The sequence below is a fragment of the Ambystoma mexicanum genome, chromosome 3p, assembly GCF_040938575.1.
Source record: "Ambystoma mexicanum isolate Mex_15411 chromosome 3p, UKY_AmexF1_1, whole genome shotgun sequence".
NCBI classification, from domain to species: Eukaryota; Metazoa; Chordata; class Amphibia; order Caudata; family Ambystomatidae; genus Ambystoma; species Ambystoma mexicanum.
In genome coordinates, this window is record NC_090925.1 from 896,299,158 (window position 1) to 896,371,246 (window position 72,089).

At 43.2% G+C, this 72,089-nt stretch overlaps 1 protein-coding gene across 1 annotated transcript; it reads left to right on the forward strand.

Annotated features, from left to right (window-relative positions):
• The first annotated feature begins 5,523 nt into the window (after positions 1-5,523).
• LOC138579642 (uncharacterized) lies at positions 5,524-36,839 on the forward strand. The gene is made up of 2 exons (XM_069649894.1): positions 5,524-5,671; positions 35,482-36,839. The coding sequence occupies exons 1-2, from the start codon at positions 5,633-5,635 to the stop codon at positions 36,544-36,546; spliced, it is 1,104 nt and encodes a 367-aa protein (XP_069505995.1). The 5' UTR covers positions 5,524-5,632; the 3' UTR covers positions 36,547-36,839.
• Positions 36,840-72,089: the final 35,250 nt, after the last annotated feature.

A 72,089-nucleotide genomic window follows, 5' to 3' on the forward strand; every position in this document is an offset into this window, starting at 1 on the left:
TGAGTGCCCTCTAGCCTGAGGGCATTTGCATGTTTTTTAAAATGCAAATAGCTTTTCTCCTGCGATTCTGCTTCCCATATCCTCGGCTATAGCCGAGGATATCTCTCGCATCGTGAGAAAAGCAAGATGGCAGTCGTGTAATTTCTAAAAAAACCTCAGTTTTAGGTAAATCCCTGAGATATCTCTGTCTATTTTTGGGAAGAGGGCACCCCCTTCTCCATCAAATATTTAAAAAACTACTGCATGGAAAAAACCCAAACCACGCTGGATCACAAGTCAATGCTTCGTGCCGAAGTTTTTTTGGACCTGATCCAAATCCGTCCAGCAGTTTGGGCTGTGCGCGTTGGAAAACATTGACATTGTTTGTCTATGGGAAAATAAAGGGAAATTGGGCCGCATTGTAGGAAAAAAATCATTTTTTTAAGTGTAATAACTTTTTTCTTTTTTAACAAATCTTTACAAAACTTTGCAGTCTGGGGGGCCCGCAGGTTTTTATTCACTTTCAAAAATTAAGCCAGAGCCATTACTCGATTGAAAAGTTATTAACAATAGAATTGTGAGGGGTTCCTATGGGGGTTCGACTCACCTTAACTATAGGGCGGCTAATGCCACCCTATAATATATATATAAATGTTATTCCAAACAAGTTGTGTGAAGGTGCCATCATCTCACTGCCAGTGATTTTATAACCCCCTCATTCAGCTTCAGACATGCCAGCATAAAATAAGATTCACACACAGGTCAAGAAAGCATTGAAACACTTGGATATTGCATTTATTTATTTTTTATTTATTTAAATGTTTCTAATGCGCCACATACCCAAAGGTCTCAGGGTGCACATAAAAGGAACAAGACTAGCAACAAAAAGGAAGAACCAGTGGAAGAGTAACATAGTGGATAGTTATTAGGCAAGATTAAAGAGGTAGGTCTTGATCATCTTTTTGAAATCAGTAGAGAGTGTTTATCTTCCTCATCTCAGGAGGTAGAGCATTCCAGGCTAGGGGAGCTTGGACATTGAACACAATACCTCTGAACCCCTCAAGTCTGAATTTGGGTTGGTAGGGTCTCACCTAGCCAGAAGACCTAAGGCGGCGAGTGTGTTGGTGGACCCTAGTGCGATCTGAGAGGTATGATGAGGGAGTCTCATGATTCAGGCACTTGTGACTCAGTGTTAGAATTTTATGAGTGACGCAATGTTTCACCGGGAGCCAATGAAGCTCCCTTCGAGCATCAGAGACATGACTACGTCTCCTAAAACCACAAGTAGCACAAACTGTACCATTTTGGATTACCTGCAACGCTCTGAGATTAGCCTGGGAGGTACCAAGAAACAGACTGTTGCAATAGTCCAGACGCGAGTTGACAAGTGCCGGGGCAAGAAGAGAGATGTTCTTAGGTGTGACAAAAGGCCGAATATGGGCGAATAATTTTTTAATATAGCCACAGGAGGCCCGAAGATATGCAACATGGGGCTTCATGGTAAGTTGAGCGTCAAACATGACCGAAAGAGTCTTAAAACTCTTGGCCACTGGGCTGGTGGTCTCAGCAATGGTGAAGCTTTGGTAGTCTGCAGGTAGTTTTTGTTACCCTGGGCCCAGAGGCGACAATCAGAAGTTCAGTTTTGTCTGTATTTAGGGCAAGGGCGTTGGCAACCATCCAAGCCTGAATGGAACCATAGATCTTATCAAGTGACGCCTCATCCTGTGCATAGATGCCAGAAAGCTCCAAGACCACCTGGGTGTCATCCGCATAGTTAGTATACTGGACACCCAGGCTGTCCAAGAGCATCGGAAAAGGTCAAATGTAAATGTTAAAGAGGGTTGGGGAAATGCAGGAAACCCACAAGAGATGGCAGCAAGGGGCGGATTCTGCATCCTCCACGGCAACCCTTGCATTACGAGGCCCCAAGAATGAAGCGACCCACTGAGTGGCAACACCCGAGAAACCCACCAGATCCCGCAGCCTAGAGACCAAAAGAGAGTGATCCACAAGGTCAAAGGCTGCCGAGAGATCTAGCAGCATCAGGAGAGCGGGGTGACCTTTATCCACGATTTTGGAGAGATAACATTTTTAATCCAGCAAGGTGGGTTCAGTGCCATGTTTGGCTCTAAAACCCGACTGTCGTGGGCCAAGAATGCCATTGCTCTCAAGAAAGTACTGTAGCTAAAGGTACGCAACCTGATCCAAGATTTTAAGCAGAAAGTTTATTATTTTTCAAGAGTGGAGAGATCCAGGCTTCTTTGAAAAATAGGGGTACGTGACCTTCAGCAAAGGAGAGATTAACCAACTTCGTGACCCAATGCACTAAGATATCCAAGCAGTTTATAAAGATGTCAGAGGGGTAGATGTCACCACGACAAACAGTAGGCTTCATAGCACCTACGATTCGAGCTATTTCTGCCACAGTACAGGGGGTAAAGAAGACCGTAATCCTTGTAGTAGGAGGAAGGGGATTGGTATTGTCCCATGCAGAGGGAGAAATGGCTGAGGTGGAAGGAATAGCCCTCAATTGCTCACAGATGGAATCCTGATGTTTTGATATTTTGAGCTTGAATTCGTCATGAATTCCTTGACACCAGACGGAGCCTTGTTGGGTACTGGGCCTATGACTGACTTGCCTTCAAACTCTCTTTGGATCATCAAGAGTTCTTTAGAATTGGATTTGGCCTGTGAGATCCTTTTGTTGAAGGCGCTAATCTTAGTTCCGATAATGGCTGATTTTAGATTCTGCGTTGCTTGCTCATAGTGGGAGAGGGCTGTTGGGGATAATCTCTTTCGGCTGCCCGTTTGATATGTCTTAAATCAAGGACATGCTCATTAAACCAGCTATTCTTATTAGACTGCGGCTTAACCGATCCGGTCTGAAGAGGGGCGAGAAAATCAAGAGCTTCATTCACTGTATTGGTAAGAAAAAAGGCCAAATCTGTCACATTACCAAACTTTTCAAGACCAATCAATTTAGGTTTAAGAATGGAAGATAATTTCTCCCGGGTGATCCTTTTCAGATTTCTAGATTCTCTGATAAGTCTTGGGGTAGCATTGACTTTATGGGGGGAGGCCAGAGGGTGAACCAGGGAGGAAAGAAGGTGGAGATCAGACCATGGACATGCAGAGACTGAGACATCGGGTAGGGATAGACGGTGTGACAGAATCCAGTCAATAGTGCGACCACCAGTATGGGCAGGACCAGACACCCATTGTACATACCCCAAGGTGTCAAGGGCAGTCAGTAGGGAGTTTGCTGGCTTGTCAGAGTGTCATAAGCACAAAGGTTAAAATCACCAAGCACGATAACAGGTGTATTGGCCTTGATAAGCTTATTAAGAGAGACTTTATGATTGATGTTAAGTTTCACCACAAGGTGTTCACATTCATCAGGAGACTCACTGGGAGTTGGATGAACTTGTAGGCGTTTGTCACAAAGTATGGCAACCCCCCACCGTTTTTAGCCTGACGATCGCTCCGCAACATGTGGTAATTAGCTAAGTGGAATAGAGTCGTTCAGCCAAGACTCTGGGATTTTTATACTGGTGTGAGGTTGAATAAGAGTCAGAGAAGTTACACTTCAAGCGATACCAATTTAGGACTATGACAATAGTCTGAGCCTATACTTAGATTGATTGGTGCTAACAGTTAGGCATTAATAATAATCCATTCTTTCTATAGCACTTTCTCCAGCACACTTATATAAAATTGTTATTTCTGGCAACCGAAATGAATACTCATATGTCAATCTCAGAAGGATAAAAGATTAAATAGACCTTACTAGGATTCAAACCAGTGACTTGCAGTTAGCACTTAACCGGCTGAGCTGTCTTCCCTGTTATTTCTCATTCAATTTGCAAACCACAGCCTTTGGTAATGAATTGTAGCTGGGAGTTACATTTCTTATTAATTTAATGTTATTATTATAGTGCTTAGAAGAAGCATGTGGAATATGTCATGACCCACTAGTATGCGTGAACATATTATTTATATAATTCTGTAAAGATGTCTGTGCACTGGGGAATAGGCATGAACTTGCACAAATCTCAGTAGTTCCCAAAGCCAGCAAGGTCCTTTTCACATAGACATGGAAACCTTTTCTCTGGATAGCAATGAGTGACAGATGTCCATGCTGAGGATTCTAGAATTAATATATATGGTTCATGGTTACTGAGGGTTGATTGTTGCAAAAAATAAAAGGCGAGAGTGCATTACTTACTTAGTGATTCAAGTATATGATCATTTCATGATAGACATATTTGTCAAATATAAAGATCTGTTGTCATTATTATGTTCCCAAAACACTATGGTTTTATGGACAGCAGCCAGGATCCCTCATTGGTGCTATTTGTCCCCTTTCCTACCAGCCTACATCTTACAAATCTAAACATTTAGAAATCTAAACATTTAATCAGAAGGGAAGTACCCTTACCATTGTTCATGAATTATGATATGATTGTTTCCACTGTGCAATGATACCAACACCGTGCATCAAAGGTGGTATGTAGGAAAATGTTACATGCACAATGTCACAACACTATTCATGGAACGTGAGGGGAGCTAGCCCTTTAGGGTGTTCCAGAGAGAGTGGAGATGGAAGTGGCTGGTATGTGCACCTCAGACCGCACTAGCATGAGGGGGCTTGCCTTCCCTCTCCTTGCAACCCGCTGCTCCCAAACTCTATATGCTCATCACCTCACTTAGAGTGACATATGCCATACTAACCTCCATGATATCAATGCATCCTCATACTCCACTTGTGCCTAACTCTGAACACCACCTGAGTTGGGGCCTGAAGCACGTGTGATGCCTTTAATAAAGTTCTAGTGGCTTATCAACCAATTCAAGACTTCTCTCCACAGGCCATGACTCTTTGGCATTTTTGCTACGTGGTGACAAGCAGTGGTATGAATTACAACAGGGGAGCTGGGCTGACAAACTTTAAGAGCATACAATAAGAGTGAACCAGAATGTCCATCTTGGAATGATAACATAACAGAAAATAATGTATGTAGTTATGCTACGATTCTAGGATTTGATAATGTAAGACAGATGTAACAATCTTAGTATGACTACAATATTTACCGGAAATGAGTAGAAATAATCATTGTACAATGGTAAATAGGGCCAAGTCACAATGTTAGTACAATTTAAAAAATGTCCCATTTTAAATTGCTCCTTTTGCCAAGAATGCACACCACATGGTCTCTCAAAATGCCCTTCCTTCTTGAAAAGAGTCACCCTTAGATTAACAGCAATGATCTGTTTCTTTAATTACCAAAACGTAGAAAATAACAAACATGGGATGACAACTACTATCCACAAATACCAGGCCAGGGACCCCTTCCGGGGTTGCCTTGCTCTCTGCTGCTCTCGTTCTACATTTAACCATAAAAAACAGCATCCCTGCGCTCCTTCCAATATCTATATTGTTTTCCCTCCAGTCGTGCTGTCAGCCACGGCGTGGGCAGCTCAGACAAACGCCACTCTGACAACAGGAGGCGCATGCGCACTCACAAGGAGCGAGGAAGAGGCCGAGACTGGATAGAGTGACAGGGCGTGTGAATAGAGCGAGCTACCCCGATGCTGGTGAACCCGGAACCATTTCCTGCTCTGGCTCCATACAGCTTTTCGTGCCTTGTTGGTCATGTATGGAGTAAACCTGAGCTGCTTAATCCACTCTTGGGTAAGTGGCACACCTATACAGCACCACCTATCCTCATGTTCTAGCAGGGTTCCCACGCTGCCTAATCTATCTCTTTTAGTTGGCACCGGGATGCCAGCCAGTGCTGGTATTTGATTTGGGATACCCAAATTCGTTTGTGTTTCCCTTTTCTATTATCTCTGGTCCTCATTCATAAACACCTTTTTCAAGGGGGGGGGGGTCCCATTGAAAACGCGTTTATAAATAAGGAAATAAGGCCATCTGTGTCATATATGGCGGCTTCTCTTTTGAAGAGACCAAAACGCACAAAACCAGCTGTGCTGACTCCGGTCTGAGCAGCAAGGAAATGAAATCACTTTAAAAATAACTGAAGTTTAAAATAAGCATTCGAGCCTTGCATCTGGTAATAAATTGTAGAGATAAAATGGGCAGTTTGTCCAAATCAGACCCATCGTGTATGTTTACACTTCTGGCACCAGGTGGAGGCCAGCGCTGTGACTGGTTAACAGAGAGAAAGTGCATTCCTACAGTGAAGCTCAGATATAGCCGAGCAATGAAAATGTCATTTTGCAACCCCTAGGCTCTACCCATACACTATTTTATTTGGGTATTTGAACTATTTGATTATGCATTGTTGACTTACACCACATTGAGACTGCTACAGAGGTTATTACCAGACTATGGGAATAATACATTGCTAATACATTTTCCATCTCATGAGTCTGTGCAGTAGAGTTTCTTTTGACTAAAAGAACAAAGGAGCAGTGCATTTGATTATTATTACTATTAGAGTATTTATTGATCACGGACCTAGATTTGGGAAGCAAGGGGGTGGTGGGGTCCAATCATAGGGGGGAGAGCACAGTGAGGGGAGGAGAGAAAGAAGGGAACTAGGAGCTAACAAACGGGCAGGGCAGTAGATTTGCCAGCAAGGGATCTTCACGCATGCAAATAAAATCAGAGCAATGCATATTGGATTAAAAGGCCTGCAGGATTTACAGTAGACACGATGCTGTTGTTCGAATTGTTCCATGCCTAACCCATGCTTGTTCAAGAATTCCCGTAAACATCAGGGTTGTTGTAATGGGACCCTGTTTTTTCGTTTGATATCTTTGAACGCACAGAGAGGGAATTCTGACCCCCCTGTGCACTGCATGGAAAGGGTGGAGATCAGGTGGTCATTAGAGATACCCACTTTGCACTCACTGTGATTGTCCCCATAAGACCTTGTCTTGCTTCATTGAAGGGAAGCGCTCGTGTTTAACTTCAATAGAAGATAAAATATGTTGAACCTCATCAGGGTCGTTTTTAAAACTTTTTGTATGCTTTTTGGCTGGAGGTAAAAATTGCAGTAAAAAATTAGATTTGTGACTTCATTAGACAGCAGTAATCCGTAATTCCCAGGGAATACCGGATGCCACCAGGTCCATCTTCTGTGGTGAGGTGAGCAGAGGCTAGCACAAGGGCAATGGGCTGGTCTTGGAAGCAAGACCGCGCAGAGCAACAGAGGTTCGAATGAATCCTGGATCCGGGCTTAGAAACGGAACCCAAGTATGGTATTAGGTGTGTTAGAAAAAACAATTCAATACATTAATTAAATAAATAAAAAGGATGTTATTTCCAAATACTGCCTGTTTTTTCCATTACCGCCACTCTCGTGAAGGGGGCCGTCAAGTACACAATGAGGGCTTAGAGACATAGGATGTGCAGTCTTTTTTTATTTGCTTTTCTGATGGTATTTTGAAAACTGTTGTATTTGAGGGTCGTAGACGACAATATTGCAGAACATGACTCCAAGTGAATGGATAATAGAAACACCTGCTGTTTGCTGCCTTACAATACTACAGCCTTTTGCAGATGGCGCTAAATAAAAGGAATTAATTAGTAGTAGGCTTTGCAGTTTATAACTAACAGCTTAATGAGGGATTGGGAGGCAATGTGCCACAATGTGAAGAAATACCAGCAAAAAAGAGGCCATGTGAAGTACACTCGTAAGATTTCGCCTCTGTACGTTTTCCAGTATAACTTAAGTTCCCTTGTTCCTACTTTGATGACATATCATCATTGTAAGTTGTATCTTGCCTGGGCTAATATAAGTGGGTGTCAAAAAGAAGCTCATTTTCTCTCTAGATACCAAACTTTAAAATAATTAGCGGCTGCTGGTGGAAAATGCGAAAGTGGGACTATTCCTATGGCTCGAGGCAAGATGACTACATACAGTGACAAATCAGGATGACCTTGTGGCAGTAAGGAGGCACTTTAAGGAAGTGTGACATTTGAATGCAAACATGTCACTTACCTTTTCCAATCCCACCCTTGGTGATCAAAGAGGAACATGCTCTGCATTTCTAGTTCTTATATAGATAGAAGACATTCCCCTTGCCACCCATTTATAAGCTTGAATGTTGTTAGTGTCCTGTGCTAGCTGTGCTTACTGATTACACACCTGGGATCACTCTATGGATTCAACCACAGCATACAGAGTGCAAACCAAAGGTCTTAATGAGATACATGGAAGTTGTGAAAAACCTCATTACTTTTCTGGAGTATTATAATCTTTGTTGCAACACAAAATTGTATGGGATTGACTTCATTCTTCAGTAATTTTGTGATGTAAAACAAATGTGACTCATTTGAAGTATGTGACACATACTGCTAAACAATGGTCAAGCAACGGTTGGACAAGGAACTCTGTCAACAAATACTATTTCAAAATCATATCCTCCTATATAGAATTTGGGATTCAATTGTGGTGATCTGCATGAAGTAAGATCCAGAGCTATGTCTGCAGGTGGTAGGAAGGGGGTCCTCACAGGGAGAGACTCCCCTCCTCAGGATGGAGACTCCCCTTCCATGAAGGAACTCCCTAACCCCTTTTTTCCCTTGGGTCCAAGTCCCTGTCAGAAATCCCTGATATTACTACTGTCTGTTATGGCAATGTCTCTTCTATCTTTGATTCACAAATTAGTACAACCTAGACAAAGAAACCTGAAAAATAATAACAGCTTGCCTGGCCAAAGTACTTAGAAGAGTCGTCCCGAAGGAGGCATCAAGATTCACTCAACAACAGTAAACACAGACTTTGATCCGGCTACAGGAAATAAGGAGTGATAAAGGACTGCAAAGCAGAGAGGGCTGCCGGTGTGAAGCCAGCTTAGCCCGGGAAGGTCAATCCTGGGAACACTAAGCTGCAAGAACACTGATCCCCAGTTACAGGGATAACCAGCAACGGTCGGCAGAGCAATGCATTTGAAGCCAAGCTCCTGACCAGTGGAAGAATGGAAGAGAAGCCAGTGGTGGCATGAACTCAGGGAGGTGGACCGTGTGGTCCTGCAACTACGCCAGAGCTGTGTCGCCCAAAGCTCTGCAGAGCCACAAGGACAAAGTGGGTTAGCGTAGTGAAGAAAGCAGGAAGTGTTGAAGCAGCGTGAGTCAGTCCATCACCCCATGTAGAACCACTGATGCAGTCCCGACATGCAGCAGGCAACAGGAGTAGTGGGAGATCCACTAGGGGTTTGGGGCAACTCCCGAGTCAAGAAAGCCTCTGGAGTTATCTCCCTTGTCACATTAGTAACAGTGACGTTACCATTGCTGTAGGTGAATTTCAATTAGTTCCCACTGGCCTAATTCTATCTTCCCAAAAGGCACCTATATCAAATTAACTTCTAAATCTGGATTGGCTTGGAAGTATGGCCTGGATGTCATGCCCATTGTGATAGATCCTGACTACCGAGGTGAGATTAAAGTGCTAATCCACAATAATGCAAAACAGTCCTATGATGTAAAAATTGACGAGAAAATCGTGCAAGGAATCTTGGAAAATGCAGGATTTCGCATACCCATTGATGTCCAGGAGAAATATCTTACTGAGAGAGGTACAGATAGGGGTTTTGGGGAAGCTGACATGGAGCCACGTGAAACATTAAGACTCTTAGTTGAGAGGCAGAAGTTATTCCTGATTTAGACTTTGCCCAACACAATGATCCGATTTTAGCAGAAGCCTTTTCCAAGGTCATTGCAGAGACTGAGGGTAGGTCACGGGGGGGACCTTTCTTTTCATTAAGCATGGGCTTTTGTATCGAGGAGATATGATACATGAGGGTATATCTAGAACACAGCTCGCAGTACCTCACAGACATGTGCAGGTTGTCTTAGAAATGGCTCAATCACATTTCACATCTGGGAATTACATAAACCCAAGGACAGGTCATTCTCCAATTTCATTGGTAAGAAGTCCATGCGGACATGAAGAACTTTGTCACTACCCGTGGCTTATGTCAAAAGACAGCTGCACAAACAGTGCCACCAGCTCCCCTGCAACGTCTCTCTCTCTCTTTTACTGAGGTACCTTTCGCTAGGATAAGAATGGACATAGTAGGATGTTTAAAACCTTCACAATTGGGTTATAAATACATCTTAGTAATATTAGACTATGCTACTCGTTACCCGGAAGCTTTTCCCCTTAAAAAGAACACCTCTCAACGGATTCTAATGCATCTGATACCCTTCCTGTCCACTGTGGGTTTCCCTCACAAGATTCCAACAGACCAGGGCAGCACTTTCATGTAAAATTGATTGCCAAAGTTAAGGAAAAACTCCAGATAAAAACTTTGCGTACCTCTGTTAATCATCCAGAAATGGATGGATTAGTGGAGTGCTTTAACCAGACTTTGAAAAACATTCTTAAGATGCTGGTTGAAGCTCACAGGCACAACCGGAATACGATGAACCCCTGCACACTTTTTGCTATACGGAAGTCTCTGCTGGCTCCCTTGGTTTTCTCTCCTTTTAAACTTCTCTATGGGCGTGATCCATGGAAAGTATTAGATATGCTCTGGAAAACCTGGGATGTGAGAGAGGAGGCAGCCCTTCCTATTTCCCAAACTGTCCAGCATTTGAAAGAACATATGATTACCGTAAGGGAGATAGTCAATAAACATCTAGCAAAAGCCCAAGAAAAATGATGCTCAATATGATCAAAAGGCTGTCCACTTCCCTTTTTCGAGAGGACAAAAGGTACTTTCTATTTTGCCCACTTGAGACCAAAAACTGCTTTCAAATTGGCATGGGCCTTATGAGATTTTGGAGAAAAAAGAGCTGTATAACTATCCTGTAATCCAATCTGATTGAAGAACCAAGGTTTACCATATCAGTCTCCTGAAAGAATGGAAAGTGGATCTTATGGAGACCAGCTCGACGACCATGGCTACCCTTCTAACTGAGGGAGTATCAGAAAACAATATAGCTTCCCCTGACTTAACATCTCAGCAACAAGGATACATCCAAGACCTGTTATCATAGTTCCCTGATGTCTTTAATAGTGAATCACAAGGGGTCAAATCTTTAATGCACCACACTCAGACCCGCTCAGGAAAGGTTGTAAACCTGAAGCCCTATCGTATTCCAGAAGTCAGTAAGGAAGTGATCATTCAGGAAGTGGAGAAAATGTTGGAGGCAGACATTATAGGACCGTCTGAAAGTCATTGGTCCTCGCCAATATTCCCAGCCGCAAAACGAGATCAGTCGTGGAGATTCTGTATCGTTTTCAGAAAGCTTAATTCCATCTCCCAGTTTGGCAATTCTCTTGCTTAGGATTGATGATTGAATTGGCAAGCTGGGACCAGCGGCTTATATCTCCACAATTGAAATGACAAAGGGTTATTGGCAGGTACCATTAATTCCCTCTGTCACGGAAAATATGTCTTTCTCCACTCCCTGGGGTTGTTTCAGTTCAAGGGTCTCCCTTTTGGACTACATGGGGCCCCAGCAACATTTCAAAGGTTGATGGATAAGGTTGTGTGACCCTTTTCCCATTTTAGCGACGCATACCTAGATAACATCTTAATCCACAGCCAAACTTGGAAAGAACACCTTTCCATGCATATGAAGTTTTGAGGGCCCTAAGAAAGGCATGGTTGACAGCCAATCCCAAGAAATGCTATCTGGCTCAGTCAGTCGTGAAATATCTTGGTTGTTTGTTGGAAATGGGTTTGTGTAGCCACAGATAGAAAAGGGAAGAGCTGTTCAAAACACCCTTCCCCCTAAGACAAAGAAAGTGCTTAGCGCATCCCTGGGTCTCACAGGGTGTTATTGTAGTTTTATCCTTCGATATTCCATGATAACATCATGTCTAAAGGATACATTAAAGAATGCAGAAATGCAAGATCAGACAGACTAGTTTTGACAAACTCAAGAAGATACTCTGAAATGAGCCAGTATTAAAGGTTCCTAATTTCAACAAGGAAATCATACTACAGACCGATGAGTCTAAGGTGGGTCTTGGAGCTGTATTTTCCCAAGAATATGATGGGATGGAACATCCTGTATTATATGTTAGCAGAAAGCTCTTTTCTCGCAAGAAAAAGTATGCCACTATTGAGTAAGAGGCCCTTGCCATCAAGTCGCTATAGTATATTTAAGATACTATTTAACTGGTTGTAAGTTTAGACTAGTTACTGACGATTCTTCTTGAATTTGGCTAAGTTGACATCTTTCCAATGTTAGCACTCAAGGAAAAGGTACTGGTAAAATGTGATCGATACAAACACGCCACAAATGCAGAAGCCATTTTCTTAATTGATTTCAAAGTTGCAAACTCTGATTCCCAAATCAAATGGGTTTTATTGACTAATTCTGACATATTTGATCAGTCTCTAAAACTTATTTGTCACACAATGGTGTTAATTTTTCAAATCTCACTAAGGCGCATAGACTTGGTGGCCTGACAACCTTAACTGTATAAACACAAGCAAAATCCTTGAGTGGAATCCAGTAGAATATTTCACATGTACCAAATTACCAGATCTAACTTGGCAAGACTCTGTCCAACAATACTCTGCTCATGAAAATGTAACTGGAAAAATAGGTGTGCTAATTTCTGATCAATATGTAATTGAACTTTCAAATTGTTTTAAAATATTTTCACTTATATTTGTTGAAGAGTAAGTGCTTGTAATGATACTGCCGGCCTTGACCAGTTGTTCATATTATTTAATTTAGAGGTTTTTACTTCTATAACCTCTTCACAGAACACTGTACCAGCTAGTTTATATAATTGGGCGCTATACATTTATAAAGCCTTCTCCTGTACGTTTGGAGACTTAACATTGCCAGATGACCCCAACCCTCTATGTAATATATTGCCAAACACATTTTTATTATTAGTTTATCCCAACTATTTGCCTGAAAGACACAATTTTTCCATTTGATTAAATTATGATATTGTCGTCTGAACATTTACATTTTCAGCATATTGTGATGTGGGTTCTCTCTAACAGTGAATTCAATAAAAAATAAATCAATTCTTTTCTATACACCTTCACCTCATAATCATACCGTCCATCATTATTTTACCTTTACCTAAAAGAAACCATCATTTCTTTTGACAGAACCTTCTAACATGCCATGTAATATAATTTTCAGTAAAGTCACAAGCAATTAAATCACTTAGTTATCTTTAAGTATCCGCTATCACATCCATGGACCATCATTTCACCAAATAAAACATATTCTTTTAAAAAAAATCTCAAGTTTTTGCAAACCAGATTTTTCTGCCCTCATTATTAGTAGTTAGGAGATCACCATGCGATGAGGTCACCTTATATCTTGCTTGCCATTTGCTTTGGCACACCAAAAGACAAAGGTCAGTTTCAAAATTTGAAATTACCTTAAAAAAATCAACTCTATGAAAATATTCAATAGAGATTATAATATCATCCAGAATTGGTTTACTGATATCTCACCAATATATATACACAGCAGATTCTTCATTCATATTTCTACAATTTGAATGCCTTAAATCTAGGGTGTTTACAAAACTAAAAAAACACAGCAAAAAACAAAGCAGCCCCCTTATTCTGCATCATCTAAGGCCATCTTGGCATTCCAGGGTTACAGCATGAATTGTGCTACTCCAAATTATCATCCATCATATTGAAATTCACTGCAGCAGTCCAATCTCCAGCTACAAGTATTATAACTTTTGTATATTCCAATCTTAATGAAATACACCTAACTTCAATGGATTCTAAAATTATATCAAGAGTGTTTCCTGTGGTATATACAAATGTATTACAATAATAGCTGGAACATCATTTGCATGTGAACCAAGTCTTATAATTTGTATATTATTATGGCCTGGGTCTAATTGAATATGACATATATTATGAAACACCCCAACCAAATTCATTAAACCCCCCGACCCCCTCTTCTTGTCTACCCTTAATCGATGTTTCGGACAGACTCTCATAACAATAGTTTCTTCAATTACATTTCTCTACCAATAATGTTTCTGTAAACAGACATTTAAAAGATCTGTTGTCTCCTCATTCATACGTTTCCTGCCCCCAGCAATATTCCAAGTGGCTATGATCTAAGTATTGTCACCTATAACATCTTTGGTAAGTGTGTTGAAGATAAGTGGTTGTAATGCCACTGTTAGCCAGGACAAGTTGTTCATATTATTGAGTTTAGAGGTTTTTATTCCTACTGCCTCTTTACATGTTATTATTTTGGGCTTGTTCTGAAATTAATAGTTACTACCACGGTCTGAGCTTTACTCCATTGGATGTGAAATCTACAAAAGTGTTTTTTAATCCTACTTGCACTCTCCTGTACAAAGGGCAAACATTCCAAATACTGTGCAGTTATCACCTTCAATTTCAGTATCTTTTGAAGCAATTGGAGTAACTTAGATCTGTTGATAAGAAACCAGAGTTTGTTTTTATCTAATAACTAAAGTAACACAAAGAAGATCATTGCTTTGTAGTTACTATGTTCTCTGTTAACATCCTAGATGCAAGGCCCTTATACCATGTATTTTCTTACTAAATCATCAAGTGAGACATGCATGTTAGGATCCAAATGTGTTCTAACAATCTCATTTCAAAACCTACTACATGTATTACACTCCTGTTTTTTTAAATAATGTTCTCAATTATGGGCTAGGCCTTTGTTTGCTTTTCTTTTGAAAAGGAGATCCTAGTAGCCTCAGCCATTGTTTTCCATATTATTTCCATAATTGCAGTTCAACCTGTTTCACCAAAACCTTTTAAAGATGTTATAAATGTTATTTGATGGTCAGACGGATCTAACACACATTATAATAACCTAAGAATTGACAGGGAAACTTGATGTAGATTTGCAATTAAACATGCCATTAAAGGTGAATGTTCTAGTGGTGGTATTAATAAATGGGGAACAGAATCATCCAATAATGATTACATTGCCTCTTTATCTACATTTTATCACTTGTTTCTTCAAAGTCACATTTAATGGCGTTCATTTAGCAATTTGTTTCTCTAACGAAGAAGAATATGTCTTACTGGATGATAAGAACACATTATTTACTATGTCTACTCTCAAGGAAAGATTCAATCCAAGAGACTGCCTGTGCTGAGAAATTCGCCACCTCTGACAGTGTAGACATTAATATAGAGTCGTCGATCAAGTCAAACGCTGCTGATTGATCTAGGGAGATTAGCAAGTATAATGCCCCTTTATCTAAGAGATCCAACAGTTTTGACTTTAGCTCAAGAAGAGAAGTCTCCGTGCCAAATTTACGCCTGAAGCCTGATTGGTGCGCATTCAAGATAGGGTACAGATTTAGATGTTTCTGCTATCTGACCATATGCCACCTTATCTACGATGTTTAATAGAAACAGGGTGCTGGATGTCAGGTGGTAATTCAAGGGTTATCTGAGTCCCGTCCAGCTTTTTTTCAGTAATGCCGTGACCATGGTTTGTTTAAAATTCTCTGGGACATTGCCTTCGGATAAGTATGTGTAACAAAGCGACAAATGGCCTTTATAAGAGGGGGGGCAGCTTTTTATTATTAAGGACGAGCAGGAATCCCCTTTGCTTCGGGTGGGTTTTAGTTTTTCAATAGGTTTTTGTAACTCCTCCTCAGTGATAGGATGAAAGTCAAATTGAGCAGCCTTTGACTTGTTCCCGGAGGGCTTCAGCTGCCCCTAATGGCCATTAGAGGTAACTCATTCTTACGTTCCAACATCCCTGCTTTAATGCCTAATAGTTTGTTTTACATGCCATCTTGTATGTGCTGGCACCAGGTGATATCTCTTATCTCCAGTTGGTCGGGTGGAGAAGGAACTACCTCTTTTTCCTTGAGAATTTTAAAGATTTCCTTAACGTCCGATGTAGCTTTTGCTATTCTAATGTTATGGAAATTCTGCTTGGCTTCCAAGATAGCGGTTTTATAATGTTTGACTAAGGTTTTTTAAGATTGCAGTAGATCTGGCAAGGGTAAAGCTTTCCAGGAGTAAAAAGCCTTGAGTGTCACGGCTTTTAATTTTCTGAGTTCAGCCGAAAACCATGGTTGACTTTTGCTTTCAGCGTTCTTTTGTTTCTTTGGCTTTAACGGGGCTAATGTATTGGATATGCTAGCCATGCTAAGGGCTAACCCTGATGACATTGTTTGAAGCGATATGTCTAAAGGAAAGTTAATATTACTATCCAATAGAGGCATCATGTTGTCCAAAGTGAGACGTTTCAGATTCCGTGACAAGATCTAGTGTTTGGTCGAATTCCTCAATTTTACTGGAAATGGAACAAGAATTGAGAAATGTATAATATGCTTCAGCTATTGTTTAAACCACTATAATAAATCTAATTCCATCTTAAAAACAGCAATCTGATCAATTCAATTCATGAGCATTTTTACTGGTGCCAAATTTCCAAAAATGTCATACTTGCACATGCTATTACAGCAAGGCGTGTTCATACAGGTCAAGGATCTGCCTTCGAGGACACTCAACATAGCACACACTTCTTTTTAACTATATTCAAAAATCAATTAGCAACCCATCTACGTACATATTAAAACACACAACCTGCTATGATATAATAAATATAATAACCATAACACATAAAATTTTATCCTAAATGCCTCAGGACACAACCTAAACATCACAGTCGGAGTATCATTAGTATCTCTTATGAAGCTCACGAGCCTGTGATATATCTGTGCTTCACTCAACCTTTTTTTAAATGTGTATTTTAACCATTTTATTAGCATTTCGATAAACAGCAGGTCATAACACATCTTATCCATTTTCATGACAAGATCGTTAAGAGCCCACTCCATTCCTGTGAAACACTCCCTCTTTATCTCCGCCACCATTAGAAATACAAATCCCAAAGGAAACAACATCAATCTCTTCGTCTAGATCTAGCCAGTAGGTAATTATCTGTTACATATCTTTAACAGAATTATTACATATTTATGAGCGTGTGTTCTCATGCTCATATAAAGCCCCCATGTATGTGTGGCTGCATGGGACGGGATCACTCACGCTATCAGATTGGAATATCTAGTATCTAGTATGCCGTATCATCTCTCCCTAGTGTGCTTCTTCCACTGCCTAGATATCTGTGAGCGGGTGTCTTTTTTATTTTGTATTTCTATCGCTCTTTCCACCCTCCTTTCTTTTCTATGTTTCCCTGCCACTAAATATCTTGTCCAAAGAGTTCCCATATCTTCTGAGGTTCCTGTATCCCGATCTCTCATGGGAACACATTGGAGGTAGAATGCTTTCCCATAATGCCCTATCCAGTAGCTTTTTAGCCTTCCAGGTGATCAGGATGGCTTTGCGGGCTGTGAATAGTATGAAGTGCATAAGCTTCCTGACAGCTGCGTCCTCATGCCACTCATCCACTCCCAACCTGAACAGCATTAGACAAGGTGATATGGTCGGCATGGAGACCTGTAACCGCAAGATGCTGGACCATAATGATAGGATCTTGGGGCAGGTCTAGAGCAAGTGTCCCATAGTACCCAGTTGTCCACATCCCCTCCAGCATGAAGGTGTTTCCATCAGTTTCATTGCATAGAGCCTTACTGGGGTATGATGTATGCACTGTATTAATGTATACTGTATTTCCCAATTTTTCAAGTTATGTGAACTCTCCCTAATCAATGTAAAGCATGAATAGCTTTCTTCAGTGCCCAACTGCACACCAAGGTCTTCAGACTACTGGGCAGTGAGGATTGTATTTCTGCCGAATTATTCAGAATACCCAATATATGAAATGTCTTAATTTTGGAAAAGCAGGTCATATCAGTTTGTCTTACCAGTTTGGTCATACCAGTTTGGATTCACAAATCGACTGTTCCCTATCGTCTGTGTTTTCCAAAATAGTAAGTTAACTAGCGATACCAGTGCTCTATGTTGGAGACACTCGTTCTATGTGAGGCTCAATGCTGCCCTGACCTCGGAGAATGGAATCGATCAGTTCAGATTATAAATATCCATAATGTGAACATTGCGCCAGACCTCTTTCTGTTAAAGCTCAGTCTGCCTTTCTGTTGCTGTGTCTAGCAGTGCCCTGAGACTAAGCCAGGGCGGAATGCACTCAACATCGGTTTCAGGCGTTCTAATGCCCGAATGTTAGTGTATTTCCTATAATGGTATCCTTCTTTAAGCAGGTGGTATTTTTGACGGCAGTAAAGCAATTATTTTTTAGGGTGTGAATGGCTGCAGTAGGGCTCCCTCGGTTAGCCACCAGCTGTTGTCGTCCAACCTGTTGAGCCATCAATAGGAAGCTGCTTAATGTTCACAGACAAGGCGCTGATTTGTCAATTGAGAAATCTGAGGTGTGTCAAAACTTTTTTAAATTGACGCCATGTTGTTTTCGCGAAATGCACCCATTGTCCACGAACGTTGTGGTAAAAATATATAAAAAACTCAACTTTACAGTTATTTTAGAGATTAAAGACTGTCTGGGTAGGAGAGGAGTGGTAAGGACGGGATGGAATATGTCAAGAAAAGGGCAAAAATCATGTGAACATTGCTGTGATGTTCGTGAAATTAACAAATGTTCGAGGTTATTCATGCATATATATACACATTACAGGGACGGCAAAGAGCAGTTTTTGAGCGGCTTATAACTTTAGCACTGTTTGCCAAATCCACACAAAAATGTGTAAAACAATATAGAACTGACTTTGAATATTTTTACTAAGTTTGGTGTGGTTTCATCAAGAAGGGACAAAGTTGACAGAGAGCTGCAGTTCCGAGCACATGCCATATGTTTTGTCTGGCGTATTAGGTTGGTGTTAGGTCAAAAGACCTTTTTTGTAAAAACTAATATAGAAAAAAAAACAATTCAGAAAGACTTCTCCAAGACCGCATGGAGCAGTCTTTTAAAATCGAACTGTCATGCTGCTGCCCTACACGAGTGCGGGCAGGGCTGACAGTGGTCGAGGGAGACCGGGTAAGTGTGTGTTTGTGTGTGCGTTGTATGTGTGTGTAACTTTGGGTTGGGGAGAAGTGGGTGGGGAGGGAGGTGAGGGTGGTTGAGGGAAGGGGAGTTGGGGGTGAAACCCCCCAATTTTGAATACATCACAGCAGGGGGGCGGGTGGTAGGGGTCGCAGTGGTGGGGTTGGGGCGAGGGAATGTTGTTTTTTAGCTTTTTGTAGGCCAACTAAAATCAGCTGAAACAAATAAGTCTTTTCGTTAGGTGACTGACAAAAAGTGAAATTATGACAAAGAACCATTAGGTTAGCCTTTCTAGGAAAGCATTTTTGGGGTCTGAACACTAGGCACAGACAGCAAAGTGAACTATAACAGAGTTTTAGTCGCGGGAAGCCCGGCAAAGTTCAAGTAACTTTGGAGACATTTTGACAAGAAGAAAGGGCGTGGGAATGCAGTGACGTTCTTCTTCAGTTTGTAAATAAACTCTTCAACACTATCAATCTGCAAAGCAGCAAACAAGTACGACCTAAGCCAAAAGTAGCAAGAAGCCTTTCCTTGTATGATATTTTTATGAGAGTAAAAAGAATTTAGAGGCTCACTTAGGATTCTTTTTACAGAGTAGAGTGAACCGGACACTTAGCAGTGGCAAGTTTCAGCAGTTGGACCCTAGTTCTTTGGGGAACCTGAACTATTTTCTTCCTCGCTGTAATTCCAAGATTTCCTCTGGGCTGCGAGCAGAGGAACCTCAGGTAAAAACATATCTAGTTAAGAAGTGGTTACAACCTGTTGTGTCTAATTATTTTCCACATTTTCTTTATTGCCCTGGCAGACCTTTTACAGAGCAGAAGTTAGGAGCCTGATACCTTTTTATTTGATCTGCTTCCCCTTTCTTTATGGTGTGTTACAGGCTCAGCTGTAAACATACTTAGTTGACTGTGACAAGCCCTCATGGGGTCTGTGGGGTTCAGTAACGTTTGTGAACTGCTCAAGATCTTCATTATAACACATGGTTGGTTCACTATTGATAAGGGTCTGTATGACTCACATTGATTTTGTGGCTTCCCTGGTTTAAGGACTGTTACTATCAATGATTCACTCATACTTAATGTGAGCACCCACTTCTCCAGGGCTGAGTTACACCTCCTGCAGCTTCGGCGCAATCTGTTGACTGTACTCTTTATAGAATTCTGCCAGGAGTTAATCTCCTCTCTGTGCTTGCCCTCTTTTAATGATGATATTACCGCCCTAACCTTTCCCTCCGTCATCGGGGCCTTTAACAGGTCAGCTTGTTCCTGGGGCAAATGGGGTATCTTAATTTGTGGCAGCGTAAGTTCTATTTTTGAAGAATTACCCACATCAGAGTCCTTGTAAATAGTTCCGTGATATCCATAATGATTTGATTAATCTCCTTTGGGATCGCCATAATTCCCCCCATTCAGTGTTGACCACACAGTACATTGCTCTGGGATACAACCATTCAAGTAGCCCACCTCTCTTAAACCCATGTTGGTGAATCCCCTTCCTATGTATTGTGTTGTCATATTTTCCTAGCCGTTTCCACGCACTGACACATCATTGTCTGAGAATCAGCAATTGGTGATCGATCTCATTGCCCCCTTCTTGTGAACTCTCCAAGCCTTTATCTCCGTCTCAATGCCATCTAGCTCCCAAACAAGAGCCCTCCAGACTCCCCCAGCCTTAGCTATCACTTCCCCCCTCATCACTACCTTAGACATCTTCCATAAGACTTCCACACTGTCCACGCTCCACTCATTTATCTCAAAGAATTCAGCAATTGTATCCACCATGTGATCTGGGAACCCGTCATCTTCCAATGTCACAGCACTCAATTACTCTGCAAGTAATGAGCAACTGAGAGTGGTCTGACTGAGACATGCGTAGATATTTTGCATTGACAAACTGATGGGCGTGTTCACGAACCGTGATTAAATCATCTATGCAGGTATATAACGCGTGTGAGGAGGTGTGATATGAATAAACTCTGTTTCCATCATTTTGTAGTCTCCATATCTCAACCAGATCAAGATCCACCAGCATTTTACCCAGGATTCTGGCGGGCCGTGATTGCATACGTGTTTATCATCCGAAGTACAATTAAAATCTCCCCCCATATCCACACAGCATCCCTATATGTGGACAACAGAGTTCATAGGGACTGAACAAAACAGAGGCGTCATGATTAGGAGCATATGTACTAATAAGGCATACTTCCCTGTGTTCCACATATCCATGCACGATCACCATTCAGCCTTCCTGATCTGTACGTACCTCCTAAAGTTATAGAGGCACTGAGGCAGCCACCCATATTATCACCCCTCTAGAGTATGTGGAATAAGTAGCTCCATATCCCATTCCACCCCAACTGCCCAGCAAAGCAGTCTGTCTAATAGCTGTTACATATGCTTCTGGAGTATAGCTATCTCCACCCGTTTCCTCTGTAAATAGGTTCTTAATCTGTTGCGCTTTAAGTAGCCGTTAGGCCCTCTAACGGTCCATGTCACTACATTTATAACATTTGCCATTTGGTAATCTCTCCTCACATCCTTCTTCTAATTTGAGCCTCCCATCACCCAGTCTATGACACTTCTCTATCCTGTAGAATCCCAATGTGTGCAGCTGCTCACAAATATTCCTAGATTCCCCTGTTAAAAGGAGCTCAACCTCAGTTTCCGAAACCTGTGTGTGCATGTGGACCCATGTACGCAAGCAACCGTAACACAAAAACCAGACTATAACAACAAAACCTAAGCTCAACAGTAGCCTGCTATTCGAGCCTATACACCCACTCCTTTGTGCCCAAGCCATGAGCATGGGTAGGTGTAGTGGTACCCCATATTGTGTACACTGATATGTAATAAATGCCCCGCTGGGGGTGAATAAACATAACATGCATAAAGAAAAGCAAAGTCTCAATATTAACATGTTCATTGGGTGTGCCGAGCAAACGGCCAGACTAGCCACTTTCTCCCCATGCACATAGTGTCTTTCTAGGGATATCAGCGAATCCATTCGCCAGAACGCAGATCTGACCCTCACCAGTAGTCAGCTACATTTTCTCCCGCATCAACGCTCGACCGTCTGGCTGTCCTTCCTTGGCACATCCTATTCATATCCATCCAATGCTGTACCTCTGCGGGTCTTCAATGAAGTTAGATTCAGTTTAGCAGGATATACCAGCATATTCTTTAGACACTGCTGATGCAGCCTTTCCTTGGCAGGCACAAACATATTTCTCCTCTGTCCTACCTGAATCATGTAATCTGGGTAGATAGCAAGGGTAGAGGACGTTTTGCGTTTGACGCATCCATCTCGGGAGAATGCCAAAATCCTTTCCCTGTCTTTGAAGTTCATTATTTTCACTACTGATGGCCTCATAAGGGGCTGCCAGAGGAGGGGGTATTCTTGGTTAAAGAATTATGTGCCCTCTCCACTGTAAATCCCTGCATCAATAGCCCAGGGCCAATTTCTTGTAACGGTAGAATCTCTGCACAGTTAGTGGGTTTGTGGCCCTGCGCGCCTTCCGGAAGGCCCTGAATCCTAATGTTATTACTTCTAGCTCTACCCTCTGCGTCTTCTGCGCTGTGTTCCAGAATTTTCACTTTTATAGTCAGATGCTGCAGCACTGTTTGCAATTCTTTGTCAGTGTGGCCAATCTCTGACATGTCATTCTGTGCCGTATATACTCGATCTGATAATGCTCGTACATCTTGACAGAGCAGGTTCACATCTACCTTCATCTCTTCTATCTTGGACACCACCGACATACTCAGCGACAGTATGGCCTCAATTATCTTGTCATCTCCCGCTCTTTTAGGAGGTGTGCAACCTCCTTGTGTGACTTCATCACCAGGGTCCCTTCAGCCTTTGTCACATTGCACTGGGTGAAATACTGCATTTTGATTTGCCTGGCCCCGCCCTGAGACCTGGGATCTGGCATGTGGCCCAGTGCAACACACCCCTAATGGTCACAGTGCATGTGTTCCAATCCTGTCGATGATGAGCTCTCTTCTCATCTTTCAATCACTATAGTAGTGCAGTATAACTACTGCATTCATGATCCTGTGGTAATTGGCGATCACAGTCTTCACTCAAATTGATGTTCTATGGTACTTGCCCTCAGTGTCTTTCTCTCAACACAATACGATCTGCCGAGAGCTCTGAAAAACAGGTCCTCACACCATGCTGGCTAGCTCCCCCCCATAAGGTTGTTTATTCTTAACCAAAAAAACAAAACGCCTAGCTGTCTCTACTGCTAAGAGGGCTTTCCACCAGGTAAGATGGTCGTTCCATCCCCGTCTCCAGTTTGGGTATGCCAACTTTCCCGGCGTTGTGGTGTCTCTGCTTCCTCGCTGTCTCTCACCACGCTACCGCTGGTGAGAGACAAAAGGTTCCCCCTCTCTTTATTCTCGCTGCTGTACTTCAAAGGGACATGTTGCTTTACATCAGTTGCTGAGTTCAACTGGACTCCAGCATTACCTTGAGCCAATGGTAGAAAAGCATTGTCAGTATTTTCTGAGTGCTATACAGATGTAACATCAGTCTCTTCGATTCCATATATGCAGACAGGGTATTATTTAAAGGTAGTTCCTTATAGGAATGGGAGACCTCGTCCCACAGAGGGAAGTGACTCCCAGTGAGGTCCCTCTTTCTCTGACCCATAGGGAGTGTCTAACTTAGCTAACTCTCCTCCCTAGCCTCAAAGGGAGCGGCTCCCTCCTAGAAAGAAAGGACGAATTGCCCAGATTAGTCACAGCACACAGGGAAAGCAAATAAAGTAACCCCTTCTCAGTTACTTTGTGACAACTTAGCATCTTTTTTGTAAGGCAACTCATCAGTTTACGTGATGCAATTGCAGCAGAGCAAAGGACGTATGAATCTTCCAGCAACAGCCTTAGCGTGATCCTCTTGTGGCTTTACTTCTTTGAAATTCTTATTCTGCCATGACGTAGCGAGGAGAGTACAGGATCTTAAATTGGCCACCTCCCTACAGGATCCTTTTCCAACTAGATTTCTAAAAGACAACATTGTCTAGGATCTTTCCATTTTAACCAATATCGGTCTGCAGAGTTATAAGCCAGTTGAAAGAAGCTGCAGTTAGAACCTCTTTTGAAAGAAGCAAAGTTATACTCCATTATACCTCATAATGCCTTATAATATTAGAACCACCTCTAACCTCCTTTTAGGAAGTCACCTTTTGGAAGGGGATGTTACAGCACAATTGACTTTCAGACTGCATTTTGTTTGCAGTGGAGCCCTAAGCAGCAATCTTACTTAACAAGAAACATTATAAGACTTAAGGAACAGAGGGATACCAGCCGACCTAATACTCTTAGATGTGTCTGCAACATTTGATAACGTAGATCATGGTATCTTAATCCATTAGCTGGAAAACGTTATAAAAAATCAAGGTCTGACCCTGTCCTGAATTTAATATTTACGGAAAGACGGCAGCTAGAGAGTGCACCTGGGTTATTTCACTTCTCCCAATGGCCTGATCCCCTGTGGCGTACCGCAGGGTACTTCTTTGTCTCCTCTATTATTTAACATTTCTATGTATCCACTAGCATAATAGGTGGAGAGTTTTGGTTTTAAATGTCACTGTATGCTGATGGCGCCCAGTTTTGTTATCACGTTGTTTCAAAGACAGAAATTACTTTGAAGTAATTAACTTCAAGGTGATTACTTCGATTTACTTATATGTAGTTGTGGGTAAAAGGGTAAAAAGGGGTGGGAGGGTTTTGAGGTAGGGGTGGTAGTGAAGGGAAAAGGGGAAGACCCAACACATTTTCAAAAAAACTTCAAAGTACTATTTCGATGTAATCACTTTGAAGTAAATTACCATGTAGTAATTTTGTTCTGTGAAATAACATGGGACCCCAGTTTCTGGTAGATCTCCCTGATGGATTGATGATGCGCCAAAGATTGAGGAATGTATTAGTGTGGTGCAGCATTGGATGCAGAACAACTGTTTACCATTAAATGGTGATGAGCCAGAGGTTCTGCTTCTGGCCTGCCCCTCTGGTACATCTCTTACCTTTCAATGGCCTAGTCATGTTGTTGGAGATAGTCAGAAATCTGGTTGTTTTGTTGGACAGACACGTATAATCTGGTAAATGGTAAATATTTTAATATTCTGGAGCAAGCTGTAGCTCTCTCCCGACGTAAATACTGTATGTCTCTTGACCTTGGCACTACCAGGAATCCCTGAACAAATTTCAGGCGAGTAAAAACCAAGCAATACAAGTGGTGACCCAGTTCAAGAAGTATGACCATATCACTAACGCTAGCATAGATGGGCTAGTTTAGGGTAGAGGGCCAAATTCATGCCCGGGTCTTGCATTAGATCTGGACATTTCTTAATAGAATTGTCCCTGAATATCTCTTCAAAATGGCAAGACGTTATGTTCCAACTCTGACACTCTATTCTAGTGCTAAGCATTTGCTTTTACTAGGCAAAATATATACTGCTCCCTCTGGTGGAAAATTACATGTAATGGGATGCTGTCTCTGGAATGCAGTACCCATCTTCATTAGAAAGCGTGCCACTATGCAGATTTTTAAGTAGACTAAATCATCATTTATTTACATTGCAAGTTCCTTACTTTAAACTTTGTGTAATTTGATGGGGAATTTCCAGGAAATTTACATTTTAATTTTTTGATTGTGTTTCTGTATTCTCTATTCTATTTGTTGAGTGTGTTTTCCTTTTGTATAGGGCCTTGGAACGGATTATGCTGGTGATTTGTTTGCACTTAACACATGTTTTTACTACTACCAGATATCAGGAACAGCCAGTATTGTCAGTGCTACTACAAAAGAAATATGATAATATGAATCATTCTCGAGTGCGTTATATAAATACTTGACCCTTTGCAGTCAGAAAACGATGGGCCTGATTCACAATATCATTTTATAATGGGGCAATCCTATAGGAAAATGATCTGTGAATCAGGCCCTAAATGAGAAAATGGGTTATTGTACATTTTCAGAGCTTGAAGAAAATGTTTTAACAATACACAACTATTTGGCATAACAATTGGGCCCAGTTTGTCAAATGGGAGAGGACCGCTAGCAGTGATAACTTAAACAGCTGAGGTGATCTTTAGATGCAGTGAAGGTTACTGAATACTGAGGACATATTTCCAATAAATCATAGGATGACCTTCTCACCCTCCCAGAAGGAAATCTTTGAGTGAGGCCTGAGAGATAGAATGTCTGCAATAGAGGGTATGTCCCTGTACCAAAATTCATGGTGCCTACTTAAAGGGAATGTCTTTACTGTAGAGTTTCTGGGTATACTTATAGGAAAGCTTCAGGCCTCTCAGCACTAACTAAATGCCACAGTGCCCATGCCCTCATATTCCAAGCAAGTCTTCTGCTTGTTACAAGGAGGGAGTCTTTGGTCCTGCTCTTTCCAAAGTGAAATCGCAGTTAAGCCCAACCACCACGACAAGGTAACTCCCGAGGTTGGGGAATAAAGACAGTACGCCTGTTTGTTTCAACAAGGATCACTTTATTTGTTTGTCATTCCCAATGCATTTGTATACATCTGTAAACAAAGACTGCTACTTACATGCAATGTAGATTACTTCTGATTCAACAGATTTCAGGCACTTAGCTTATTGGTCAAGAATAGAGTCTCTTGCTCACCTGGTCGACAATGAAGTTTAATAGGCATGTGACTTTGCCAGTCTCCAACTATATCGCCAGACTCACTTTCATCACTTCCCTGACACTGACATGGAGAGACAGACCACAACCACATATGAAAAAGCAGTACCTATTCATTATGAAGAAGAACCTACCCAACTCACTTCCTACAGCCGGCACAGTATGCACTCATGTATGTCCTCTCTGATACCTGTAGGAAGTGAGTACTACATTTTCATTTTTGATATACTGTTGTTGAATCAAATGTCAAGAGGGTCTAATGATGTGTAACTGGCCACAGCTACTTAATGTTTGATTTTGGAATGTGTACTGCACTAAAATAAACAAGTTTGTATGAATCTTGTTAATAATTGGTTAAAATGTGCTGGTTTGATCAATGGTAAATGGCAGCAAGTACTAAGCTGCATGTGCATGTGTGTTGGTTGCGTCTTAATTGATGTGAGTGATGTGTCTGCATAGTGCAAGACTTACTTTATTCCTTGTTGCAAGTTTAATTTCTTCTATGAAGGGTGTAATTTGGGGTAGTTGTACTGGTGCGTTTGCTGAGAAGGTGACAGCAGTATTGTTAATGAATGGTGAAGTGCTGTGTTGTAGTATTTGAATATTTTGGTTGGGTTTGGTGCTTGCACAGTTGCTTGTACCTTTTGTTATTTATTTTAGGCTGCATTGTTTTTACAGCGTAGAATGATATAGCATGAGCATTATCCAACACTTGATTGTTTGGTAACAGAACAGATAAATAACTAACAACACATCCTTAAAGTCTTGCTGAGGACGGAGGAGGAGGGCGAGACTGGATAGAAGGGGGGGCGAAGGGGATTGAGGCAGGCGTTTACAGTTCGACTGTGGGATGGGAGGGTGCTATGTCTCTGTGGCCGTGGACCTTTGGTCATCGGCGTTGGCTCTCTCCGGGGGGTAGTGGGGTAGGCGGCCGTTTACTAGAGTCTTTCCTGCCAGGTTCCGCTGGCGCTAGGTTGCGTCTTGCTCTTCCGGCCTCCTCTTTAGTTTTGCTTGTTCATCCATCGGAGAGTGGGAGGTTGTCTAGCCAGCCCTGGGTATTGTTGGGTGTAGTCTAGGAACGGGACCCAGGTTTGATAAAAATTTGTCTCTGTTCCCATACAGAAGGGCTGTAATTTTCTTGGCGGCTATTATGTCCCAACACTTCGACCACCACATCTGGATTGCCGGCCCTTCAGGGTTTTTCCAGAACCTGGCTATTGAAATTTTTGCGGCTGTTAGTAGGCGAGCGCATAGTTCAGCTCTGCGGCCTGTCAGGGGAAATTGGCCTTCGCCCCTTGCTCCCAGTAGGACAATTCCTGCGTCCCATGGGATTGTGAGGCTGGTGATCACTTTCACCTGATCTAGCACAGAGTTCCAAAATTGGGTGGCCTTGGGGCATGTCCATAGTAGGTGGTACAGCGTGCGTTTGTCTGGACATTCCCTCCAGCAAAGCGGAGGTATCATGGGGTTACACTTGTTGAGCATTTCTGGGGATCGATACCACCTGTAACATACCTTAAATGCCCCCTCTTTGTTGGTTATACATTTGGAGCTTCTCTGCACTCTAGCCCAGATGTGACCCTACACTTCTGGTTCAATAACCCTACCTATATCTTTTTCCCACTTTTGCATGTAGGCTTCCTTGTAGGATGGGTCGGTTCCGTCCAGAAGCTTGTAGAGGGTTGATATTCTCCCCTTGGGGGGAGTCGCTGTAAGGGTTCGCTCTAGGGCTGTGAGTTCTCTGCTTCCGAGTTTTTTCATTACGTTGCTTGAGAGCCAGTGCTTAAGCTGTGCGTATCTAAATCTCTCCATCTCAGGAACTTTGAATATCGCCTTGCAAACCTCGAAGTCCAGGGGGATTCCGTTCTTGAAGAAGTCCTGGACCTTCTCCAGCCCTCCTTCTTTCCATCTGTGAAAGTTACTTGGGCAGGTACCTGGAGAGAAGTCTGGGTTATTCCAGATGGGGGTGAGTGGACCAGTCGTGCTTCCGCATTTCCACAGGCGCGCCGGCTTGCTCCAGCTCAGAACCGTGTTTTCCGTCGCTGAGCGGGGATTCGTGACTGTGGGGTCACTGGTCCTCTTCCTATGTGGCAGTGAGTCTATTGGGATCGGGCTCCAGGCTTCCTCCAGCTCCAGCCAGCGGGGTTTCTGGGTGACGGTGTTCCAGGCGAACGCTTGTGAGAGTTGTGATGCAAGGATGTATCTTGCTGCATCTGGGTCCCCGAGGCCTCCCACTGCCTGTCCTCAAAGCATGACCCTCCTCGAAATTAGTGGCTTCTTTCCTTCCTGTATGTATTTCATGATGTTCTTTTGCACCTCCTGTACCGCTTTTTTAGGGATAGCTACTGGTAAGGCTGAGCAGTGGTAGAGCAATCTAGGGATCAAGTTCATTTTCAAGGCTGTGATCCTCCAAAAACCATGAGGCCTCCTGTTTCCACCAGTGAATCAGGTCACTTTTGAGTTCTTTAAACAGTGAGGGGAGGTTTGCTTTGTATGTTCTTTCCGGTTTGTTTGGTAGCCTGACCCGCAGGTAGTTCAGTTGCCCTTTCGCCGAAGGTATTGGATAGTCGCTTTCCAGCTCTCTTGTGAGGTTTCGTGGCAGGTTGATACTCATGGCTGTGGACTTTGAGAGATTTACCTGAAATCCTGAAGCCTCCCGGAATTCGTTCAGTTCTGACCACAGTACTTTCATGGACTCTTTGGGTTGGGATATCGTTAACAGGACGTCGTCGGCGTATGTTGTGCTGGATTTATGCTTGGTTCAAAATTGCGCGGGTGCACAATGCATTTTGGGAGCGCTCAGAGCCATGTTGAATATTTACTTCACTTCGCAGTGAAAGGCTGCACACATTTTGCTGAAGTATTAGATTCACAGTGCTGAGACAAACATGCTTTTTCAAATTCAAACTTGATATGCAGTCAAGGTCATTTCTGCTGGGAAAGCTAACGTTGTTATGGCTTGCTACTGTTCTCCGTGGAGCTTGTTTTTAGAGCAGGGAGGCCCTGCGTTCCTTGGGGGGAGCTCTCAATTTACCCAGCTGGCAACTGACGGCTGTTCCTCAACTGTGCAGGTGCAATTCCAGAAGGTTCTAGAATTAACTCCCCTTTTGTGGAGTTCCTATATATGCGGAAACCCGGAGGGGGTCGGGTGAGACTTCAGCCAGAGAAGGATGCCCCGTCTGGCCTTCCTGTGAGCTGTGGTACTCTCGGCCTGGCTGTCCCTGGAGTCTTCCAGCCGCTTCTGGACGAGATGAGGACTTCAATTACGCTCACGGTGATGTATTTCCTTTTGATTTCTTTATTTCTTCTGTGAACTAGGTCCATGTTATTTGTATGAGTGATTTCTATGTATTTGTAAGCTTTGAATAAATAGCCGTAAAGAGCTGATTTATCTTCTAAGAGTGCGTGGTTGTGAGTTATTGTGTCTGTCTGTTTTTTGTGGTTCAAAGTACTTGCTCCATTATTGCATTGATGATTTATGGTTGTTTCGTGCACTTTTCGGGGGAGAGCAGTACATTTTTGGCATCACGAACAGGATGTACGTGATGAGTTGTTCCGTGCATTCAAAAATCTGTTGAAATGTAGATAAGATTTGGTTGTTGTGTAAGTGACATTTTTTTTTTTGCTCTTTGGTAACTGTTTGAGTGTCTGTGGGAGTGATTGCAGTGTGGAGAAGAAAATATATAGGTTCAACGAGGCTTTGTTTTGCTTGCGATAATGAGTAGTTTGTTCAAGAAGAAGAGCGTTACCGCTGGCGGTGACTGTTCTGATGTTGTTATTCCAGGTTGGACTAAGAGTCTGTATGATAAGTTGGCTCAAGCGTGGGCATGTGGGGCCGGTTTAAGTGAAACTTGTGATCAAGGATTGGGAGATGCCGATCCGACTGATGTAATTGCATGCTTGCAACAAGTTCCAGTAGAACGTGGTAAAGAATGCGCGGCATTAGGTAGGCGAGGTTGGATTCTTTTGTATGCTTATAGGAAAATAGATCAGAAGCAAATGGATATGAAAGCTGAGGTTTTGAGATTAGAGAGAGAACTAGCTGCAGAACGGCAGACTGCGTTAATACAGCAGATTCAAATGAAATTGTTTAAAGATAAGGCCGACAAATATCAGGCGGTGGCGAGAGGGCAGCAGTCAGAGTAGCGCGATATAAGTATAGGAAAAGACGGGGAGGGGTTAACAAAAGAAACGTGGCAACTGTAATCGCTACCGCTGGTGTAGACTGGGATACGGATAAATGGGATGGTGATATTTTTGATTCGACCAGTCTAGAAAGTAGTTCTGCAGAAGAGTCTGACCCCAAACCAGAGGTGAAACAGAAACCAGTGGCAGCGAAGCCTGTTAGAAGGCAGCGAGCCGGACCACACCTGCAGAATCCGGCTGGCGGAATGGTGGATTTAACCACGCTGGAGGATTACACACAACAGGAGGTTGGGGAAATTATTACCCGTTTGAGGCAAAAATCAGGGCAAGCTTTATTGACATGGATGGTGAGATTGCTAGATGGGGGTGCTGCAGGGTTGTTGGTAGATTCTACTGATTCACCGCGTTTTTTTACTCCTGTCAATTGACACCAATGTACAGGAGGTCTTAAGAGCAGGACCGTCCTCTGATGCTAATGGTCAAGATACGCAGGTGTCTTTGTTGCACTTGGTAGCCCAAGCATGTAACCGTAAATACCCTATTACCACAGATTGGCCCAGTGAAGAAATGAAGTGGTATACGTTGAGAGAAGCAATTAAAAAAGTCAGAGAGCATGCTATGAAAGAGGCGATTCACATAGATGCTCCTGATCACATGGGAGCCGTGCCGCTCTCAGTTTCAACATGAAACATGGTGATTAAATTTGCGCCACCTGCATACAAAAGTATCATTATGACTTTGCTCGTAGGCATGACGGGCAAGGCTACGGATGAGGTAGCAGATGCCATTCGGCAACTTGCAGATTTAGGAGAGTGGGATAAGAGCGAGAACAAGCCACAGGAGAGAGAGGGGCGCAGTGAGAGAAGAACTGAAGGCAGGCGGCAAGATAGCAGAGACTCCCGAGTGTCTCGAAAAGACATGTTTTTGGCTTTGTTAAAAGATGGTGTGCCACACAAACAAATTGATGGCATTGAAACCAGAGTAATGTATGAATTATACAAAAAACGAGGACTTGGAGCCAAAGAACGGTATAAACAGGTTAAGAAACAAGTAGTCACCATGACAAAGGGGGACGCCTCACCTTCTGCTCCCCCTGCAGAAGAACAAGATGAAGGGTCTATGGGGACACCTTCCCTGTACCAGCCGACATATGCTGAATTGAGAAAGGTGGTGAGTGCGAGGCTAGAGGCAGAGACGAGTCACACTCATTCGAAGTTTGACTAGGGCTTCGGCCAAGCTCCGGCAGCATCTGCCCGCATAAAAGTGGATAGGCGGCCTCATGTTGATGTTAAGATTTTTTGGGGGCCAGGAAACACACAAGGGGTACGAGCATTGATAGACACCGGGGCGGAGGCCTCTTTGATTCATGGTAATCCGACACGATTTAAAGGCAAACAGTGTACGATTACAGGTTTAGGGGGAAAGGAGACCCCCGCAGTGCAAACGAGAGTGGAGATGAAAATAGGCAATTTAAAGAGGCAGAAATACCAAGTGTTTATTGTCCCGATACCTGAATATATAATTGGCTTTGACATTTTGGAAGGGCTAACCTTGGGAATTGGCAGTAAAACATACCAGTTTGGGGTGAGTGCATTAATTTGTACACCCATTACTGTAGGCAAATTGAAGATGCCCCCAGTGCAAGTGCCCATAGCGACTAAGCGGGTAGCTATGAAACAATACTGCATTCCTGGGGGGCACAAGGAAATCTCAGACACCATCAAAGAGTACGTGGAGGCGGGTGTATTACGCCCTATTACCACATCATGGAACAATCCGCTCTGGCCCATTAAAAAGGGGGATGGGTCGTGGAGGATGACAGTGGATTACAGGGAGTTGAATAAACACACTCCTCCCTTAGTGCCCGCAGTCCCAGATGCTATTACTTTGATTGAAAATGTCCAAAAGTTTGAGGGGACTTGGTATGCAATGATCGATTTAGCTAATGCATTTTTCTCCATGCCAATTGCTGATGAGTGTCAAGAACAGTTTGCATTTTCATGGGGTGGACGTCAGTACACTTTCACGAGAATACCCATGGGGTACATGCACAGTCCGACTATCTGTCACGGGCTAGTGGCAGAGCACTTAGACAAGATACCGTGTAAACCTGAGATACAAATCTCTCATTACATTGATGATATTTTGATCCAGGGCAAGGATGAGCATAGCGTGCAAAGTCAGCTAGATGTCCTTATAGAAGGATTGAATAAGGAAGGGTGGGAGATTAATCCGAGTAAAATTGAAGGCCCAGCTGAAACAGTGATATTCTTAGGGATTCAGTGGCATCATGGGCATCGAGAAATGGTGCCAAAAGCACGACAGAAAATACTTGAATTCACCACTCCAACAAGCAAAAAGCAAGCTCAGCAGTTTATATGACTGTTTGGCTTTTGGAGACAGCACATTCCGCATTTAGGGCAGATCTTGGCCCCCTCTACAAAGTGACACGTAAGAAATATGAGTTTCAGTGGGGGGAAGAGCAGCAGAGAGCCTTTGAGATGGCGAAAGACACTGTGCAGCAGGTGCTTGATTTATGGCCCTTGAAGGAAGGCGAAGTGGAATTAAATGTGTCTGTGCAAGACAATTATGCTAACTGGAGTGTGTGGCAGAAACAAGACAGGAAACGTGTGCCATTAGGATTTTGGAGTCGTAAGTTGCCCGATGCTGGTAACTCATATACTCCGTTTGAAAAGCAATTGCTGGCATGTTATTGGGCTCTTGGTGATACCGAACAAAAGACCTTAGGTCATGATGTATTCATGAGACCTGAAATACCAATCATGCAGTGGGTACTGAGCTCTCCTAAAACGCATCGTATAGGACATGCTCAAGAAGCCAGCATAATTAAGTGGAAATGGTATATTCAAGACAGAGCCAAATCAGGAAAGGGTGAAGTGGCTAAATTACATGAGCAAGTAGCCAACATATCGCCCTCAGATTACATACCACCGGAGGTGCCTGAAAAACGTGAGTCTCCCGTGAAATGGGGAGTCCCTTACAGGGATTTGACCGTGGAACAAACAGAGCATGCTTGGTTCACGGATGGTTCAGCTCGATATGTGGGAACTGAGCGGTACTGGAAAGCAGTGTCGTACAATCCCAAAACAAAAAAGATGTTGACAACGACAGGGAAAGGAAACAGCAGTCAGTTCGCAGAACTTTACGCAGTTTACCAAGCATTGAAACAAGAGACCCCTGGTCAATGCCATGTGTACACAGATTCATGGTCAGTGGCGAATGGATTGGCAGTGTGGTTGCCGACTTGGCAAAAGAATGGATGGAAGATTCATTCAAAAGAGTTGGGGGGAAAAGAACTGTGGCAAGATATTGCAGAAATGTTGTTGCAAAGTGAAGTCACTGTATATCATGTGGACGCGCATTGTGCCACAGATTCATTAGAACGTTGGTTTAATTCTGTTGCAGACGAACACACCAAGATTGCGACAATGGATGCAGAGGCTCAGGAAGACGATATGGAGGGTTTGGCCAAATGGGCCCATCAGAAAAGTGGGCACCTTGGAGAAAAGGCTACTATCAGGTGGGCACAAGCTCGAGGCATCAGTCTTCCGTTAGAACTAGTGAAAACAATCATTTTGCAGTGTCCCGTGTGCCAACACCAATTGCATAGACCTATACCTCAGATTGTTCGAGGTACATTGAGAAGAGGAAAATTACCAGGTCAAATTTGGCAGATTGATTATATCGGTCCTATGCCAAACAGCAGAGGTTGTCAGTATGCATGCACTATTGTAGATATATACTTGGGATATTTGATGGTTTTGCCGTGAAAACGTGCAACCCAATTGAATACCATCAGGTTGTTAGATCAGATCATATTACATTATGCAGTGCCTTTGCAGATTCAAAGTGACAATGGGTCACATTTCAAAGGCAAACTAATCCAGGAGTTTTGTCAGGAAAAGAGCATTGAGTGGATATATCACATTCCATACCACTCAGCTGCAGCAGGGCTAATTGAACGAATGAATGCGTTACTGAAAGAACAGTTGCGCAAATCTGGAGACGGCAGTTTGGCAGGCTGGCGTGATCGTGTGTTTGATGCGGTGCAAGTGCTGAACAATAGGCCTGTGTATGAACATGAAACTCCTTTGATGCGATTAATGACTCCTAACTTACAGGTTCAACCCAATTCAGTTAGAGAAACATTGTTATACTGGGAAATTACACCAGGTTCCTTAGCTCCTATCGAGCAACTCCAGAGTCAGCAGGGGCAGACTTGCATTCTAACGAAGAAATAAGATTAGATTCAAGAGGAATAGTTGTTATTGAAACAGGGATTGGAGTACAGATTCCCCCAGAGCATATGGGATGGATTGCCCCTAGATCTGGCCTAGCATTGAAGGGTGTTCAAGTGTTGGGAGGGGTAATTGATGCTGATTACCAAGATGAGATCAAAGTCATCTTAATGAATAGTGGGGATCAGTTGTTATCAATACACAAGGGTGATCGAGTGGCCCAATTGATAATCATTCCCATTAAATTGTCCATGATTAAGAAAGGGGAGCCTCCTACAGTGTTAACTACCCGTGAGGATCGCAGTTTTGGCTCTTCAGACAGTATGGTACCGGGTGCAAAAGTGTGGGTGGAAAAGCCAAGTGGCCCACCAGTGCCCGCAGATGTCATTGCATCAGGCAAAGATCAAGTGGTGTTAGTGATGGAGCCTGGTAGAAAGAAATGGCAATATGTACCTGCAGACAAATGTTACCTAAGAGAGTGATGTGCAACACTGATATCTCTTTTCTGGGTTTGCCTTGCAGATCCTGGGTCTGGTTGGTGTGACTGTGGCACTAAATGGACTCCATTTGCACGGGTTCGACAATCTTCTGTTACCAGTGACAAATGTCACATCTGTGCCAGTGATCACGGGGATACTGATAGTGATGAATAATGTTGTCCCCAAGCAGCCCTATGCCAGTGCCGACAAGCCCGCCAGACCGAAGACATTGATCCGTGAAATGCGACAAATACATCAGGAGCAAGTAAAAACGACCTTGATGCCAGCTGTGCAGGAACCCTTTGTAGGACGGAGGAAACACTCTCATATGATAACTCAAGAAGAAAATATGTGGATATATCTGGCACAGCAAGTGCTGAATATATCACACTTTTGTTTAACTGATGTGCCCAATGCTGAAGCTTTATTTACTACATGTTTAGTAACGGTGCCGACGCCTGTTCCGGTTTTAAAGCATATTTTCGGCATCACACATAATGATTCTTTAGTTCAAGATTCAGACATTAGACAATCTTTTTCAGTCTACGAATATTGCAAATTCTGCCAAGAAACCGACAAGAAATGGAGAAATTTAACACGTGTGATTACGTACAACATAACCCAAGGGGATGTGTGCTACATTATGACGTGCAAAGCACAAGAAATTGGTAAATGCAGACAAATAGAGTCTACCAATCAGCGCAATCAGACAATGTTCGAGAGGCGACTATGTTCGCGAGTGTCACGCAAATGCACCAGTGTAAATAACACTATGTCTTGCAATCATACAGTGATAACTGCTAGTCATTTGAATCATGTGAAACTTCCAACAGGATGGCTCTTTTCATGTGGTAACATTACATATACTTATATTCCAGCTAACATTTCTGGAGGTCCATGTGCTTTGACTCGATTAGGACTAATGATGTTTCCTTTACATTCAGTGATAACTCGAGGTAAAAGGTCAACCTTTGAATCTGTAGGGCTATCTCCTGACTGTGATTCACATGTACATTTGCTATCAGAAGCTGAGGTTTTAGCATTAACCCTTTCATTAGTAGGTGTTTGGGATTTAGCTGCTGGAGGTTACAAATCTTTGATGAAATAAGCGTGTTTAGTAGTCAAAAGTCTTAATCATACTTTGCAGGCTTTAGAAGAATTACTCCTTGATAGTCAAGTAATTAGAAAAGCAACTTTACAGAACAGAGCTGCTGTTGATTACCTATTGCTGAAACATAATTTAGGGTGTAATGCCTTTGAAGGTATGTGTTGCTTCAATTTGAGTGACCACTCACGATCCCTTGAAAGTCATATTCGAGGCTTGAGGGATCTCATTTCTCAAGTGTCTCAAAATCGTAACAAAAACTGGTGGGATTGGTTATTTTCATGGATACCTGATAATGGGGGTAGACTACGTTATATTTTTGCTTGCATTTTTATTAAATTGTTTATTATAAGTGCTTGTTGTTGTTGTCTTCAATGTGTTCCCAATTTAGTTTTAACATTTCGTAGGTTTCAGAGACCAGTTCCAGTGCCACCTGGCTATGGAAGGTAAATATCCAAAGGGTGGAATTGTTGTGCTGGATTTATGCTTGGTTCAAAATGGCGCGGGTGCGCAATGCATTTTGGGAGCGCTCGGAGCCATGTTGGATATTTACTTCACTTCGCAGTGAAAGGCTGCACACATTTTGCTGAAGTATTAAATTCACAGTGCTGAGACAAACATGCTCTTTCAAACTTGGTATGCAGTCAAGGTCATTTCTGCTGGGAAAGCTAACTTTGTTATGGCTTGCTACTGTTCTCCGTGGAGCGTGATTTTAGAGCAGAGAGGCCCTGTGTTCCTTGGGGGGAGCTCTCGATTGACCCAGCTGGCAACCGACAGCTGTTCCTCAACTGCGCAGGTGCAATTCCAGAAGGTTTGAGAATTAACTCCCCTTTTGTGGAGTTCCTATATATGCGGAAACCCGGAGGGGGTCAGGTGAGACTTCAGCCAGAGAAGGACGCTCTGTCTGGCCTTCCTGTGAGCTGTGGTACTCTCGGCCTGGCTGTCCCCGGAGTCTTCCAGCCACTTCAGGACGAGATGAGGTCTTCAATTACGCTCACGGTGATGTATTTCCTTTTGATTTCTTTATTTCTTCTGTGAACTAGGTCCATGTTATTTTTATGAGTGATTTCTACGTATTTGTAAGCTTTGACTAAATAGCTGTAAAGAGCTGATTTATCTTCTAAGAGTGCGTGGTTGTGAGTTATTGTGTCTGTCTGTTTTTTGTGGTTCAAAGTACTTGCTCCATTATTGCATTGGTGATTTATGGTTGTTTCGTGCACTTTTTGGGGGAGAGCAGTACAGCGTATAAGGCTGCTTTGTAGGATTGATCTTTGAATACCAGGCCGTGAATTGCCGGATTGTGTCGGATTCTGCTAGCGAATGGCTCCGAGAGTGCAAATATGAGAGGGGATAGGGGGCACCCTTGCCTCGTGCCTCTCCTTATATTGATTTTGTCCGATATGCCCCGTTCACTCTGAGCCTGGTAGAGAGATGTTGGTAGTTGGCGAGTGTCCATTTTATGAAATTTGGGCCAAACCCGTAGTGCTTTAATGTTTCTCGGATATAGTCCCAATCTATCAAGCATATCAAAGGCCAAAGGCATCGAGCGACAGGACCATCATTTCCAGTCTCGTCCTGTTGGCAGATTCGATTATGTTTTAGGTTCTTTTGATGTTGTCGTGGGTGCTGCGACCAAGGAGGAATCCCATTTGGTCCGGGTGGATTATATCTGGGAGTAGGTCACGCCAGTCTGTTTGTCAAGATTTTTGCAAACACCTTGGTGTCGTTGTTTAGTAGAGTGATGGGTCTGTAAGAGGCGCATTGGTCGTGATCCCTCCCGGGCTTCAGTATGAGTACCGTTAATGCGTCCTTCATGGAGGGAGTGGTGGTTCCCGATGAGAGGAACGAGTTGAACAGGGACGCCAATTGAGGTGCGAGGATGTAGGCACATTTCTTATAGAATTGGGCCGAGAGCACGTCCGGGCCGGGGGTTGTGTTTTTTAATGCCAGGATAGTGCTGCTCACTTCTTCAGTAGAGATTGGGTCTTTTAGGGCTTCGAGTTGAGGATGCGGAGGGCCGAAACAGACACCTGCTAAATATTGGAGTTGTGCAGATCTTGCGGTTAGGCTGCATTGTTTTTAAGTATTTTTTGAATTGGGCATCACTATGTTTTGCTGATTTTTCACCCATATTTATGTGCACGTGTGTCGGTATTTATACCTCACTGTAGATTTTATTCTTTTGTTTTAAAAATATACGTGTATTGTGCACCTAATACAAATCTACGAGCTACGGACAATTTTGTTTTTTGCTTAGTGGGAACACTATTGAATCCCACAAATAAAGTGTTCGAAATTGTATGTCCAACTCCTAAACTTGTATTTTGTTATTTATGTTTAAGGTAATTTCCATTTCAAGCCCTTGACAAACTTGTTTCTCTTATTCTTGACTTTGCATTTGTGCAATTGTTTAAATTTAGCTCACTTTTAAGTTTAATGGCCTCATAACGAGTTTGGCAGTAATTATTTTGTTTGTTTTTGTTTTGTTGTTGATAATTCTGCCGCATTAACCAACAAAATTGGTTACCGTTACCACCACTTGCTGCTGTGGGTTTACCACAGGATTACAAGTGGTGGTAGGGTCGTGTTAGGCCCCATTTTTGGAGTCCATATAATTCCAAGTGCTTTATGGGGGAATTTCGGTGAACAGGAATTCTGCTGCCGAAATTCAGATGATTTTTGGAGGAAAAGGGGAGGACTTAGCTGAAGCTCTTTGCTAACGGTAAATCCTCCATTTTTTCTCCAAACTCGGAATACGGCAGTGTGGTAAAAATTACAGTAATTCCGTTGCCTCCAAAAAAGTGGCAAAACAGAATTACCACCACTTTTTTACCACCATAATCTTAATGAGGCCCAATATGTTTTCACCCATATTCAGATTTAATAACGCTTTTACAGTGAATCTGGTTTTATTGTTTGGTTGTATGCGGACGTCCAAGTAGCAGCATAAACATATTTTTAGATGTTCATCTAGGAATACCCAATCTTCGATGAATAAGTACATTAGGCCAAGTCAGAGTTTGTGCTCGAGTTATTTATGTTTTCATTTACATTAACAAACAGTAGCTCTAAATGCATCTATTGTATTCATACACAATTAGTGTATATTGATGTATCTCACAATTATCATGTGCAATTTCCTTTATGCACTTTGGATGTGTTTGTGTATCTGATATAAGTTCTTTTGAGGTAATGGCAGTCTATGCGAGGTTTGTAGTTTCTACTTTTTTTTAACTCTGTAATAGAATACCTCCTCCAACCCTTTTGATTTCAAGCTCCATTTAATTTACTTTTGTGAATTTTAATTTGATTAACAATTCGGCTGTTTGTTTAGTTAAATAGATTTTCACAATAAATGAGGAGCCACAATATAGATGGTGAAGGTGCCGTCATGTTACTCAGTAGCAGCACATGAGATATGAAGCACCTTTAACCATGTTTGTTGCTGAATAAAGCAAGAATCAATATTCTGCAAAACACTCATTTCCCCATCTTTATTATTAAAGTGCTTATTGATGAATGTTTTGAAAAATGTGCTTGTTTTCTCTGTAGCACTCACTTTTCTGCACATGTCCACTGTCCAACATTTATTTCCTGACACTAGAGTCATGTATGTCTTCTTTGATGTTGCTAATTGTGGGCTTTCAAATGCCTTAATGGGCTAGTCTATCGTTATTAACCCATAGTGAAGGTGTACAATATATTTTGGTTTGTGCTAATGCACGTTTCTTCTGCTAAATAGCGCTTGCTGGATGATATGTGTATCAATTGTCCTTCTAGGGTTGTCTGAATTTTTTGCAGAATGTAGCATTTTTAATTGACTTCTTTTGCACAGAATAGTAGTCATTTCTATTAGAGCATACATGCTATGCTTATTTGTATTAGACATGCAGTGCTTTGTGCAGCTCAGACTTTACAGTCATCTTTTTTCCATATTCATCCATGCCCCTTTCTGAATGTTAAATTCAGACATTAAAGCGTTGATACTTTGCTTTACGCTTGAAAGCATACTACCTGTTAGGGTTGTCTTTTTTAGGTAAATGGCTGATTTTGTGCATACATTTCTGCCTAATGGCACTGTTGTATGGGAAGCTTTTTATCTGTTTACATTTGGACTTTCTCTGCTGATGGGTGTTTCACTGTTTTCTTTTGTTGTTTTGTTCAGTTTTATTTGCTTATGCTGCTGGGTATGTTATGCAGTACAGTGTCCTTTTTCATTTTGTAGGAGATGGAGTATAGTGTATGAGCTTTCCTCTTATCTTTGTGTTTTTACCTGCTAATAAGTATTCAACGTTTCATGTACGGATGATGTTGGAAAAACATGAAATTTGTAGAGTTTGTTTCTTTTAACACAATTCAGATTTATCTTTGGGACATATCTAATTGTTCTGGCACAGACATTGGGGTAAGGGGAACCACTTGGACCCAGTCCTTCCATAGAACAAATAAGATCTGATCAAAGGGGAGCAGTGAAAGATAATGGTAAAATGTCACTTGGGACATGTGGCAGTTCTATGCCTCCAGCCAAAGCTTCTGCTAAAGAAAGAATGTTATCAGTAAAAATAGTAATCATTAAGCATATTAATTCAATCCCTGCCCCAGGAAGGGAGGTGCTAAGTGCCCCTCATGTCAGGCAAGAAAAGCAGATGGGGACTGATATGGGTAGCAGGCAACCAGCAAGTGTGTAGCACCCCATTAAAATCTTCACACAAGATGCAGGTTGTGATACTTTGTATTGGACCAACTGAAAATACTGTGTAGAGAAGGAACAATGCATCAGCTTTCTAAGTCCCCAAACTTCAGATTTTAAATGTGCACCATCTTATAAAGAAGTCTTCAAAAGCTAATGTATTGTTCCATCTGAAATGCCTTAGGCTTCATTCGACAAAGTCTTAGAGCAACTAACAACAATACAATTAAACGGGAGGAATTGAAAAAAACAACTAAAAATATAAACCTTGAAATATTAGAAAGGCATATAAATATCCCTTATGTTGAGGTAGCAAAAAAGGTGACATTGTAATAGATCATTTATAAATACATCCCAATATCACAGTTAAGAAACGTAAGCTAAAATAAACCGAAAATGTGCTTCCTCATTAACCAGGCTCTGTGGATAAATGTACTCTAATAATCTCAGTAGACCTACATAAGGCCATGACTTCATTGCTAGAGTGAACATTACATTAAATAAATAAAGGTTGCAGATAAAAAGACCTGAGATTGGCATATACAGGGCAAAGAAGCCGGGAATGTGCAGGCCTTTCTCTGCAGATGGAACAGCTTGCTATACGTCCAATTGTGTTTTGTTCCATGTATGTACAAAGATGCTAAGGGTAATGATCGGAAACGAAGCATCATATTCAATAGAAATGCATTGGGTTGGGGGAAGGGGTGGTTTACCACATCAAGGTACCTTTTATAGCCAGTCCCTGCCTTGCTGGTCACACAAGTGCTGGTTAGAATAGACCACCCACATAGTGTTTGAAGCCTTGAATTGACAAAATGCATACCAGCTTAACCAGGTGTTAAGGATGGGACCCGCTGAGGGACTTCAGAGCTAATAACGGTACCGCTAATAGCGGTACCGTTATTAGCTCCTTCCCCATTGAGCCCTATGGGGACTCGAATGGGAATGGGGAATGGTAATTCGCATGGGGACTTACCGGGTCCTCCAGGGTCGGAATGACCCGGTAAGTCCCCATACCGCCTACCCGGACCCAGAAGGCGGTAAGGGGGTAGCCATGACGCTAATAGCGCCATGGTTACCTCCTACCGTGTAATGAGGCCCACATGCAGACCCAGTGCAACATCGGTTTAAGATTGATTTAATCATGGATGTATTTTGATTAAGCGTGGAGTGTTGCACAGTGTTAGATGTATTCTTGGGCAAGTATCATGCCTTCTTGAGGAATGTATTCTCAATCACTGTTAACTCTACAGGCTTTGCATACCCCTAAACCTCAGAGCCATATAGTGCTGCTGTTCTGGCCTGCAAATTATAAATACTGAAAGCGATTCAGAATGCTCCATTTCCTTAATCTATGCAAAATGTTCCAACTACATTGGAGCATCTTTCCAATTTTTAGCATGCCTTCTATGTCGGCTCAGACCTGCTGCAATTTTTCATTAATCTCAACCCAAGATAATCGTAGCTTGACACCTGCTCAATACTAGATCAGGTGTAATTTAGGAGATTTCTTGACTCTGGGGTCGAACACAATAGATCATGATTTAAAAGTGCTAATCTCCAACCTACACGTTTTGCAACCTGCAACAAAAGCATTCAATTGTTTTGTTAGTCCAGTTGGTGTAAGAGAAATTAATATTGCATTGTCTGAAAATAGTAATAGCTGTATCATGTCTGGTCCTAGTTTTGGAGCATCAGTGGGAATTGCTGCAAGCAGTTCTATCAATTTGTTGATAAAAATGCAAAACAAGGTCAGAACCCAGACACAGCCCTGCCTTATGACCTTCTCTATCTTGTTGGGCGTGGTTGTATCACAAGCTACGTTGCACTATACAGAGGCCTTGTTGTTGCTATAGAGACTTGAATTGCTTTCAGTAAAAGTAATGTAATTCGTGCCTCTTTCTGCAGATCCCAGTGTCTGACCATCGGTACCCCATGAAAAGAAGTTTTGAGATAAATTAAAACTGTGTATAAATTGATTTTCTTTGGGGTTACATATTTCTGTAATAGGCCGAATAATCAAAAACTCTGGTCACTCGTGCTCTGTAAGGTATAAACCTGGTATATCAATAAAACAAATAATAATCCATAATATGTGAGAATGTTAGGGTGAAGGGGGATACACTGGTCCTGACACGTGGACCAGAATAAGGAATAAACAAACTGAATGAGTCTCGAAAACAATAGAGACTCCCGGCTCCTGTAGACCTTTATCTTGTAAGTAACAAGCATTATTTAAGACTAGCTTCTTAAACGGAAACTCACATTTCTATGAATAAATCTCCTAGGTAGAATCCAGTGTTCATCTGTAATAGGCATCATAGAAGTATCAAACATCCAACACGTTTGGGGAGCCCGCTCCCTTTTTTAGGGGTTGTTTACAACATTAATGTAACATCCAAATAGTGTAATATATAGGAGGGAGATATCACGGATCACTGTTTACAGAAAAAAATCAAAATCCATAAAATAAAGAAATCCCAAACAAACATATCTTAGTGAGTAAAATTAAAATCAGCATCAAATCATTTCTGACTTCAGATGACTAATGAAGGCTACAATTTCCATTCCAATCTAATGTTACATTCTCTCATATAACGAAAAGCAATATTCAAAACCAAATAAGGAAAACAAAAGTGGTACCACAACATAAGACATAAAAAGAACAAAGATCCCATCCCCCTCCTAATGCCACACCCAACCAGTGTCCCAACAACATTCTAGCTAAAGTGAGACAAAATAATTAAAATACCTGAAGACCACTCGGAAAGAGCAACAATCTACTCTGATTTAGGTTCACTAGTCTGAAAAAGGAATAAGTGGTAGTGAGTATTTAGAAACTCCAAGCTTGTCGCATCTGAGTCTGTGATCAGTAAACAAAGATACCTGATAAACCAATAAGAAAATCGCAATCTAAAATGGGGAACGTTAAGTATGTTACCAAGTAGATAGTTAAAACACCCTGCATGACTATATGTGCTTACCAATGTATAATGATAAATCATGCATCAAAGTGTACTTCCAGATTGCCTCGCAGCAGTGGTAGGACACCGTAATGACATATCACTTGCAATCAGCCTGCATTGAGTAAAATAGTGTTCTAACTGATCACATGATGTTATCCACGTTACGCAAACATCCTCACGTGATTGGATAAGAGATAACATTGTGATACGAGCAAGACGCGCCCTCAACATTAAAAACAGACTACTTCTAAAGAGAGACTATGTAGTTTCAGATATTGCTAAACTTTATATGTAACAAACTAATAAAGTGAAACTCAATTCAACGTTGGTATGGATACTTGCAATATAACAACAGATGATGTGATGGTAAACTGAAGGGTGTCCATGTCATACAGTAAATATATAAACACATCAAGGATCTTTAAAAGCAACAAATTGCCACATGCATCATTAGATAAATACTTCTCATATTACAGCAGTTAATATGATATTGCACTGATAGATATCAAAGGATACATGTAGAACAAAGTATTCACACATATGGTAGAACTGTCTTAAGGCATAATTTATACACCTATAGTATAATAATAAAATGATGAATTGCAGACAATAGGCAAGCATGTCAGTTGCACACACAAAAATAAAAAAGAATTGACTGACTAAATAGCATAGTACTAGTCAGGCTAATTTCTAATGCTGTAGAGACCAGTCTAAATAAAATCATAATCAATAAATGCACTTGTAAACAGCACATGAAAAGTTAGATTGGTTGTTGATGAATAGGGTATATTCCTAATTGTTAGTGCATTGCTTAGTACTGGGCATTGTGATTTCTAGTCCATATCCAGTCAAAACATTAGATCAACTTGTGAACAACACAAAAGAAATAGTATAATTAGATGTTCACACTCCATCCAAAGAGGAAACATAAATTGCTATTGCATAGCATAGTACTGGACATACCAGTTTTTAGTATTATACATTCTTACAATAATATGATGTCACAGACAGAGCACAATCCTATTTAGTAATGGAAAACAGGTGTTAACAGGAATACCAAATAAAACAATGCAAGGAAAAATCCTCATTCATACCCCTTGGTACTAGAGTGGCAAGCTGGTCAATCCAAAGCACTTTGCGTTGGAGAATTTATTTTACCAAATCATCACCTCAATTTGAGCCTTGTACCACATCTAAGATGATGAAGTGCATCTGTCCCTGCTGGAACCCAGCCTGCAAATGGCTGATAATATTATTATTTTCTGCTACCAAAGTTCATCAAGTGTGCCAGTACAGATTTCCCAGCGACATCCAATAAGGAGATTGACCAATAATTTGCTGGATCTTCTCTATCTCCTTTTTTTAGCAGGGTGACAATTTCAGCGATTGTCCACGATTGTAGGGATTTTGACAGTTCTGTTACAACTTTAAAGGGACGGCACAGAGCCAAACATCCAACTGCAACTTATATAAGCCAATAGGAATTCTGTTAGGCCGAGGAGCTCTGCCGCCCTTTTGACTTAATGTAGCATTGCGTACCTCCTCAACACTAAAGTGCAAAACGTCAGGATTGGCTTCATGTATGTTGTGATTGACCTCAGGATCTACAACAAAGCATCATCTCATTTCAATGTATAGGTCAGAAAACTGTCCTTGCTAAGCAGTCTCAATTAGGTTTCCATGTACCACATTCCTATCATCGTTATTCCCCAAAGTAATCATCCTCCATGATGAGGTGCTTTCTTCAAGAAAGCTTCCTGTAATTTATTCCACTTATCTTTTGTATAGTTTGCCTTTTTTCTTTGCGATTAATTTGTGTATTCATGTCTCAGCTTACATATATAATTTTTGTTGACCTGGCCTTTGTGTTTTTCATCCCAGCTAAGAGTTCCTTCCTGCTAGGGAGTGCTATGTTTTGGTAAGGGGTGTACTGTGTGTTAGGAAAGATTTCGTAATTGTGGGTAATTTTCCTTCCATGTGACAACCCCTAAACTTTTTGCTGTTGTTTTTCACCGTGATCTAGACTTTGCCAGAGAAGTGCAGCCTTCTGCCGCACTCCTCTGGGCTTTCGCTCCATTCTTACGGGGAAACTGACATGCCCTTAAGGCAGTCAGTACCGGGAAACGCTGTTTTACGTAGTTTCTTTTATCATGTTGCGGCTTTCGTGCAACATGACACAAGAGGGCACTGTAAGCTAAGTTACTGCTCTCTTGGGTCTCTAGCCTTCTACAGGCCCTAGATACTCTTTTTGGATTGTAACTGATTGGTGCAAGTGATTCACGGACGGGAATGGTGGCAGCGATCGTTTCTTGTGTTTTGAGCTCCTTTTGGTGTTTTAAGCATGTTTCTCGCGCTTAGCCCAAAATGGTGGCCTGGCTCCCAAAATGGCCAGACCACAAGGCTCCTTTATCCTGTCCGCTGACCGTCTTGCTCCCTTCACCTTCCCCAGGTCGAGCCGACCCAGGGCCTTCCTTATTTGGGCATGTACTTTCCCGCGAAACACGGATGCTTTCGCGGGCTTCTGCAGGCCTTGTGTGTGCCTCCAGGATGTGGGCTGGGATGTCTGGTCCCAATACACATCCTGGGTGCCAGAGAGTCTAGAGTGGTGTGAATGCCTGGGACCACCGTGGTCCGTGATAGGTCCACGTATGGTGTGAGTGTTGATGAGCGGATCTCCCATTGGGTCCCCTCCGTTTTGGCGCGAAGGGAACCGTGGATAAGAGGGGGCTGGAAACACCACTACCATGTCGATCTCCTGAGTTCTCACGAACGAAGGAATACAGGAGCCAAGTATCCTGCAACCAAGAGGCTGAACCGAGGAATCGCTGGTGACCCGCTGAAGGACTGCTCCTCTGCACTGCTGTCGCCTTGTGAAACCCTTTTTACCTCTGATCGAACCAGAAGGCCTGTACTGGTACTTCGACCCTTGGAATAGCGGGGACAGCTATTCTCGGCATCTTCACCATCTCTTGCACGTAAGCCTTCGGAAGTGTCTCTGGGCCATCCAGCAGACTGACCAGCCTACACAGGAGTCTTGCTCTGTTACCGCCACCAGGTTGTGTTGTATTTCTCGTCCTTGTCACTCTCACACGATTCGTACACTTGGCGTTCCCAGGTCTGAAGTGAGTAGGGTACATTTGACTGAGATACACACGGCCGCTCCGTTGCCCTGCTGTGGTAACAAACTGTGCGGGTTCACTTTGTTTGGGACATCTTTAACTCAACTCTGCTGCTGCAGAATAAACACGACGACGAGACGTCCCCTGCTCTCCTGAACCTGCCAGCGACTGAAACTGACGCGGAGAAGCCTGGGTCTGCTTGCATCGGGGACCGGTGAGTAGCATAGCTAAGAACTGGTCGCCCTCCTGCAGGAGCCCATAGCTTTTCCCCGCTGTGTCAAAACAGCACGCCTTTCCGTACTCGCGCTCTGCTTCTGCCCACAGTGGAGGCTGCGCTTGAGTCGCGGAACTCTGTTCTTCTTCATTTGTGCAATCCCCCTTTTGCCCGTTGGCACCAGCGTGTGCAGGTACTTTTGAGCACAAGGCTCCACTCTTCGTAGGGCTCGGACTTCCTTTTAGTTAGGTGCCTCTGAAGGCGGACTGGGTCTAAGCATTATTTTGCACTGCCTGTTTTCCTTCCCTTTTAGGTGGACTACACATTTCGTGCATCTAACGCTTGAGACTTGTTTGTATTTGTGTATATATTGTATTGGTATGGCATGTGTTGGTCTACTAGAGTTGTATTGTGATTTCTCGCTACGGTCATTGTTTTAAAGGCCTCAGAATAAATGTGTGTATATTTTTAATATAACACCTGTTTGGAGTAGTTTGTAAGTGTCCTTGCTTTGTGTGCTCATTGCAGGCTTTCAGTCACCCTCACCCCTCTTGAGACCTAGTCTTGACCGCCGCGATCGCTATCCTGATTGGTCTGGCTTGTCCAGAGGTTACCCTGTTCCAAGTAATTAGGTTGGCCTTCTGAACTTCTGCGCCGCCAGGACAGAGTTCAGAAATCCGTCTTAACACTGTGGGGAGTCACTTGGGGAATGGTTGCGGTATATGCGCCCTGACCGCTTGCATCCAACCTCCTTTTCGGAACTTCAGGGGCTCATGCTGCACAACAATGCAGACGTTTGGATACTGGCGGAGAGGGACTTTAATCAGGTTATGGACCAGGGCTTAGACAGGACATATGCTGGCAGCAGGAAACCGGCGTCCTATACCAAATTGCTCTCTTTCGCCAAGGTCCTAGGTTGGGTGGATGCATGGAGATGGTTGCATACAACAGAAAGAGGTTACTCTTTCTTTTCTGGGGTACACGGCTCCATATCAAGATTGACCACTTTTTCCTCCCATCTAACATAACCCACGAGCTGCTGTCCGCTAAGTTATTGGCTAGAGGTATATCAAACCGCTCCCCGTTACTCTTGGAGTTAAAGAACGGGCTGACTAAGCCCAATAGGAGCTAGAGACAAAATACCTACTACATGGGAGACCTGGAATTTGTGGACGGCCTGTTCAATACAACTGGGGAGTATTTTGATATGAATACAGAGACAGTCAACAGCCCAGTTACGCTTTGGGAGGGTTATAAGGTATTGCTGCAGGGGAGGTGCTCTGAATGGTGGCAGGAAGCACGTGAAGGAGGTGGCAGAGGAGGAGAGGCTAGCACAAGAAGTGCAGGAGGAATTTCTCTCCTTGCGGTCACAGGAGGCCAAGTTGGCAATAGTCACAGCGCAAGAAACACTGTGCAATGTGGCACTAAACAACGCCAGGTAGGCACACTGGGCAAGGCAAAGTCGAATACACAAAGCTGGGGACAAGGCGGGTAAAATGATGGCTTGGCTGGAGAGGAGGGACAAAGCGAGTGGATATGTGCAGGCCCTACACGACACCCAAGGAAGGGAACTGACTAACAATGGAGACATTGCTCACTTCTATGAGGCACTATATAGTCCTGGGCAGGGGGACCTGTATGGGAAAGGGTTGGATGCACTGGATCAGGTGCCTCTCGTGAGGCTCACCACTCAACAGGCTCTGGATATGGAGGCAGACATATCGGAGGAAGAAATCTCAGCTGCGCTTGCACAGCTATAGACGGGTAAAGCGTCAGGGCCCAATGGTTTCCCAGTCGAGATGTGGAAGCGACGGGGGGAGCGGGTGATCGGCCCTTTGCCTCGTCTCTTTTTACAATGTCTGACACCTGATGATAAAGTCAAGTGTCCCTCGTTGATGGACAGTCCAGTCCACTGCACTCACAAATACTGATGAAATCAGTCAATGGTTATGATAGTACATTAATGCGTTCAATCTATCATTCATCAAGTTTATAACATCAATGTTGTCAGGACTTGCTTACAGAGTTCCACAGGAGCTGATGCCGATCCCAGAGACCCTTACTCAGAGTTCCCTGCCCAACTCTATGTTTTACAGCTGAGTCGGCAACGCCAAGGAAGGGAAAGGGGTAGTGGAGAAAATAAAAAACGAGAAACAGCAGACCCGCAACCTTCAGACGTGTCTTGGGAATCTGTAGTAAAATAAATGCATCTGGTTAGATATACATGTGTGAATCCTAACTCCTTTAATTTCTTTCTATCCAACTGTATGCTAAAAACTTTACCTGGCCACCTCTGGTAATTGCCAAGAGGCATGGTATGGTCAGATTAAAAGCTCTTTTGTATGGTAGCCTAAAGTTCTAGAAAATGGTTATAAAATAATGAGTTCCAATTCTAGACTCTTGCTGCAATTTTAGCCAGAGATTTGTGGTTGCTTCTTTTAACAATTTCCTTAAAAGAAATACTTGTTCCTTTTCCTTTAATTGCTGAGACACATTGTAATAAAAAGACGTGAGAGGCTAAGAGTAGTCTGTTCCCTTTCCTGACCACTGATAGCTAGTTCAATAATCTTTATGCTATTGCCCCAGTAGTTGCAGATATTAATCTCTCTGTTTCTTCAAACAATATTGTATTTGTCTCTTTCACTTCTCTGGTATTTTAAAAGCCTTAAAGCAGATGCTCATACTAAAACCTACGGAGCACTGTAAATACTCATATGTCAATGCCTTCTTGACTAGGTAGTCCTCTTTCTACCTCTGTTAATTTGTCGTGAATGAGATTTCTCATGCAAACGTCAGTTGGAAGCGTATTAACTTGTAGCACGCGGTTTAAGGGTAAACTCCTTGCCACTGCTTCTGTGATGTACACTTCTAAATTGTTCATGCAAGTTAACCGAGCTTGTTAGTACCCGCCCGTGCTTTTACAAGACTTGCGCACTCTTTTTCTGACGTGCACCGAAAACATAAACAGTTCTGCGTGTAGTTTAACCTCCGTACACGTGCATATATAAATATAACTTCATTCACTCGCGCTCTGTACTGCGCTGAACTCTCGGTAGATCCGCGCACCCAACAGGCTCAAACTTTCACTGCGCTACTTAAATGACGCACTAGAAAGATGGTTGAGCTCGTGCTTCACCGCGTGTGATTGATCGAACGCGCCTTTATCCGACGTTGCCTTTTTAGTAAATGGTTATGCTTGAAATGTTCACGGTCATTGCGCGCCTTCAGCCCGAGGCATGGTTAAACTGAAAACGTTGTTGCTCTCGCAGAAGAGTAGATACACCTGCAACTTGAACATGAACATCAAAACTACGTTGGCTCTTTCTATAATATTTACATTAATGAATCAACCATTGCTGAGTTCCACAATGCATCACAGAATTGTTTTCTTTCCAATACTAAGCTGAAAGTCTTTGGTGCAATGTGTGTTCTTAAAATTCTTCTTCTTCTACAATATATATATATATATATATATATATATACAAATAAATAACAATTTGAATAGTCTACTGTACAGTCACGTAGAAGATGTCTTCCATAGTTGTCTTTAGAAAGGATATATTAGATTTAAAATATTCTGGCTCTCAGGTTAGCTTGTGAAACTCAAAATGAAACGCTCCCACTTGATGATCTTCCAGAAATGACTCCCACAGCAACTTCAGACTTCTTACTTCTTAATTGGTTACTGTGGAAGCTGGATTGGGCCTAACATTAAGGACACCTATAACACACTACCAGTCTCTGAATTTCTAGGGATGAAAGGCAGTTATAGAACCCTGCACACTAGCCAAGTACCCAGGCAATTGTCCTCCCAGCCAATCAGATAAGCCCAGGATTCCTCCATGTTTACTTGGGAAGGAATTGTACAATAGAACCGAAAAAAAAGGTCTGACTGTAGCAAAAGTCCAAGAAATGCTACCACCAAAGGTTTGAACACCAAAAGTTTGAACATTTGGTGGTAGCATGCATTGAAGGTAAGTTAAAAAGACTAAGGGGGGTGCGGGGGTGTCCCCTGCAACACCCTGTTCACTATACTGCGTGGTATAGTGAGCGGGGAGTTGCGGGGGGCACCCCCGCAGTACACTCGAGACAAAAAAAACAACTCCCCTGCTCCCCTGCAACACCCCGCTCACTATACTTTAAAGTATAGTGAGCGGGGGTTGTGGGGGAAACCATAGCAGCCCCCTAAAAAAAAAAAAGCAAAGGACTCTGCGGCGCCATTTCCCAATCACGGAAGTGAAAGGGAACTGGCGCTGCAGGGACACAGCGTGAAGAAAAGATAAGTAGGGTATGTATATTTTGGAGGTGTGGGTGGAGGTGTGTTGAGGGTGGGTGTGGGGGGGGTGTCATGGGTGTGTTGTGGGTGTAGGTGGGGGTGTGTGTGGGTATGTAGGGGTTTGGAACGTGTGTTCGCATGGGAAATGTACAAACATTTTGTGGTTCGTACATTTCACATGCAAAGTTTTCGGCCGTGGGAAAATCAGCCAGAGTCGGATCATGTAGATCCCTTGGAAAACCTACAAAATAAGCCCTGGATTCCTCCATGTTTACTTGGGAATCCTATGACACTTCTTCTTAAAGAAACAGCCTCCAATCATATGAACCTCTACAGGCCTAACCTAGAGCCAGCCCAGACAAATGTAACCATTCATTAGGTATATGTGTTCAAACTTCACAATAGTTTCACATCTACAAAAAGTATTATTTTAATCATAATACTGTGAACATATATCCTCTTATAGTGCATTCATAGTGCAGTGCGCTCAATGCGTTTCAGGAATGGAATATATGATATGATATGATGTGACATTTATAACGCGCCTGTACACAATTTTTTCTAGGCGCTAAAAGACAAGGAGGGGGAAACAAGGGAGTGCAAAATAACGATTTTACAAGGCCTTGTGTCATTCCGATCGTGCAAGGGCGGGGAAGAGAGGAGGGGAGAAGTGCCAGGGGGGGAGCGTAAGGGGGAAGTGTAGTTAACTCACAGGTGCAGCCAGCGGGTGGTTCATAAGTGCAGAGAGAAGCGACTGTACGGTTGCAGATACAGACCCTTAAGTGCTGGGTAGCTCGGAGGCAGTGCAAGGGCAACTGGACATGCAGGAGCCTGGGCCCGAGTTCAGAGGGTCACTAGGTGACCAGTGCGCGGAGCAGTCAGGTGCATCAGCATGGGAGAGGAAGAGAGAAAGTGGAAGAGAAAAGTAAGGTCTTGAGTTGCTTCTGGAACCAGAGGTGGTTCTGCTCAAGTTTGAGAGAGACAGGGAGGCTTTTCCAGAGGGAGGCCCCAGCCAAGGAGATAGATCTGCCCCCAACTCTCTACATGGTCTAGACAAGTAGAGTAGATCCAGATCTGGTGGATTAGAAGTCCAAGCCTAGCAAGACCTTCAGTGACGTTACACTTGGAGCCAAGGGACTTGGTCCGCCGTTCCAGCCAGCCCCTCCTGCCTTTAATGGAGGGGGGGCTCACCGCCAGGCGAAGCCGCAGAGGAGCGAAGGCCAGGAGAAAAGGCCAAGCCCACTCTCTGCAGCTCCGCTGCGAGTGAATCCACAGCTGGTCCAACATCCGGCAGCCGCAACACGGAAAGCCGTGCAGAGCGTCGCCATAGCAAAGGAGTGCTTGGAGATCCCCTCCAACCCACAACAACGTCCCACTTCACCATCAGCTGCTGTCCTTGCCCCCGTAGCACCGGAGTGCTCCATGATGTCCCTCACGGCCATTGCCGGCCACGAGAGGAGAGGCGAGGCCAAGATGGCCACCGCCGTGGTTGCCGCAGCAACCAGGAACACAAAAACCTTTGCTGAGGCCCACGATTGGTCCGTTCCAGCCAGCCCCTCCCCTCCTGCCTTTAATGGAGGGGGGGCTCACCGCCAGGCGAAGCCGCAGAGGAGCAAAGGCCAGGAGAAAAGGCCAAGCTCACTCTCTGCAGCTCTCCGCTGCTCGACGGTGCTGATGGCGCGTCCAGGCTCTCTCAAGCTCATACAAGGTAAGGCCTCCAGCCTCTTCGCCTACCAGTCACACCCCCTGCATGCACCTACCCAGGTCACAGCCAGGCGCACCACACAATGTCCCTACAAGAATGCACGACTACGGTCACGCACCGTGCCTACCATTCCCCTCACATACACACCCAACATAGGGTACCGCAATGCAAGGGTTGGCGTGAGAAGCCAGCCTCCAAGCATCACGCGCTGCTTTACTAAGGCCAACCCCAGCCCTTGTACTGCCACGCATTAGGTGGCACGCTACGACAGACTTTCAATGTCCATACCACCAAACAAGACTTCATGGCTGCCACAAACAAAAGTACCTCTATTAACATTAACTCTGCACCTCCACTAATGCCCAAACCTATTGGCGCTCCCATGCCCACTGCTCATGTTGATGCCGCCCTCATGGCCACTCACTGTACTATGTTGCCCAATGCTATGCCTATGCCTACTGCTCATGTTGATGCCGCCCTCATGGCCACTCACTGTACTAGGTTGCCCAATGCTATGCCTATGCCTACTGCTCATGTTGATGCCGCCCTCATGGCCACTCACTGTACTATGCTGCCTAATGCTATGCCTACTGCTCATGTTGATGCCGCCCTCATGGCCACTCACTGTACTATGTTGCCCAATGCTATGCCTATGCCTACTGCTCATGTTGATACCGCCCTCATGGCCACACACTGTACTATGTTGCCCAATGCTATGCCTATGCCTACTGCTCATGTTGATGCCGCCCTCATGGCCACTCACTGTACTATGTTGCCTAATGCTATGCCTATGCCTACTGCTCATTTTGATGCCGCCCCCATGGCCACCCTTGACTCCACCCCACTCACTATTTCCGAGCAACTCTCCACTCCGGCTAGCCCGCCCACCTCCACGCCTCTCTCTGCCTACACACTCAGGTGCGCACTGATTAATGCCCGATCCATACCCGCACACGCCCTTGACGTCAACGACCTGCTCATCAAGGACGACCTCGACCTCCTCATCCTTACTGAAACTTGGCTCAATGAAACGTCAGGCCCAGCCCTATCCCTTGCCATCCCACCTGGGTATTCCATCTTCAGGAAAGACCGCACCTCGCAGAAAGGTGGAGGCGTTGCCCTCATCGCCAGGGAAGCCGTTGCCATTAGAGAAGTTGAAGGCCTGCTTGACAGCAACAGCGACTACCTCCCTCTAAAAATTGACATTTCCCCTAACTGCACCATAATATGCACATTCTATATAGACCCCCAGGCTCATCCTCTGACTTCCATGACACCCTTATCCACGCACTGTACAACAACATCAAAAAAACATCACAGGTTTTACTTCTGGGTGACCTCAACCTAGGGCTGAACGACCCTAAGGACCCCCCTGCAAAATCCCTCAAGAAAGCCCTGTCCAACCTCGGCTTCGCACACTCCATCTCCGAGCCCACACATATAAAAGGGTGCACCCTTGACTCGATCAGTCATCACAACTGCTCCCTTCTCATCACTGCCAACACCCCCATCCCTTGGTCGGACCACCACTCCACCAATTCACCCTCGGAACCAAGAAAGTGGCCTTCGCCCCCCCCCACCGTGCCCAGCAACCTATGCTAGGAGCTCTCGCCTTCTCACAGTTGAGAATCTAGCACCCTACCTCCTCAACCCTGCCCTCCAGGCCCCCTCCTCTAACAACCCCGATACCTTAGCTGACACCTTTAAGGATATCATCATCTCAGCCGTTGACGCCATTGCTCCATTGACCCTAAAAAACGCAAAAAAAGCCAAACATGCCAACTCATGGTTCTCCAAAGAACTTCTTGAACAAAGTGCGCAAAAAAGGACTGCCCTCTCTGCTTGGAAGGCTAGCCTCTCTGAAGCCACCAAACAGAAGTTCAAAACCATCTCCAAATCCTACAAGACTAACATTACCTTAGCCAAGGCCGCCTCCTTTAACACCAGGGTCCAAGGAACTATTCACCATCTTTAGGGAACTGGAAAAACCATCTGCCCCCGCCATCAATCATCAAAGATGACAAGTGGTGTAATAGCATTCAGTCGCCCATGCTAGACAAGCTCAACACCCTCCAAACCAAAATCCGCGGCCACCAAAAAGCCCTCTCCAATATCATAGCCAACTTGCGCGCTGAGCCACACATCAAGACCAGTGCCTCCCCTTTATTTGAATTCAAAGATATCACTGAGCGAGAGGTGATCACCCTGCTCAACTCCATCAAACCCTCCAATTGCAAGGGCGACGCCTGCCCAGCAAGCCTCATGAAAGACTCAGCACCTACTCTAGCCCCCTTCCTTACAGCTTTTATCAACTCTTCCTTCCAGTCAGGCCATTCCCGTCTGGACTCAAAGAAGCTTGGGTGCGCCCACTCCTTAAAAAACCCTTGCTTGACCCCACAGTCCCTGGTAATTACAGACCTATTACCACTGTACCATTCCTGCTCAAAATGTTGGACAAAGCAGCTTACCTGCAAGTCCAGAAGTTCTTAGAGGATAACCGGCTCCTAGGCCTGCGGCAATCTGGATTCCGCCCATGCCATGGCACTGAAACGGCCCTCCTAGACCTTAAGAATCAAATGGACGATCTTAGAGATGCAGGCAAACCTGCTCTCCTACTGCTCCTTGATCTATCCGCGGCCTTTGATCTCGTGGATCACAACACCTTGTGCCACCATCTAGCCACCCAAGCCAACTTCTCCCCGAAAGTCTGTCAATGGATCACCTCCTTCCTCCAAGAAAGGGCCATGAAAGTCTTCTCTTAGCCTGCATCCGCCACCCCGAGCCTCCTCACCTGCGGTGTTCCCCAGGGGTCCTGTATAGCACCTACACTTTATAACCTTTTCACAAGGCCCCTGTTCAGCATCTTGGATTCCCTTGGCATATCCTACACCAATTACACGGATGACACACAGGTACTCTTCCCACTCTCGGGCGACTACCTAGCAGACACTAATACCCTCACCACTATCTACTCCACCATCCAATCCTGGATGGCAGAGAACTGGCTTTGCCTCAATAGTGAAAAATCTGAACTCCTCCTCATAGGATCACCTTTCACATTGGGCAACATTGGAGACCAGTACTCCTCCTTCACCATCGATAACATTCCTATCAAGGTCTCAAACCATGTTAAGACCCTCGGAGTCTACCTTGACTCCGACCTATCCATGGACAGACAGGTCAATGCTATCGCCACCTCTTCAGCCTATTACTCTAAAATCCTCAACGCTGCTAGGCCCTTCCTGGCCCGCCACAATTGCTTCACCATTGCCAGGGCAATTATCGGGTCAAGGCTAGACTATTGCAATGCCCTCCTCGCTGGGACCTCCAGCAAAAACGTGGCCAAATTGCAGCTAGCTCAAAACAATGCGCTTAGGGCCGCCACAGGTACCGCCAGAAGAGACCACATCTCTGAAATCAGAAGGCAAGCCCACTGGCTCCCTGTCAAAGAGAGAATTGTCTTTAAAACGCTTGCCCTCACCCACAAATGCCTCCACAAGCTCGCACCGCCCTACCTGATCGACAGAATCATCAGGCACACGGCCACTAGACCCCTAAGATCACGCTATGCCAACACGATTGTCACACCTACCTCACGAAAGGTGTGCGCTGGAGGTTCCAGCTTCCCCACCCAAGCAGCCACGCACTGGAACGCACTGCCACCTCACCTAAGACTGATTGAATCACACCTAGCCTTCCGCAAGGCTATCAAAACTAGACTCTTTGTCTAAACAGAATATCTATTACGAATTGGTTTGAGCAATTCCCTACATATTTGTTCATTACTGTGTAACCATGAGCCCACTGGGCACCCGCCTGTAACTCAAGCCTGCTTATCATCTGTAACAGCGCCTCGATGCCTCATGGGCTGCAAGCGCGCTTGATAAATGCAAATAAATAAAATAAATATACAAGAATTACTAGACACGTGGGTGGATGCGCACAGAGAGGTAACATCTAGCAATTTCATATCCCTTCTTCAGGAGCAATTTATAGTTCAGTGAGTTGGGTTCATACAATTAATTGTTTCAAACTTCAGCATAATCTACAAGGTAAATGAAAACTTAATATCAGTGCATTGCTACATTTCCTATGTGGCATAAAAAGCTTTTGTCAATTTCAATATGTCAACTATGTTTTGAACTAATTATATGTTAGCATTCAACAAAGGAAACTCTTTCTAATATGATATTTATGCTGTCGACAGTGTTGTAGCTCAGATCTTCTTTTGATCTGAACAACAACACTGTCGACAGCATAACTATCAACAGAATACAGGTACCAATTTGAACATGCATTAGATGTTAAGCATACGCAGGAGCCCCAGCTAGATGTTTTTCACCAATATCGACTTCATTTTATATCCAATTTAGAACATATTAATAGTAGAAAGAGTTTCCTTTGTTGAACGCTAACATATAATTAGTTCAAGACATCGTTGACATATAGGGAAAATTAATCATTTTGTATCATTACAACTTTTAGTGTCAAAGTCGACGTTTTCTCCTCTGCACCCATGAAGTACAATACATTTTTCTCAAATCAAATAAGCAACACTTTACCATTTAGTAAATCTTAACTAAGGTGTGCATACAACCCTCTACACAAAGTTGTTTTGGGCCATTCACGTTACCCACTTTGTAAGTGGGGTGACACTTTGTTGAGGGCCGCACCCTGAACTGCAGCATGTCTTTTTCAAAAATCAACTTACTAACTGATAAATATGCTACCACCATAGCATTTAGCGAAGAGGAAGTGCATGGATCGTAGATCTCATTAAAGACACAGAACGTGCCATGACAACATCAGAAAATCAAGAAAAACTAACTTACAACTTAGAAAGACTCATTAGGAGAGAAATCTCCCAAAAATGTAATGCTTCAAATTTAGCCAGTATTACAAGGCAAAAAGAATACCAATGAGCCTGAGAATCTACTTACGACCGACTCTCTGTTAAGAAAACTCAGAGTTTGTTAAACGTTGTGAACAGATTTTGAATAAGTGTTCATTGGATTTAATATTATTGATGATTGATGAACTGGCTAAATCACTTTCAAAGATAGATGAGGAAATTACGGAGCTTAAAGAACAACTGAGCATACTCTTGTATACCGAAGACCTAACAAAAACACTAGAGGATACCAACAGAAAGCTTGACTCCTATAAAAAAGAAACTGAACAGAGAATGATCAGAAAGTTCAGGAGGGATACCCTAAACTACTCTCAAGACATTTACGTGGCAGGAATTTTAGCACAAAATCAACCACTAAACAAATAACCGTACCAAACAAGAAAACCTAACGGTCTTGGGCAGAGACCGATCCTTCAAGCAACACCTCTGGTAATGACGGACAGGCTCCGACCGTTGAGCCTAGATTGATTAACAGGGAGACAATTTCAATAAATCTTCCTACACCACAAGCATCATCATCTACAGGAGCAGCACTTTTTTTTAGGCACAGCCAAACAAAGTGAGGACGTAAGAAGGTTGAGAAACAAAAAGAAGACAACGAACTAGTCATTAATATTTCACGCAAAAGATTCTCAAAACAAGAATTGGACTTGCTGGGATTAGGACTGTCCTTTGTCCCAACAAACAATACTACCTTATTTGATGAACATGTGAATATGTTCAAACTAACGAGGAAAATGTGTCTGCAAATCTTTTTTGATTTAGTATCACCTTTAGAAGAAAGATCTAGCACTCACAACTATTTGGAGATGACAGAGGGGCGCCACAGTTAGCATGGACAACATATTTTACAATCAGGTTTGCCTGACACTGCTAAATGACAAGGACACTTATCTCCAACTTGAACAAGATCCAACCAATGAGGTTAGAGAACTAATTGAAAAAGTATTAACCAAAGCACTTCATGAAGATTGGATAAATGAGAAAACTAAAGATAACCTAGCAAATAAATACCCTATCATGCCGTGTTCTATGGTCTAACAAAGATACACAAGAATCTGAATTCCTCACCTCTATGCCCCATAATTGCAGCCACCAACAGCATGTTTGACCCATTGGCCAAATATGCACACACAATTCTGCAACCCATTGTGCAAAAAACAACAACATACTTGCGGGACACAACACATTTCCTTAAAGTACTAGAAAGCTTAACTGTATTTGAAGAAAATTTGAGCATTTTTAACTCTGGCTGTACAGAGTCTGTATACCTCGATACCACACAGTGACAGACGTGATACCCAATGTACAATCAAATAAAATCTTCATAATCGAACAAGACAAAAATGTTCGATGCAACAACTGTTTTCGATTCCAAAGGGTACATTACCTGAAAATCTCTGGAACCTCAATGGGCACCTCAGTGGCCCCTGCCAACCTATTCATGTTTGAGTTTGAAACAAAATACATTTTGGAACACTCACAATGGAATACCAATTTGCATCTATGGAAACGCTACATAGATGATGTTTTTGGCATTTGGAAAGGACTTAAAGAGGAACTTGATATATTTTTGAACTACCTAAATGTCCAACATCCAAGCATTAAATTCACTATGGAGATTGGCACACCCGATATCCATTTTCTTGATGTCATGATCAAACCAGTTGGCAAACCATAACCACTTCTCTGAACCAGAAACCTATGGATGTTAATAATACATTACATCAATCCAGTTTCCATCCAGACCACCTGAAAGAAAATGTACCTTTGAGTCAATTTCTGAGACTGCGAAGAATCAATACAGATGATCAAACATGCAAGACTAGTATGAACCAAATGACCTAAAGATTCAAAAAGAGAGGTTATTTAGACAGAACATTAGATAAGGCCAGAAACAGATGCTCAGAAAAATCAAGATCCGATCTATTGACACCAAAAAGCTGCAACCAAGATCCACCGTTTGTCCAAATTATGAAACACTCAAGACAAAGCCATCAAATAAAACGCTTGATGAAGAAAAATTGGAAATTGACCAGATTGGACCCGCAACTCTGAAAACTATTTCCCAAACCGCCCCTAATTGCTTATACAAGAGGGAGACATTTAAAGGACAATTTGGCCAGAGCAGAAAGGATTATGCAATTAAAACTGATATTTTTGGGTAAACCCAAATTTGTGACCGTTCCCTGCTTACATTGTAGCCACATCCAAAAAGGAGAACAAGTCAGACATCCATATAAAGGACAGAGAATAAACATCAAACAATTTGCTACTTGCAACTTGAAATTTCAAATTTACGGCCTAATCTTCCCATGCAGTACATTTTACGTGGGAAAAACCATTCGTAAAATTAAAGAAAGGCTAACAGAACATAAATCAAATATACGTACAAACAATCAAACATCTCCAATCGCCAGACATTTTAATGGAATGAGTCACTCGATTGTTCAATTGAAGTTTTTGGTACTAGAAACCATCAAAACCCCCCAAGAGGTGGTGACATACAATCCAGACTAACTAAAATAGAACTCTTTTAGATACACAAACTAGACACAATGACCCTTAATAAAGAATACTCGCTAGCAGCCTTTTTATGGATTCATCCTTCATATAAACCATGTAACAGAGTGAAGGTCTAAAGAGACCACATTGATTCTGTCCACATAAATATTTAATTGAGAAACGTACCATCAGGGGTCACATACACCACTAGAGGAATAGTTAATCCTTTCTATGTAACGTGTTCATTACATAAATATTAATCTGATCAAATTGATAATGATAAATACACAAAAACATGGGTTATGTAAATAGTTTGCAAAACATGAAGAAGCTGACTCACAGTAGGGAGATTCAAAATTATTGTTAGGTTAATAAGAGATGTATTATTAATATAACAGCGCAATGTTTCATATTTTTTATTATGATGGAGTCTGTTTTTGCACCATATTGATGAAGAAACCCTATGTTATAACATCAGAATTTGAGATTTGACGAATGCATAAAAAAGACACTATGTTCTCCTAGACATATGTAATCACCAATCGAATATCAATGTATTACATGAGTGTGGTAATTCAGAAAAAGGTGAGGACTGTTGCTTTTAATGTTCTGTGAATACCTTATTACTACATTGACCAGCATGCAACTGACCTGTATTCACAGTTAAGATTAGATGCTCGACACATAATTAGGTCAAATGAATATTGAAAGAACGCACTGATATTGACAACATGTTGTTATTCAATACGCTATTATTTCATGAAGAACAAATGAGCGCGAAAGTAATTCCTGCCAGTTGCCAAAGGGCCCTCAGGCGATCGTAAGGACACCTAAAACACTTGCAGCTAGATATGAGAGCTCTTCACTCAGCTACGGAACGCTGCAAACGTGACTGTAACTTAGGACACGAAGATTGAGCGGACCAGGCTGACGGGATCAAGTAAGCATATCTTGCAACTATAAGCAGATTCACAACCCGCAATGACTAAAACAAGTAGATTAAATCCGGCACCTTATGTTTCTAGATAGGAAGCTAACGGTTACCAGGACAACCAACACGCTTGCAGGAAACCGACACTCGTTCAGACCTAGCTACAGAACGTGACCTAGTAACAGAAGGCTGGCAATCCGAAAATAATTTAGGACACCACTGGATGTCCACACTCTTAGCAAGTAAGTGGAACACTGATCGGTAAACAGCGCTCATTGCTCATGCTCAGTTCTTACAGTACTTAAACACGTTATTTTGTGTTTTTAGACAAGATGCAATAAGAATGTTCCTTTCTGCTGAGATGAACCAAGCTGATCCTTGATTGCCCACACAAGGTAAGCAAGCTTAGACCCCTTTGGGGACCTACTAGATTCAATTAGTGATATAAGTGTTTTTCGAGACAATTTCAACTTTAACATTTCTCTTAGATGCAAGCATGTCCCTGCTATACGATCAAAAGAAGATCTGAGCTACAACACTGTCGACAGCATAACTATCAACAGAATACAGGTACCAATTTGAACATGCATTAGATGTTAAGCATACGCAGTAGCCCAAGCTAGAAATGTTTTCACCAAAATCGACTTCATTTTTCATCCAACTTAGAACATATTAATATTAGGAAGAGTTTCCTTTGTTGAACGCTAACATATAATTAGTTCAAGGCATAGTTGACATATAGGGACACTTAATTATTTTGTACCATTACAACTTTTAGTGTCAAAGTCGAAGTTTTGTCCTCTGCACCCATGAAGTACAATCATATTTTTCAAATCAGATAAGCAACACTTTACCATTTAGTAATTCTTAACTAAGGTGTGCGTACAATCCTCTACACAAAGTTGTTCTGGGCCATTCACATTACCCACTTTGTGAGTGGGATGACACTTTGCTGAGGGCCGCACCCTGAACTCCAGCATGTCTTTTTGAAAAATCAATGTACTAACTAAAAAACTGTGATTTTGAAGTCTCTTTTCCATAGAACACTCAATTCAGTCCAATGGAGACAGCCCAGCTTTCCGAATGACCCTAGCCTGATATTGTACTACATGTTTGGGTATGGAGGACCCGACTCCTTAAATAGGTGGAGAGTATTAGCTCTACTGAATGAAATCCCAACCTTAAGACTTATTGGGCCTCATTACGACCCAGGCGGTAAGGGATTTACGGCGCCGTAAACAGCGCCGACCCTTCCCGCCTGAGTACGAGTACCCTTAGCGCCATGGCGAATTTAACACCTGCTTTTAGCAGGTGTTAAAATCCATGGCGCTAAGGGACCATGGAGTTAATTACGCCACCGTAATTTACGGTGGCGTAATTAACGCCTTCCCCACTCCCATTATGCCCTATGGGGCAAAAATGGGAATGGGGAAGGGTAAATGGGGATTGGGGACTTACCGCCCCGCCAAGGTCCGAATGGGGCGGTAAGTCCGCCAACCACCATGGCGTAAACGTAGTTTACGCCATGGTGGTAAAGTCACGGCCCAGGCGGTAACTTACCGCCTGGGTCGTGATGAGGCCCATTATGTCCTTGGACATAAAATTGGTAGATGTCATGCACCCAGATAGATATGACCATGTCAGCTTGGCTTTTCACTCTAGTGTAGTGTATGAAGCCCTACTGTGGGAGATCATCAATTTTAATAAACTAGGTTATGATCTACTGACTTTTAATGCTAGGATCAGTAATGCACAGCATACTGAACTGCAACGCCCAAATGACCACACCAGATAGGGAGCGGATGAGTGTGATATGGGACGGAGGGATGGTAACTTGATTCAGTCCTAAGAGGAGGATAACAATTTTAGCCTAGTCCACTATTTCTGGATAATATCATGGAACTCCAGAGGATTCTCTAACTTATGTGCCTGTCCAGAATGATGCCATCAACTAGGTCAATTCACCATAACCTGCCTGAAAGAAACATGGTTGACCACCTTCCCACACACCCCGTGTTTTGACGGTTTGACGGTTATGATGTCAAAGTGGAACTAGCAATCAAGAGTGTGAGAGGGCGGCCAGCAGGCGGTCTATTAGTCGCAACTAAAAATGGATGGGGCATAAAAGTGATCAGCCATTTACATGTGTCTAAAGGAGTGCTATCTTTGATGCTGGAGGTTGAATTAAAGCTACCATGTCAATATATTTTCTTGGTCAATATATACTGGAATCCTTCGTCAAAGGTATGCATGACATTAAGAGAGCTAACTGAAAATTGGTTGGTCAACAAACCTGGGGGGGCAGACAATTATAGTAGGAGATCTCAATGCTGAATGTTCACCCTCTAATGTAATTGACTTTGACCACCTGCAGTTGGGTCCACAGCAAGTGACAGGGGTTCTGTTAAACACGACCACCAACACTTTAGGTGGTCTCACCATGGGTAATAGAAAGAAGCTCAAAGGTCAAATTTGGCTCGATATGCTCTCTAACTGGGGAGTATATATGGTTAATGAGCTCCTTGATAACACCTGCCACATGGTCAGACGGGAAACAAACCTTGAATATAGATTACATATTTATGACAAAGGGCCTCTTTGACCAGGTAAAAGAGTTGGGGATAATCAACACAGGACTCAACGACCATAAAAGGCTCTAGGCCACCCTCTGCCCAATTGAATGAGACAATGCAAATAAAAATATTACACTGTCCCACTAAATGTGAACAAAAGAAAATCTTGAGTTATTTGGCATAAGGGTAATGTCTCTAAATTAAATGCTCCTTTTACAATTGATTTCATGAGTTTAACCCTGGATAACAAACTACTTACATATACACACCGTTCTTCGGCCCCCATGTTCAGGCTGCAATTAAGAAATCGGTGAAAGACATGAGAGTGAGACCAATTAATCAAAGGCATAAACACATGATGATGTAACGTTACAGACCAAGAAGAAATTGTGCCGTAGGGAGATTCAGCAAATTGTAAAAATGCCAGGCTGCAATAACATAAAACAAAAGGAAATATCCAAGGTAAAACAAAAACTGAAAAATTGAATTAAAGGACATTGTGCTAGTATGTACCAAAGAGACAGGGAAAATATGATGGCCGCCTTGAAAGATGGCAGCGATAGGCAATTCTGTATTCTTGTAAACGCTATGGGTCGTACCCCGTCCACAGTGCAAAGTAACACCATATCGGAAGGGGATTGGTCTGCGCACTTTGGAAGCATGTATGGGAGGGAGAAGTCTGCATTTCCAGAAGGGGTGGCCTTAAAGGCCAATGTCTGGGGGCTAAAGTTCACTACAAAAGATCTTAAGGATCTGATTAGCAAGGCTAGTCCTTCTAGAGCACCTGGGCTAAATCAACTTACGAACGCAACCCTAAAAATTAATGCAGATCTTTGGTCCAAAGCAGTATACCTTTTAATCAAAGATATTGGCCTCATTACGGGTCCGGCGGTAACCCTGCCGGTGCTACCGGTGGGTTGACGCCAAACGCGTAATATTTTACTGTCGCCTGACTTCCCGGTACCGGGAGATTACATCTCCGGCGACCTGGGAACTCAGGTGCCGGCAAAATGTAAGTCCCCATTCCCATAGAGTCCAATAAGACTCTGTGGGACTGGGGACACGGAAGTGCTGGCACCGGTGCTAACTGTGCCGGCCCTTCTGTGAAGTGTTTGCCTACTGTGGCCACTGCGCCCAGCAGGGTCAGACCTGTCCGGCACAACAGCCACGGCAGGCAAACATGGAATTTGATAGGTCCGGAAACAAGGGTGCCGGTGAGCTTACCGGCACCCTTGTTTCAGGATGGGCAAACTTGTAATGAGGCCTATTGTCTTAACCAGGTGCTTGCCACCCTTTGGAAAATCTTGTACGTGGTACCTATCTATAAGAAGGGTGATAGGGGTAGCCCAATGCCTAACAGCACTGTTGGATGCAGGTTAAAACATTTTCTTAGCTCTTGTTATAAAGTATATTGAAGATTGGAGTTCTTGCCATGGCATCCTATCAATGCAACAAATGTGGTTCAGAATGCAAGTGGGTACAGGTGCCGGTGGTCTTCTATTATGTTCTCTCCAACAATTAGCCTGGAAAGATAATTCTGTACCCATATATATGGCCTCTATGGACCTATCCCTTGCTTTCGATCTGGTAGATAGGATCCCACTGTGGACACAATTAAATAAGCTTGGCCTACCTGGGGGTATCCTGTCCATCCTAATCCACCTGCACGAAGGGTCTAAACTAATAATACGCATGAATAAGGAGGGCTGCATATTTGCTCCCCCCTTATTAAGCCCTCCTATGGCAGATGCAGGTATTGTTTTAGATGAGGTAGCCTTTGCACCTCCGAAGATTGAGGTGCAGAAAATCTGCTGGCCGGCCTATGCAGACGATTTTATACTGCTAGACCATACTCCGATAGGGCTCCAAAGATTAATAATTGCTTTCAATGGATATATAGAGGCAAATTATTTAAAAGTAAACCCGCAAAATACTGTGGTCATGATATGTGAGACTCACTGTGAAGACTCACTGTGAAGACGTCCATTATTTAGTTGGGCTTTCCTATAATCTCAGCAACTAAAAAGTACTTCTATCGAAAAATATCTGCAAGATAAAGTTAAAGTTAATGTTAATGTTAAAGGACAATTGTCCCGAGCACTATCACCACCGGAGTGGTCCCCTGGCGCTCTGGCGGCTCTGAAAGAGGAGGGGAGGTTGAGTTAGAGGGAGGAGGCAGGAAAAGTGCAAGAGAGCAGTAATGTGCTGTTGGCAGCCTCAGCCCGGTGGGTCCGTTGGCAGGGCCTGGGGTGTTTGCGGCCGGTAGTCGTCGTGTAATGTTGTGCAAGACTATGCGTGTTTTTGTTTTGTTGTTGCAATGTAGTGAAGTTTGTGCGGTTTGTTGTGCTATAGATTTTGGTTGTGTTTGGTTTGGAGTTTGAGAGGTCTATGCAGAAAAGGAAATTGTTAGTAGGGTTGGCTAGTTTGCTTCTCTATGCTGAATTCAGGTGCTCGGCTTGCGCAGTCTCCCCTGGTGCGGCTCTGTCCTGATCTGGGTCCGACTGGCATACAAGGTTCCTTACTCCTCTGGCCCCCACCTCTAACATGCTCTCTCATAGCTCCCCTTATCCTCCCTTCATACTCCTGTGGCCAGTGCACCTGCCAATGTCAACCTCTAAGGTAGAGTGGTGATTTTCCAATATCTCGACAATTCCACACCACTATGGTACCTGGCGGTAACTAAGGGACGGGCGAAAGTGTTGGTGGGATTGTCTGGGGGAGTTGGCTCAGTCTTCGTGCGTGCCGCCTGTGTTCCAGTCTATCCGGTGTCACCCGTCCAGGTGCCGTGGGAGCTACCCTCTCGGGTTGGGGATGTCCGTGTCCTTTCCGGATTAATCATTTTTTTCCAGTTTCAGTTTCCAGATTTAGTCTGTGGTGTTGAAGAGCCAGGTTTTTAGTGATTTCCTGAATTTTAGGTGATCTTCAGTGTTTCTTATTTCTTTTGGGATGTTGTTCCAGGTTTTTGCGGCTAAGTGGTAGAAGGAGGTGCCTCCAAGTTTTTTCTTAAGGTATGGTTTGAGTTCCAGGCAGATTTCGTTGCTTGATTGGAGGGGTCTCGTTGGTTTGTAGACTGTTATTTTCTTTTGTAGGAATTCTGCTCCTTGTCCACTGATTGCCCTGTGCGTTATGCACATTGTTTTGAAGGTGATGCAAAGTTTTACTGGGAGCCAGTGTAGTGTTTTTACCTAAACAACTTACCCAACTTACCCATATGAGAAAAATGGATATGAAATATGAAAAATTCTCAATGCTTCCTACTATATGGATTTACCATTTGAAGATCGTCCCACGGTTGTGCTACGGCCTAGAATTGTTCCCTTCATGGATCGCTAGCGAGATGAGTAAATATGAAGCCATAATCTGGCAGTCCGTCCTACATTGTTTATCCACCTGTGTCCCACTACCGGCAATACAATATGAATTGGGCATACAATCAATTAAAAGCATGGTGGAATGGAGGAGACTGAGTCTATGCAGGACATTTTACATGATTCTGAAGTAATCTCTATTTGCGTTATTGGGTAAAGGGGTACAGGAAGGAGTCCCGCATGAAGGTTTCGTATGAAAAACTCCTTGAAGAATGTCTCTTAACACTAACGAAGTTAGGGACAACACTGGAAACTCTGCTCCATTTTGCAGCTAAAGTGAAAAGGCTGCTCCAGTATAATGACTGGGCTGGGACTGAGACTGTTGATTCAGTGTTGGGGTCAAAGCTATACTCAGCAGATTATCTCTTATAAAAAAACAATGGACTGTTCGGAACCCTATTTAAAACGATTCCCCAATAAGAACATGCGCCAAAACTTTATGCGCTTTAGATTAAATGTTTTCCCGACAAGAGAGATTTTATTAGTAATAGGCGACATAAGTAATGAAATGGTGATCTGCCGATTTTGTAACATGCCGGACTCAGGGAAAACGCTGCCACACTTGATGATGGAATGTATAGTCCTGAGAGAGCAGCAAATTAGTTACCTCAAAAATGTTGTGCTGAACCCGGAACAAATCTATCTTGAACAATTATGGTGGGATATGCTAAATAGCGGATCAGTGACATTTAATCTGGTAGTAATGCGATTGTTATCTGTGGTATGCAAATTAACTTAGAGATATAAAGCCATATCTATATCTGTAACTGTATGTGTATCTCACTCTGAATTTGTATCTGCATTTGTATCAGTATTTATATTGTAATATGTGTTTTTAATGTGTTATTTCGGGGGGTGAAGTATGTTATTTTGTATATCAATTAATGTTATTTTAATCTAAGTATTTTTGTAAATGTTATTATTAACCAAAACAAATAAAATAAAATAAATAAATACATTAATAAATAGAGAGGCCAAGTTCCTTGCCCGGGTGCTGGCTAAACGCTTGTTGGGGGTAAACGGCTCTCTAGTACATCCAGATCAGTGCGGGTTCATGCGTTCCAGATCCACATGAAGGAACCTCCACAGGGTGCAACTCGCCATTGCATGGCTCTCGAAATGCTGGACGCCCTGACTCTCCTCGCAATAGACTTTGAGAAGGCGTTCAATTCCGTGATATGGGACTAACTTTGGAATATTATGGATTGGATGGGGTTTGGGAGAAACGTCATGGCCTGAGTAAACAGTGTCACTTCTCGGGCCATCGCCCTGGGGCGGTGAAGGCGGCAGGGATGCCCCCTTTGACTGCTGTTGTTCACACTGGCAATACAGCTTAGGGAAAGCCTGGAATGGGTGAGATTCAAATGGCCCTGGGGGAAGAGAACAGGGTCTCACTCAACGCAGACATCCTCCTAATATACATGAGTAACCCAAGGGTATCGTACCCGGCAGTGACCTCTATATTGCAGGCATACCAAAGCTTTAGTGGGCTCAAAATAAATTGGCATAAGTCAGTCCTCTTCCCGGTACAGGGGGGCGTAACAATCATCCCACAGGAATGACTGTACACAATAGCGGCCTGAGGCTTCAAATACTTGGGTATTCACCTCGGTCCGTGCCTGTCTGACTTCATTCAGTTTAATCTCTCCCCAATGGTGAATACGTTTGCGCAGGATATCATGCACTGGCAAACCCTCCCACTGGACTTATTGGGCAAAGCTAACACTACCTACATTTCTTTATGTCCTGCAGAACGCCCGGCTCCCGGTTCCAAGAAAGGTCTTTGAGAAATTGAGGGATCCCTGCGGTGGCTCTTATGGGGAGGGAAGCAATCGCAGGTGGCATTGAAGACACTGCAACGGTCAGTATGGGAAGGTGGCACAGGCTTGCCCAACCTGCATAGGCACAACTCGACCACACAGCTAGGTGCTGTGAATGACTGGCTACACGGGGACCCAATACTCCCTCATATTGTGACTGAACGCAAAAGAATGATGGACACCTATATGGCTACAGTGCGGGAGGCAAGGCACAAAAGGGCTCTTCCCGGGTTGACGCGGCACACGTGCCAGATGTGGGTTCAAGGCACATCGGATGGGGTGGAAAACCAACCTTAGATCAGCCCATTTGGCACAACACGCACCTGATGGAGCTGCTAAAGAAGGGGTATTTTGTAGATGTACACCTTGTAGATGTAGTACATGAGGGACGTCTCTGCTGAATCGAGGAGTTGCAAAGGAAATATGGCCTGCCGGCAGGGGAGAGATTTCATTACGTGCAAATAGTGTATGCCATGAGCACCCAATTTCCCTCTCTGGGAGATGTCCCAAAGAGTTCTCCTCTGGAGGCTAATCTATTCCCCTACAAGGTTACGTCCACATTGTACCAGGTTCTCACGGCATTTGGGGCCACGAATCTGACATGCCTAAGGGAGAAGTGGGAGTGGGAGCGGGATGTGGGCAGTTAGAAACGGAAGAATGGGTGGAGGCTCTTATGTTCCAGAGGGAAGTGGGAATAGTGGCTAGGTTGCAACTAATACAATTTAAGATCCTCAACAGGGTATACTACTCCCGTACTGCGTTGGCCAGGTGGGGCATGGAAGGAAGTGATGCATGTCTCAGATGCGGCATAGAAGGCAACACCTTCCATCATATACTGTGGGACTTTGTACAGATTCTAGTATTTTCGTCCTGACCTCTCTACACTGGAACTCACTCCCAGTAGATCTTCATCTGGAAACAAACTATCAAAAGTTTAGGAAAAAATTGAAAACCTTCTTGCCCGAATACATTCCAGGAACTGTGCTTCCTTCGGCACTGAATTTTTCTCCCCTGATTGTCCCGTCTTTTACCTGTCGTCCTGTGTGTGAATGTAGTGACCTGTTGCCTGCAGGATTTCTGTGCTTAACAAATAAATAAATTGATTGCACAAGGGTGAATGGAATTTAGCAGCCTTGTGTCCCTTTTGGCTCCCCCTCTACCATTCAAGGTTTGAATTTGTTCTTGTCTAAGTCTAATATCCTGGCATTCAATGAAAGCTTCAGGAGGTCAATCAATTGCCATATAAGGGTCAACTGCTGCGCACAACAACTCCAACGGCCCATGCGATAGACGCTTCCTCCCTGACATGCACAACTGGCTCTGGTACACCTACAAATGATTCTGGGGGAACAATGGTGGTAATGTGACCTCATGATGTTCACCCTGAAGAGCTTGATATGCAACTCCAGAATCTTGAATGAATACAGTTAACCTTGATTTAATATGAACAGAGATTGGTGGACGACGGGGTGGTATGGCAAAACTACAAGCAAGGTGCAGCTACCCAAAACAACCACTAAATCACTTGTCATTCTGAGTGGACGGAGAGTCCTCTCCACCTCTGCCTCCTTCATTTGACTTGTACACAGGTGCCCCTTCCTACAACCCTTTATCCCTAACTGCAATAGGCACCAGGCCTCTCCTTGGACATTTCAGAAGTGAGATTTCCACTGGAACATCTCAGGATTAGAATTGACTGGGAGCTTACTTCCCATTGCACAAGAGACATCCTTTTTTCCTCACTTTGTTTTTTGACCACGCAAACTAATAGTCTTTCTCACTCACCCAAGTGGAGCTAGTCGAGGTTATTGTTCAAGGTTGAAGGTCAGTTCAATTCAAACCCAATTAACAAAGATAGCCTTTACTAGATGCCATGTGAGGCAGACTTCAACTGGCCTCATCCTATAGAACAATTTAATCACAATTCAGCAAGAGAGAAAAAGGGGGCACTCAGCACAATCCATGCAATCTGCTACAGGGCTAGCCTTCATAAATACAAGCCCAGGCTGGTCCTTTATTGACAAAGCCTCCTTCCAAAATATCTTTGCCTTGGGGCATGACCACTACATGTGTGCATGGAGTCATCCGCCCTACAGTGTCCCCAGCATAATGTTGCAAGGTGTTGTAGCCTCAAGGATGAAAATCCTGCGGAGAAACCGATCTTGCACTCTCGTGTGGAACTGGCGCATGCTTCCACCTATCAAGCCAACAAGGTCACAATCTTTGACAGCTAACCCTCGACAAGTAGTCAGGACCTGGCTAGATTAAAGCTACAAAAGAGAACAAAAGAGTGAAAAAGCATTCTCGATATAGGGCCAATGCTGTGGAACATCATACCTGTCAACATTATATTTGCACCCTACCTAATGCTCTACAGAAAAGTGGTCAAGATCCTCCACATCAGAGAGTACCTTCTTCATGAACCGTAGGCACCCCAGATACAACCTGCTGGCTGACCCCCAATGTG

Bases quoted from the DNA above. Each gene is read 5' to 3' on its own strand.
- LOC138579642 (XM_069649894.1), top strand. From the start codon at position 5,633: ATGTATGGAGTAAACCTGAGCTGCTTAATCCACTCTTGG. The intron at 5,672-35,481 runs GTAAGTGGCACA...TTTGCCTTGCAG, and splicing joins GCTGCTTAATCCACTCTTGG to ATCCTGGGTCTGGTTGGTGT.